Source organism: Muscardinus avellanarius, assembly GCF_963383645.1.
Source record: "Muscardinus avellanarius genome assembly, chromosome: X".
Taxonomy (NCBI): domain Eukaryota; kingdom Metazoa; phylum Chordata; class Mammalia; order Rodentia; family Gliridae; genus Muscardinus; species Muscardinus avellanarius.
In genome coordinates this window covers 46,547,491-46,619,579 of record NC_137792.1, presented here as the reverse complement: position 1 = coordinate 46,619,579, position 72,089 = coordinate 46,547,491, and the positions used below count along the sequence as shown (strand labels likewise).

Here is a 72,089-nt window from a genome sequence, read left to right as displayed (position 1 = left end):
CCGCGATCCTCTGGTCTCGGCCTCCCGAATGCTGGGATTACAAGCGTGTGCCACCACGCCCGGCATGGTGGTGCACACTTGGGTTTTTTGTTGTTGTTTTGTTTTGTTTTGTTTTTTGTGGTACTGGGGGTGAAACCCAGAGGCTTTCTACCTGCGGGCTACACTCCCAGACCTATTTTATATTTTTATTTGGAAACAGAGTCTCACTAAGTTGCTAAGAGCCTCACTATGTAGCTGAGGCTGGCTTCGAACCCGTGCGATCCTCCTGTCTCAGCCTCCCAAGCGCGGGGATTACAAGCATGTGCCACCACGCCCGGCTCTGCACACTTGTTTTAAAAGGAAGCTGGGTGTGGTGGTGCAAGCTTGTAATTTCAGTACTTGGGAGACTGACACAGGAAGACACAAGAGAATCACAGGTCCGAAGCCAGCCTCAGCAACTTAGTGAGACTCTTATCAACCTAGTGAAACTCTGTTTCCAAATAAAAATAAAATCAAGCTGTGGATGTAGCTCAGACGTAGAATGGCCCTGGGTTCAACTCCCTTAACAGAAAAAAATTTTTACTATAAAAGTGAAAAGACAAGTCAGCCATGGTGGTGCATGCCTGCCTGTAATCACACTACTTGGGAGGCTAAGACAGGAGGATAGAAAGTTTGAGGACAGCCTCAGCAACACAAAGCCCCCCAAAACTTAGTGAGACCTGTTTAAAAATTTTAAAAAGGGATGAAAATGTGGCTCAGAGGTATAAAAACCCTGGGTTCAATCGCAGTATGATAAAGACAATAAATGAAAATAAAATAGGGCTAGGGGTATAGCTCTGAAGTAGAACATCCCTGGGTTCAATCCCCAGTATAAAAAAAAATTGAAAAGATAAGACGGGACAGCCACAGCAAGCCGAGGGGAGCCGCTGCGGAACAGCCAGGCGGGATTTCTCGGCGCAGAGGGCATCTAAAGCTCCCAGTGGCTGAGCTCAGCACACACTGCAGGGATTCAGAGTGGAAATCAAAACCAAGAAAAAAAAACGCCAGCCCCACAGCCGGGGGCGTAGCAGCGGCGCCATATTGCCACCGGCGGCAGCAGCACCGAATTCACCGAATTCAGTACAGCTACATCTGCGTACTCAAGAACAGTGAGTCAAATTGCGGGCCACAGCGAAGAAATCCCAGTACTGTACTCACTGGGACTTGACCCAGTGGGAGAGGGGCGGTGGCAGTGATATCACACCATAGGAGAACGTGCAACCTGGCACCCCCCACAGTCTAAAGCAGCCTCTATCGACTCTCTGGGTCGGAGACTCTGTGATAAAACCCAGTAAAGGAGTAGTGGGGTCTGAGATACTACTGACTCGAGATCCAGAGCACCTTAAGTGAAGTCATAGTGACCCAAGGGAAGAACCCAGAGAAGGCACAAACTTCCCAAATCATGGGAAAGAGGAATAATACTGGAGCAATGAATGCTCACAACCCCACAACATCAGGACTCGATAAAACAGAAAATCAGAGATATCTAGAAGATCAAATCAGGAAAATAACTGTAGAAATAATAGAGGTGCTTCGAAAAGAACTCAGAGAGAGCCAAAAAGAGATAAAGGATGCAATTAATGAAGTAAAGGCCTCAATTCAAAGCACAAACAACCGATTAGAACACATGGAGAACAGAATCTCACTCTTAGAAGATGATCATTCCAAAAATGAACGCATAGTTTCTAATCTAGGAAAAAATATCCGACAGCAGGAATCTGATATTGAAGAAATATGGGCCCATTTTAAGAGAGCTAACCTAAGAATAATTGGAATAGAGGAGGGAAATGAAAGTGAAACCAAAGGGATCAACAATCTCTTCAAGGAAGTAATAGCAGAAAATTTTCCAAACACAGAGCAAGAGGTCGATACACAGGTCCAGGAAACTTATAGAACTCCCTTTAGACAGGATCGGAGAAGAGGATCCCCACGCCACATAATTGTCAAAATGACCAATGTGGAAGCCAAGCAGAGAATCTTAAAGGCAACAAAAGCAAAGGGCCAAGTGACATTCAGAGGCAAATCAATTAGAATCACTCCAGACTTCCCAAACCAAGTTATGAGAGCCAGAAGGGCTTGGAGTAACATATTCCCAGTTCTGAAAGAAAACAACTTCCAGCCAAAAATTTCCTACCCAGCAAAACTTTCTATCAAATTAGATGGAGAAATAAGAAGCTTCCAAGACAAACAGAAACTGAAGGAATTTATGTCTTCAAAACCAGCACTAGAGAAAATACTCAAAGAGATTAACTACAAAGAAGAAATAGGTAACACACTCCAGAACTAGAGAAACAAGATTTTCCATCCAACAGACAACTAAGATTGGTTATCTGTGGAGATTCATTATTTATGTTAGTCTTTTACCTATCTCTAAAGGGTATTGTTTGCCTTTATTGTTGTTAATTTTTAGGATTTCTAGTTGGAATATTAATATACCTTCAGATATAGCATTTGGAAATATTTTATCCCATTCTATTAGTAACTTTTAACTCTGTTTACATTGTCTTTGGATATACAATATGTTTTTTTTATTTTTTAGGGAGTTTGTATACTCTTCTGTTGCCTGTGCCATTGAAATCATAACCAAGAAATCACTGCCAACTTCTTTCTTTTTTTTTTTTTTTTGGTGGTACTGGGGTTCCTGGAAGCCCTTCTATCTCCGGGCTACACTCCCAGACCTATTTTTACATTTTTTTATTTGGAACAGGGTCTCCTAAGCCAGCGTGCGTGGCTAGCTTCGAACCTGCGCGATCCTCCTGTCTCTGCCTCCCAAGCGCGGGGACTACAAGCGTGCGCCACCACGCCCGGCATCACTGCCAATTTCAATGTTGTGAGGTTTTATGACCCAGATTTTCTCCTAAAAGTTTATAGTCTTAAGATTTATATTTAGGTCTTTTATCTATTTTGTGTTAATATTTGTATATGGGATTAGGTAAGGGTCCAATTTTATTCTTTTCCATGTAATTATTATTTTTCAACAATATTTAGTTAAAAGGTTATTATTTCCACCACCAAATGTTCGTGGAAACCTTGTCAAAAATAACTTGACAGTATATGGAAGAATTTATCTCTAGGCTTGTATTATAACTCCAATGGTTTATATATCTGCCTTTAGAATAGTACTACACTGTTTCAATTATTGTAGCTTTATATGGTTTGAAATCAGAAAATATATATATATTCTAGCTTTGTTCTATTTCAAGATCATTTTGGGTACCTAGAGTCTATATTCCATATTAGGATAGATTTTTTTTCTGAAAAATAAATATATAAATATATGATAATTTCACCTAAAAAATAGAAAAAATAGATTCTCTGGTAAGAAATAAAGCAAAAAGAAATATTGAAATGTTATCTTTAAGTCATCAAAAGCTTGGTATCAGACAAATGAAACTGTTATGTGAGATTATCATTTTTAATTTTTGATAAATTGCTATAATACTAGATGTCAATCACTAAGCCAAGCATGGGAGGGAGGAATAGGGAGAGAATGGGGTGGGGATCGGGTGGGGGCTGACTGGGCAATGTGTGCATACAAAAGTATGTATCCCACTATGATGTATGAATACAGTGCACCAATTAAAAAAAGAAAAAGAAAAAAAAAAGAAAAGATAAGCCAGTGCTTGGGAGCCTGAGACAGGAGGATCACAGGTTCACAGCCAGCCTTGGCAAACTAGTGAGGCCCTTTGTGATTTAGTGAGACTATGCTTAAAATAATTAAAAAATAAAAGAGGGCTAGGAGTATAGCTCAGAGATAGGAACCATGTGTTCAATTCCCATTTTCACAAAAAAAAGATGGGGGTAGACAAACCACAAAAATATATTTGAAATATTTATAAATCATATATCTGTTAAGGTACTTGTATCTAAAATAAATAAAGAACTCTTACAAGGGTTAACTGGAAAGTGAAATTGACCATATTATATTATGTGATTGTAAAAAACCATAAAACACATGATTCTGTATAATTATTGTTTCCAATCAAGTTTATGAAAAAGAAGGCAAAAAGTAAACATAATTTCTCAAAAAGATAATCAAATTATGAATAAACACATGAAAGATATTCAACATCATGAGCTATTATGAAAATGTAAATCAAAACCCCAGTGAATTCAGGCATGGTGGCATACACTTTTAATCCCAGTACTTGGGAGGCTGAGACAGAAATACCACAAGTTCAAGGCCAGCCTCAGCAAGTTAGCAAGGCTCTCAGCAACTTTGTGAGACCCTTTCAAAATAAAAGAATAAAGTATTTGGGAGACTGAGACAGGAGGATCGCAGGTTGGAGACCACCTTCAGCTACTTAGTGAAGCCCTCTGCAACTTAGACAGTTTCACAATAAAGAATATAAAATAGAACTAGGGATATAGCTCAGAGGTAAAATACCCCTGGGTTCCATCCCCAGTAAAACACACACACACACACACACACACACACACACACACACAGAGTGAGATTTTACTTCAGATCCACTAGGATGGCAATAATCAAGAAAGGCAATGAACAGCATGTATCAGTAAGAGTCAGGGGGAACGGAATGCTCATATGTTATTAATGTGTATGGAAAAGGGTGCAGCCATTTTGGAAAAACAGTTTTGCAGTTCCTCAAAAAGATTAAACAGTTCAGCACATTGGCACACGCCTATCATCCCAGTAATTGGGAGGCTGAGACAAGAGGATTGAAAGTTCCAAGCCAGACTCAACAACTTAGCTAGACCCTATTTCAAAATAAAAATTAAAAGCTGGGAGTGGTGGCGCACACTTGAAATCCCAGCATTCGGGAGGCTGAGACAGGAAGGACTAGGGTTTGAGGACAGCCTCAGCTACTACTTAGTGAGGCCCTTTGCAACTCAGTGAGACCCTGTTTCAAAATAAAGAATAAAAAATAGGGCTGGGGGTGTAGGTCAGAGGTAGAATGCTTCTGGGTTCCATCCACAGTACCACAAAAAAATTAAAAATTAAATAAAATAAACCAGAAGCCAGGCGTGGTGGCGCACATTTGTAATCCCCACGCTTGGGAGGCCGTGCTGGCTTAAGAGACCCTGTTTGCAAATAAAAAGTATAAAATGGGTCTGGGAGTATAGCCCTGAGGTAGAAGGGTTTCCAGGAACCTCAGTACCACAAAAATAAATAAATAAATAAATAAATAAATAAATAAATAAATAAATAAACCGGGCATGGTGGTGCAGGCTTGTAATCCCAGCGCTTGGGAGGCTGAGACAGGAGCATCACACAGGTTCGAAACCAGCCTCAGCTACTTAGTGAGGCTCTCAGCAACTTGGTGAGACACTGTTTCGAAATAAAGTATAAAATAAGTCTGGGAGTATAGCCTGGAGGTAGAAAAGCCCCTGGGTTCCACCCCCAGTACCAAAAAAATAATAAAATAAATAAATAAAATAGGGCTAAGGGATTATTTATTTATGATACTAGGGATTGAATCCAGAGGCATTCTATCTCTAGCCTTTATCTTTTATTTTGAAACAGGATCTCACTAAGTTGCTGATGCTGGCCTCAAACCTGTGATCCTCTTGCCTCAGCCTCCCAAGTACTGTGATTACAGGTATGTGTCACCACACCCTGCTAGGGCTAGGGGTTTAGCTAAGAGGTACAACGTCCCTGGGTTCAATCCACAACACACACACACACACACACACACACAGAGTTTTATAGGACCCCAAAACTACCTCCAAACCTGTGTATACCCAAAAAGAAGTGTAAACATTTTGTTCCCACAAAAACGAGAACACAAATACTTATAGCAGCAATATTCATATTAGCTTAATGGTAGAAATAACCAAATATCTGACCCAAATGAGTGAACAGAAACACAGTATTGATACATGCTACAGTATAGTTGAACCTTGGAAACATTATGCTAAAAATAAGCTAACCACAAAAGACTACATACTGTGTGACACTTCATGTGCATGAAATGGCCACGAAAGAAATCCTATATAGACAAAAAAAATAGATGAGCAGCCGGGGATACTAGAAAGTGACTGGTAACGACTACAGCATCTTGCTTTGGGGTTATGGTAATATTCTAAAACTGACTGTTGGCCGGGCGTGGTGGCGCACGCTTGTAATCCCAGCATTCGGGAGGCTGAGACAGGAAGATCACGGTTCGCAGCCAGCCTCAGCTGCTTATTGAGACCCTGTTTCTGAATAAAGAATAAAAAATAAGGCTGGAGGTATAGCTCAGAGGTAGAATGCCCCTGGGTTCCATACCCAGTACCACAAAAAAAAACCCTGACTGTTGTAAAACCCTGTGAATATACTAAAATCATTTAACTGTACTTTTATTTGTGGTACTAGCGATTGAACCCCGGGACATTATTCTACCTCTGAGCTATAGCCTTAGCCCGATTTTATTTTGAAATAGGGTCTCACTAAGTTACTGAGAGCTGGCCTTGAACCTGCAATCCTCTCTCAGTCTCCTAAGTACTAGGATTAAAAGTGTGCATGACCATAATCAACCCAGTATACATTTTAAACAGGGCATTGTATTGTATATGAATTATCCTCCATACAGTGAGGCCAAGCATAGTAGCATACAACTGTAATCCCAGTGTTTGTGAGGCTGAGATAGGAAGATTCCAAGCCAGCCTCAGTAATTTAGTGAGATCCTCAACAATTTATCAAAACTATGTTTCAACATAAAAAATATAGCCGGGCATGGTGGCGCACGCACCACCACACCTGGCTCTATTTCTTAAAATAAAAATATAAGCCGGGCGTGGTGGCGCACGCTTGTAATCCCCGCGCTTGGGAGGCAGAGACAGGAGGATCGCGCAGGTTCAAAGCCAGCTGTGCGCGCGCTGGCTTAGGAGACCCTGTTTCCAAATAAAAATGTAAAAATAGGTCTGGGAGTGTAGTCCGGAGATAGAAGGGCTTCCAGGAACCCCAGTACCACCAAAAAAAATAAATAAATAAATAAAATAAAAATAAATAATAAAAATAAAAATATATATATTATGTAAGTATGGTACTAGGGATTGAACCTAGGGCCATTCTACCTCTGAGATACATTCCCCCACCCCATTTTATTTACTAATTTGAAACAGAGTATCAGTAAGTTGTCAAGGGATGGCCTCAAACCTGCAATCCTCCTGTCCCAGCCTCCCAAATACTGGGATTGCAGGCATGTGTACCACTGTATCTGGCTAAAGTTTGAAAAAAAAAATAATAAACTTCTACTCTATGTTCCAGAAATTGAACTCCAGAGCATTTATACCAGAGAAACTAAAACACATTCACTCCAAAATTTGTACCCATAAAAGTTTAAAGCAGCCTTATTTGCATAAATCAAAAATTGGAGCTAAAGTTGGGTGTGGTGTCCTACGCTTATAATCCCAGCTTTCAGGAGGCTGAGACAGGAGGATCGCGGTTCACGGCCAACCTCAGCTACTTAGTGAGGTCGTCTAAAATAAAGAATACAAAATAGGGCAGGGGGTGTAGCTCAGAGGTCAAATGCCACTGGCTTCCATCCCTAGACCTGCAAAAAAAAAAAAAAAAAGGATAAAAAATAGGGCACGGGGAGTATAGCTCAGAGGTAGAATGCCCCTGGGTTCCATCCCCAGACCCACAAAAAGAATAAAACTAAAAATAATATAAATGAAAAATAAAAAAGAATAAAAAAAATAGGGCAGGCGGGTTGTAGCTCAGAGGCAGAATGTCCCTGGGTTCCATCCCCAGACCCCCCCAAAAAAAGTTCTCAGTACTTGGGAGGCTAAGACAGGAGGATTGAAGGTTCAAGGACAGCGTCAGCAAGTAGTGAGGCTCTCATCAATCTAGTAAGACCCTGTTTCAAAACTAAATAAAAAATATGGCTAGGGGTATAGCTCAAAGGTAGAATGCCCCTGGATTCAATCCCCAGTACCACACATATAAAAAAAAATCAGAAAGCCAGACATTATAACACACACCTTTAATTCCAGTACTTGGGAGTCTGAGACAGGAAAATCACAGGTTCAAGGCCAGCCTCAGCAACTTAGCAAAACCCTGTTTCAAAATAAAATATAAGATAGGAGCCAAGCATAGTGGCACATGCCTGTAACCACAGAATTTGGGAGGTTGAGACAGGAGTACCGCAGATTTGAAACCAGCCTTAGCCACAAAGCAATACTTTGCAACCTAGCAAGAACCTGTTTCAAACATACAAAAAGTAAGAGGCTGGGGGTATAGCTCAGGAGTTTACCACTGGGTTCAATCCCCGGCACCACAAAATAAAATAATAAAGTAAATAAAACAAGCCAGGCGTAGTGATGCACACCTGTAATCCCAGTACTCGGGAGTCCAAGACAGGAGTATCATAGGTTCCAGGACAGCCTAGCAAGTAGTGACACTTTCATCAACCTTGTGAGATTCTGTTTAAAAATGTCCCTGGGTTCAATTTCCAGTGCCAAAAATAAAACAAAATAAAGCTGTGGGTGTACCTCAGAGGTAGAATTCTCAATGTCTAGTACAAAAAAAATTGGTGTCAACCCAAATGTACTTCAACAGATGAGTTGTTAAACTAGCACATCAATACTATGGTATGCTATTCAATAATAAAAAGGAACAATTTACTGACATGTGCAACAATTTGAATGAATCTCCAAAGGAAAAAAATTTTTTTTTCGTTTTGCAGTACTGGGAATGGAACACAGGGGCATTCTACCTCTGAGCTACACCCCCTGCCCTATTTTTTATTCTTTTTTGTGGTACTGGGGTTCCTGGAAACCCTTCTACCTCCGGGCAACACTCCCAGACCTATTTAATATTTTTATTTGGAAACAGGGTCTCTTAAACCAGCGCAGCTGGCTTTGAACCTACGCGATCCTCCTGTCTCCGCCTCCAAAGCGCAGGGATTGCAAGCGTGCGCCACCACGCCCGGCTTCTATTCTTTATTTTGAAACAGGGTCTCACTGAGTTGCAGAGGGCCTCACTAAGTAGCTGAGGCTGTCCGCGAACCGCATCCTCCTGTCTCAGCCTCCCATATGCTGGGATTACAAGCCTGCGCCACCACGCCTGGCTCCAGAAATATTTAACTGTAAAAATCCTATCCCCAAAAGTTACTGTATTAGTCCAGCTATGTAACATTCTGTGAGTGTGTAGAGTGGGGGCACTGAGAATCAAACCGAGGGTCTTAATGCATGGTAAGCATATACTCTACCACTAAGCTATATCTCCAGCCCAATATAACTTTTTTGTGTGGGTCTGGGGATGGAACCCAGGGTCATTCAACCTTCGAGTTACAACCCATGCCATATTTTTTATTCTTTATTTTGAAACAGGGTCTCACTAAGTTGTAGAGGGCCTCACTAAGTAGCTGAGGCTGTCCATGAACCTCGATCCTTCTGTCTCAACCTCCCAAATGCTGATATTATAAGCGTGCGCCACCATGCCCAGCTTCAATATACATTTTCGAGATGATAAAATTATTGAACTGTAAAGTAGATTAGAAGTTGACAGGCTTGCCGGGCATGGTGGCACGCGCTTGTAATCTCAGTACTTAAGAGGCTGAGACAGGAGGCTTGCAGGTTTGAGGACAGCCTCAGCAAGTAGTGAGACTCTCATCAACACAGCAAGACCCTGCTTCAAAATAAAAATAAAATAGGGCTGGGGGTATATCTTGGTGGTAGAATGACCCTGGGTTCAGTCCCCAGTATCACAAAAAAAAATTAGAAAAATAGAAGCTGGCAGGGCTTAGACCAGGCATGGTGGCACATGTCTGTACTTCCAGTATTTGGAAGACTAAAACATGAAGATTGCAGGTTCAAGTAGTGAGTGTCTCAGCAACTTAGGGAGAGCCTGTTTCAAAACAAAAAATAAAATAGGGCTAGGGGTGTACCTCAGAGATAGGATGTCCCTGTGTTCAATCCCCAGCACCACAAAAAAATAAAGAATAAAAAATATGGCATGGGTTGTAACTAGAAGGTTGAATGACCCTGTGTTAAATCCCCAGCACCACAAAAAAAAGTTGCCAGGGCTTAAAGAGGTGGTAAGGGTGGGAGAGAAGTCAGTGGCTCTAACAGGGCAACATGGAACATCTTCGTGGTGATGGAAAGCTCTGTATCTTGACTTTATCCGTATCAATATTGTGCTTGTTATATTGTCCTATAGTTTTGCAAGATGCTAACACTGAAAGAAAATGGCTAAAAGGTACATGGGATCTCTCTATATTGTTTCTTACAACTGCATATGATCTGTGATTATCTCAAAATAAGAAGTTTAACACAAACATAAGAGGTAACCTTGCGAAGAGATTCAAAGTGAAAGCAGAGCAGAAGAGAGTGGGTATGACAATTGATACCAGCGATGGTCCCCACAGCTCAGATCACTCTATCTACACTCTCTCCAGTGTGACATTGTAGTTCCTCTCATTATTATTATTATTATCATTATCATTAGCTGGTCTGGGGATGGAACCCAGGAGCATTCGACCTCAAAGCTACACCCCCTGCTCTAGGGTTTGTTTTTTTTATTCTTTAATTTTGAAAAAAGGTCTCGCTGAGTTGCAGAGGGCCTCACTAAGTAGCTGAGGCTGTCTGCCAACCGCGATCCTCTGGTCTCAGCCTCCTGAATGCTGGGATTACAAGCGTGCGCCACCATGCCCGGCTAGTTCCTCCCATTAAAAAGTGGTGTGTTGCCGGGCGTGGTGGTGCACGCTTGTAATCCCCGCGCTTGGGAGGGGGAGACAGGAGGATCGCGCAGGTTTGAAGCCAGCCACGCTGGCTTAGGAGACCCTGTTTCCAAATAAAAATATGAAATAGGTCTGGGAGTGTAGCCCGGAGGTAGAAGGGCTTCCAGGAACCTCAGGACCACACAAAAAAAAAAAATGTCTTGCCCAGCAAGTGTGGTGGCACACGCCTGTAATCCCAGCATTTGGAGGTGGAGACAGGAGGATCGCGCAGGTTCGAAGCCAACCATGCTGGCTTAAGAGACCCTGTTTCCAAATAAAAATATAAAAATAGGTCTGGGAGTGTAGCCCAGAGTTAGAAGGGCTCCCAGGTACCCCAGTACCACAAAAAAAGTGGTGTATAAGCCAGGAGTGGTAGGGCACATCTGCAATCCCAGCATTTATGAGGCTGAGACAGGAGGATCACAAGTTCAAGTCCAATCCTCAGTAACTTAGACCCCATCTCAAAATACAAAAATAAAAAGGGATGGGGATGTATCTCGGAGGTAGAAGGCCCGTGGGTTCAAACCTCCGTACCGATGTTAAAAAAAAAAAAAGTGGCGTATATTACTCCTTAAATCTGGGCTGGCCTTGTGAATAGTTTTCATTTGTAAAACCAGTGTTAGGTCATTTCAGAGCCTAGCTCAAGGGTCCTTTCATGCTTCTACTCGCTACGTTGGACCTTTCAACCAATATGTGAGTAAACCCAGGTGTTTCAGTCATCATTCTCAAATACCTGATGGCCACAACTTAGAGAAGATTTGCTTACTCACAGTTCTGGAGATGTCAGAAGCTTCAGTCCACTTTAGGCCACATGAAGCCTGTAGAGCTTAGGACACGGCAGTCAGACAAAGGGGAGGGGAGACAGACAGTTGTCACGGCCACACCCACAGGGAATCTTCCTCAGTAACCAAGCCCCGCCCCCAACATGGCTGCCTTCTCTGTGATGTGAGGCCTAGGGGACGTTCGAAATCCAAACTATAGTGTGGAGAGGCACACTTGTAATTCCAGTCCTTGGGAGGCTGAGACAGAAGGATCACAGGTTCAAGACCAGCTTCAGCAATTTAGAGAGACCTTATTTCAAACTAAAAAAAATAAAAAGGGCCGTGCGTGGTGGTGCACGCTTGTAATCCCCCGCACTTGGGAGGCAGAGACAGGAGGATCGCGCAGGTTCGAAGCCAGCCGCGCTGGCTTAAGAGACCCTGTCTCCAAATAAAAAAGAATATAAAATAGGTCTGGGAGAGTAGCCCGGAGGTAGAAGGGCTTCCAGGAACCCCAGTACCACCAAAAATAAAAATAAAAAAATAAAAAGGGATAGTGGTGTAACTCGGAGGTAGAATGCTTTTGAGTGCAATCCCCAGTAACACATACACACACACACACACACACACACACACACACACACACACACACATGCTCACCATGCAATAAGACCCTGGGTTCAATTCCCAGCACCATGCACACACACATGTGCACACACCATGAGTGCCTATCCTAGAGCGGTAGCCCGATCTGACCGGCGGAGCACAGGTGCTTGACCAGCCTAACCAAAAACACATGGACCTGCCCAGGCCAGAGGAACTGACCAGCTGACCCACAGACTCACAAGCTACACAAATACCCATTGTTTTACTCGCTAAATAAGTCACACCAAATGTCACCGCTTATATAACCCTCTCAAAAATCACAAAAATACAAAGCTGGAAAACAGACTAGTGGTTCTAGGGGTATATGAAAAGATGGGAGAGGAAAGAAGTATAAAGGGGCAGAATGAGGGATAACTTTATGGTGGTAATTAATAGTTTAAGATTTTGATTGGAGTAGTAATTACACCAATCTACATATGTGATAACATGGCATATAAATACACAAACATCCTGTAATTAGTATTTCTGTAATACTTTTATAACTTCCTGTGATTCTATAATTATTTTAAAGTAATAAAGAACTATTGATTTAGGCAATATGGATGAATCTAAAAGATTTGGCTAAGCTTAAGAGGCCAGATCAAAATAGGTTCACATACTGCTATACACAGGTTCACAGGTTCGAAGCCAGCCTCAGCAACGTAGCCAAACCCTCAGTAACTGCAAAAGACCTTGCTTCAAAATAACAAAATGGGGCTGGGGATGTAGCTCAGAGGTAGAAAGCCCCTGAGTTCAATCCCTAGTAACACACACACACACACACACACACACACACACACACACACGATACCAAAAGCACAATCCATAAAAGAGAAAGAAAAAAAGAAAGTTCAACATTTTTTTTCTTTTTCTTTTTTTTAATTTTTATTTTTTTATTGGTGCACTGTATTCATGCATCATAATGGGATAAAAAAAAACTATTGTAGACATACATGTACACATCGCCCAGTTAGCCCCTACCCGATCCCCACCCCGTTCCCTCCCCATCCCTCCTTCCCATGCTTGGCTTAGTGGTTGACATCTAGTATTATAGCAATTTATTCAATATTAACATTGATAATCTCACATAACAGTTTCATTTGTCTGATACCAAGCTTTTGATAACTTAAACATAACATTTCAATATTTCTTTTTGCTTTCTTTCTTACCAGAGAATATTTTTTTCTTTTTTCTTTTTTTTAGGTGAAACTATGATACATTTATTTATTTATTTTTCAGAAAAAATCTATCCTAATATGGAATATGGACTCTAGATACCCAAAACGATCTCAAAAAAGAACAAAGCTAGAAGATGTATATTTTCTGATTTCAAACCATATAAAGGTACAATAATTGAAACAGTGTAGGACTGTTATAAAGGCAGATATATAAACCATTGGAGTTAAATAAAAGCCTAGAGATAAATTCTTCCATATATTGTCAAGTTATTTTTGACAAGGTTTCCATGAACATTTGGTGGAGGAAATAATAATCTTTTAACTAAATATTGTTGAAAATAATAATTACATGGAAGAGAATAAAATTGGACCCTTACCTAATCCCATATACAAGTATTAACTCAAAATAGATAAAAGACCTAAATATAAATCTTAAGACTATAAACTTTTAGAAGAAAATCTGGGTCATAAAACCTCACAACACTGAAATTGGCAGTGATTTCTTGGATATGATTTCAATGGCACAGGCAACAGAAAAGTATACAAACTCCCTAAAAAATAAAAAAAATATTGTATATCCAAAGACAATGTAAACAGAGTTAACAGTTACTAATAGAATGGGATAAAATATTTCCAAATGCTATATCTGAAGGTATATTAATATTCCAACTAGAAATCCTAAAAATTAACAACAATAAAGGCAAACAATACCCTTTAGAGATAGGTAAAAGACTAACATAAATAATGAATCTCCACAGATAACCAATCTTAGTTGTCTGTTGGATGGAAACTCTTGTTTCTCTGGTTCTGGTGTGTGTTACCTATTTCTTCTTTGTAGTTAATCTCTTTGAGTATTTTCTCTAGTGCTGGTTTTTAAGACATAAATTCCTTCAGTTTCTGTTTATCGTGGAAGCTTCTTATTTCCCCATCTAATTTGATAGAAAGTTTTGCTGGATAGGAAATTTTTGGCTAGAAGTTGTTTTCTTTCAGAGTTTGGAATATGTTACTCCAAGCCCTTCTAGCTCTCATGACTTGGTTTGGGAAGTCTGGAGTGATTCTAATTGATTTGCCTCTGAATGTCATTTGGCCCTTTGTTTTTGTTGCCTTTAAGATTCTTTGCTTGGCTTCTACATTGGTCATTTTGACAATTATGTGGCATGGGGATCCTCTTCTCCAATCCTGTCTAAAGGGAGTAATATAAGTTTCCTAGACCTGTGTATCGACCTCTTGCTCTATGTTTGGAAAATTTTCTGCTATTATTTCCTTGAAGAGATTGTTGATCCCTTTGGTTTCACCTTCTTTTCCAATTATTCTTAGGTTAGCTCTCTTAAAATGGGCCCATTTTCTTCAATGTCAGATTCCTGCTGTCAGATTTTTTTTCTAAATTAGAAACTATGCGTTCATTTTTGGAGTGATCATCTTCTAAGAGCGAGATTCTATTCTCCATGTGGTCTAATTGGTTGTACTTTGAATTGAGACCTTTACTTCATTAATTGCATCCTTTATCTATTTTGGGGTCTCTCTGAATTCTTTCCGAAACACCTCAATTATTTCTACAGTTATTTTCCTGATTTGATCTTCTAGAAATCTCTGAATTTCTGTTTTATCAGGTTCTGATGTTGTGGGGTTGTGGGCATTCATTGCTCCATTGTTATTCCTCTTTCCCATGATTCAGAAGTTTGTGCCTTCTCTGGGTTATTCCCTTGGGTCACTACGACTTCTCTTAAGGTGCTCTGGATCTCGAGTCTGTAGTATCTCAGTCCCCACTACTCCTCTACTGGGTTGTATCACAGAGGCTCAGACCCTGGGAGTCAATCGAGGCTGCTTTAGACCATGAGGGGTGCCAGGTTGGGCGTTCTCCTATGGTGTGATATCTCTGCCACCGCCACTCCCCCACTAGGTCAAGTCCCTGGGAGTACAGTACTGTGATTTCTCCTCTAGGGGCCACAATTTGACTCACTGTTGTTGAGTGCATCAATGGAGCTGTAGTGGACTCGATGAATTCACTGCTGCCGCCGTCAGTGGCAATATGGAGCCTCTGTCACGCCCTTGGCCGTGAGGCTGGCGTATTCTCTGGTTTTGAGCTCCGCTCTGGGTCCCTGCAGGGTGTGCTGAGCCCAGCCACTGAGAGCTTTAGACGCTCTCTGTGCCGAAAAATCTGCCGAATTCTGCCCGGCTGATCTGCAGTGGCTCACCTCGGCTCACTGCCCGCCACTCCTCTCTGGAGCCTGGTGGGCTGTTGAGTGCATTGGTCTGGTGCAGTCTGGTGAACTCGCCGCTGCCGCCGGCAGTTAAGCGCTGCTGGTGTGTCCTCGGCCGTGAGGCCGGCGTATCTCCTCTGTGGCTCTGAGCTCCGTTCTGAGTCCCCCTCCTCTCTGGAGCCTGGTGCTGCGAGGGAAGATGGCACCCGCAGCTCCACGCCGCGGCTCCGGCCGCAGCACTGTGGTCTGGTTTTTTTCTGGTGTCTCGTTTTTCCAGTCCTCTTTTTCTCTGTCCCTTGTAATTACTTTTTTTTTTCCTCTGCTGATGGCTATGAAAGGTGCTGATTTTGTGGTAATAGAGATTGGTTGTTAGCAGGGCTCGTAAGCCCCGCTTTTCTCCATCGCCCAAAGTTCAACCTTTTTAATAATAAATAAATAAATAAATAAATAAATAAATAAATAAATAAAAGGGCTGGGGTCAACATTTTTTGGATACTGAAGTTTGAACCCATAGGGATTCTGCCTCTGAGCTACACACCTCCAGCTCTATTTTTATTTATTCTATTTTATTTTTGAAACAGGGTCTTACTAAGTTGCTGAGGCTACCCTCAAACCTGCTATCTTCCTGTCTCAGCCTCCCAAGTACTGGCATTACAGGCATGCACCACCATGCCCAGCAAAGTTCAATAGCATTTTAAAGTTAGTTCTGAGCTAGCTGTGATGGCACACATTTGTAATCCCAGTACCTGGGAGGCTGAGACAGGAAGATTGTAGGTGAGGCCCTTAGGCCCTCTGCAACCTAGTGAGACCTTGTTTCAAAATAAAGAATAAAAAATAGGGCTGGGGGTATAGCTTGGAGGTAGAATGTCCCTAGTTTCAATCCTCAGTATGGCAAAAAATAAAAAAGAATATCTTGGGTTCAATCCTCAACACCAAAAATAAAAGCATCACATCATATACCTTGAATATATGTAATTTTGGAGTATTATGTCATAAAAAGGAAGGAAGTTGAGACATTTTAACACAGATGAACCTTGAAGGCATCATGCTAAGTGAAATATACCAGCGACATGAGGACAAATGTTGCATGCTTTCCCTTATATACAGTCCTCAGAGTAAGCAAGTTCATAGAGACAGAAAGTACAGTTGTAGTTTCTAGAGGATGAGGGGAAACAGGAATCAGGATGGGGTATTGTGTTTTTTTTTGTGGGGGGGTTTGGGGATGGAACCCAGGGGCATTTGACCTCTGACCTACACCCCCTGCCCTATTTTGTATTCTTTATTTTGAAACAGGGTCTCACTAAGTTGCAGAGGGCCTCCCTAAGTAGCTGAGGCTGTCCGCGAACCACGACCCTCCAGTCTCAGCCTCCGGAATGCTGGGATTACAAGCGTGCACCACCACACCCAGCTGGGTAGTTTTTGACTTTTGTTTTGTTGGGGTTTTTTTCTGGTACTGGGGAATGAACTCAAAGTCATTCTACCTCTGAACTATATCCCCAGCCCTTTTTATTTTTTATTTGGAAATAGGGTCTCCCTAGATTGGTAAGAGTCTTACTACATTGTTGATGCAATCCTTCTATCTCAGCCTCCCAAGTACTAGGATTACAAGCATGCACCATAGTGCCTGGGTTCATGTGTGTGTGTGTTAGTTGCTGCGGATTGAACCCAGGGACATTCAACCTCCAAGAGGTACCTCCATCCCTATTTTATTTATTTTATTTTTTGCCATACTGGGGATGGAACCCAGGGGCATTCTACGCCTGAGCTACACATCCCCAACCCTATTTTTTAGTCTTTTTCTTTTTTTGTGGTACTGGGGGTAGAACCCAGGGGCTTTTCTACCTCGGGGCTATACTCCCAGACCTGTTTTACACTTTATTTGAAAACAAGGTTTCACTAAGTTGCTGAGAGCCTAAGTAGCTGAGGCTAGCTTCTAACCTGTGCAATTCTCCTGTCTCAACCTCCCAAGCGCTGGGATTACAAACGTGTGTGTCACCACGCCCAGTTAGTCTTTTTAATTTTGAAACAGGGTCTCAATGAGTTGCAAAGGGCCTCGCTAAGTAACTGCAGCTTTCTGTGGACTGCAATCCTCCCAAATGCTGGGATTGCAAGCATGTGCCACCGTGCCCAGCCTCCTATTTTATTCTTACTTTGAAATAGGGACCTCACTAAACTGCTGAGGCTGGCTTCGAACTTGCGATCCTCCTGTCTCAGCCTCCAAGTACTGGAATTACAAGTGTGTGCCACCACACCTAGTTTATTTTCCTTTTTATTTGAAACAAGGTCTCACTAAGATATGGGAAGGCCTTGCTAATTTGCTGAGGCTGACTTTGAACACACACATACACATACACACACACACACACAGAGAAAAAAATGTTTTTTTTTTCTGTGTGTGTGTGTGTGTGTGTGTGTGTGTGTGTGTATGTGTATGTGTGTGTGTGACTGGGGAATGAACCCAGGGGCATTCTACCTCTGAGCTATACCCTCAGCCCTAGTTTCTTTTTATTTTGAAACAAGGTCTTGCTAAGTAGCTGAGGCTGGCCATGAACCTGCAATCTTCCTGTCTCAGCCTCCCAAGTACTGGGGTTACAGGTATGCACCACTGAACCTGGTTTAGAGGAGTGGTTTTGTTTTTGTTTTTTCTTTTCTTTTTTTTTTTTTTGGTGGTACTGGGGGTGGAACCCAGAGGCTTTCTACCTCTGGGCTACACTCCCAGACCTGTTTTATATTTTATTTGGAAACAGAGTCTCACTAAGTTGCTGAGAGCCTAAGTAGCTGAGGCTAGCTTTGAACCCGTGCGATCCTCCTGTCTCAGCCTCCCAAGCGCGGGGATTACAAGCGTGCGCCACCACGCCCGGCTTTAGAGGACTGGTTTTGACTACAGATGAGCAGGAATTTGGTGAGTCTAGTAAAACTGTTCTGTACCTTGTGTTTGTGGTTACACAACTCTGTGCATTTATCAAAGCTTACACTTACACTAGAGTGGGCATTAATGTAATTTTGGGGGGAGGATACTAGGGATTAAGCCCAGGGACAATCAACTACTGAGCTACATTCATAGCAGCCCTTTCCTTTTTTTTATTTTGAGACAGTATCTCACTCAATTGCCCAGACTATCCTTAAACTTGGGACGCTCCTGTTTCGACTTTCTGAGTAGCTGGGATTACAGGCATGCCAGACACTAACATAAATTTTTAAATTAAAGCTTAAAACTTAGTGGCATGTGACTCTTTTTGTGACATTCATGCTAAAGCAAAACCATAAGGTGCAGAGAACAAGTCAGCACTGCCAGGAACTGAGGATGGGAGATAGAGCTTAACTACAAGGGGACTGGGGACTTTGGGAGGGTGATACTGTGTGTGTGTGTGTGTGTGTGTGTGTGTGTGTGTGTTACTGAAGATTGAATCCAGGGGTGTCCTACTTCTGAGCAATATCCCCGGCCCTATTTTATGTTTTTATTTTGAAACAGAGTCTTATTAAGTTGCTGGGGCTGGCCATGACCCTTTTTTCTCAGCCTCCCAAGTAACTAGGATTACAAAATGTACCATAGCATCCAGTTTACTCTGTATCTTGATTATAGTGGTGGTGGTTCATTCCTGTATACCTAGGTCCAAACATAGAATTCAAACAAGGGTAAACTTTATGCAAATTATAACTTTTTTTAAAAGAAATGGAGTAGAAAAGAATGCTCAACCTCTTTAAACTAGGGATAGTGACATAAGCCTAATCCCAGCTACTCCAGAGGCTGAGGCAGGAGGATTTTAAATTGGAGGCTAGCCTGGACAACATAACACCTCTCAAAAAATCCAGTAAATCCATAAGCCAACCAATAAACAGTAAACCAATAAATCTCCAGTGACACACATACACACACACAATAAAAAGGTCTTGCTACAAGTTTTCTCAGTCTCCCTATGTTACTGAGGCTGTCCTCCAATCTACAATCCTCCTGTCTCAGCTTCTCAAGTATTGGGATTATAGGCATGCACCACTGTGGCCAGTTCACTGCGAGGTTTGGAAAGGGCACTAGGGATTAAACTCAGGCATATTTTTTATTTATTTTTATTTATTTTTATTATTTATTAATTTTTTGTGATTCTGGGGATAGAACCCAGGGGCTTTCGACCTCTGAGCTACACCACCAGCCTGATTTTTTTATTCTTTATTTTGAAACACGGTCTCACTGAGTTGCAGAGGGTCTCATTAAGAAGCTGAGGCTGCCTGCAAACCATGATCCTCCAGTCTCAGCCTCCCGAATGTTGGGATTACAAGTGTGGACCACCACGCCCAGATGCATTTCTTTATTTTGAAACAGGGTCTCGCTAGGTTGATGAGAGTCTCACTACTTGCTGAGGCTGTCCTTGAACCTGTGATCCTCCTGTCTCAGCCTTCAAAATACTGGGATTACAGACATGTGCCCCCACATCAGGCTTCACTACTAGGTTTTTAATACCCAAAAAAGCCCATTTAAAGAACTTGACAGGCCAGGCATGGTGGTGCACACTGTAATCCCAGTACTTGGGAAGCTGAGACAGGAGGATCACAGGTTCGCAGGCAGCCTCAGCTACTCAGTGAGGCCCTCTGCAACATAGTGAGACCCTGTTTCCAAATAAAGAATAAAACAATAGGGCTCCAGGTGTATCTCAGAGGTAGAATGCCCCTGGGTTCCATCCCCAGCACCAAAAAAAGAAAGAAAAGAAAAAAAGAACAGGCTAGCACAGAATAGCTCAATCAATACGCCTTTGTTAAGGAAGCCATACAAGCAGAGGAAAGGACCCGCACACGTTAAGCACACTTTTGTTCCAAACTGGCATCGTGGACATACCCTGTCAACTTTCTGAGCCTATTTATTTTCTTAAGAGACTAATCTCTTTCTGGCAGCACTGTACTGAGGGCTGAAGGAGAGAACGGATTTCCAAATCTAGGTATAATTTGTGCACCATCAGCGCATTACTGTCTCCTGGGAAGAGTGGTCTGTACTCCCCTGCCAGAACAGTCTGCAGCCAATGACTTTGTAGTCCCTGCCACATGGCTCCCCTTAGGAATGGTTAGGTAAGTTGGGGGTGCCAGCCTAAGAAAAAGAAGCAAGGGCAAAGCTAAAGTGCATCAGTGGGACCAAAGATAATGCATCTCAGCGTAGGCGGTGAGACTGAATTAATAGTTCACACCCCCTACAGATGTGTCGACTCTGGAGACTGCTGGGAGCTCAAAGTGTACATAAACCAAAAGCCCTAGTAAATTGAGGCTGGTTCACTTGTAATCGTTTATCCCAGTCCCTCAGAGGGCTTGCTGTAGTTTGGATCTTGAATGTGCCCCAAAGGCCCATGTCTTAAAGACTCCAGTGTGCTACTAGTGGGAGGAAGATATTTTTAAGACATGAAGGCTAGTAGGGCACTGTAGGCTTTGTGATCCCAGTACTTGGGAGGCTGAGACAGGAGGATAGCAGGTCGAGGCCAGGGTACCATAAGTTAGGGAGATGATTTAAAAATAAAAAAATAAGGTTGGGGATGTAGCTCAGAAGTAGAAGACTTGGTTCAATTCCCAGTATCACAAAAACAAACAAAAAAACCTGGGGCCTGCTGAGAGATCCTTTGGTCATTGTGGACATTCCCTGAAAGAGACTGTGGGATGCCAGACTTTTTTCTTTATTGCTTCCTGGCGATGAGATGATTCTGCTCCACTGATCCCAGCATATCTCTACTGCCTCAGCACAAAGCGAAAGCAATGGGGCCCACTGAGCATGGACTGGACCCTCTAAAACTGTAAATGAAAACAGACCTTTTTCAAAAGCTGGACATAATGGTGCATGACTACAATCCTAGTGCTTGGGAGGCTGAGACAGGAGGATCACTGGTTCAAGTCCAGCCTCAGCAACTTAGCATCAAGACCTTCACCAATTTAGTGAGACCTCATTCCTTACTTTTAGTGCGTGTGTGTGTGTGTGTGTGTGTGTGTGTTACTGGGGATGGAACCTCTGGGCTAAACTCCTAGACCTATTTTATATTTTATTAGGAAACAGCCTCACTAAGTAGCCAAAGCTGGCTTCGAACCTGCGCAATTCTCCTGTCTCAGCCTCCCAAGCACTGGGATTACAAGAGTGCGCCACCACAACAGGCAACAGGCTTTTTTTTTTTAATCCCAGTACTCGGGAGGCTGAGACAGGAGGATCACACGTTTGTGGCCAGCCACAGCTACTAAGTGAGGTCCTCTGCAATTTAGTGAGATCTTGTTTCAAAAGAAAAATGGGACTGGGGTATAGCTCAGCGGTAGAATACCCCTGGGTTCAATCTCCCATATGGAAAAAAGATAAATGAAATAGGGCCTGGGGATATATCTCAGAGGTAGTCTGTCCCTCGATTCAATCCCCAGCATGACAAAAATAGACCTTTCCTATTTATAAGTTGATAACCTCAGGTAATTTGTAATACTGACAGCAAGCTAACACAGCTACCACTGCTTGGATCTGCAACCTGTCTGATGCATAGACTCTCCCAGATGAGGGAGCTAATTTTACTTTAATGGGTTGGATTCAAGATACTGGAAAATGAGTTGGCTGGGGCTCTGGAGGAGGAGGACACGCTGTATGAATAAATGGTACCAGAAACCTCTTGAATCATGAAAGTCAAATGCTGAGGGTGGATATGGTCACAAGGTAGGGAGAAAGCAGAGTACTTCTGCTAAAGGCATTCTTCCAACTTCACAGAAATGCCAAGGTGGTACCTGTCGCTAAAGCAACCAGCCTCCCTGCCAACAGGTGCCTTGTTTTCTCTTCTTGCAAACATAGTACCTACCTTACCTTGGCACGTGCCAGACTTCTTTGTTCTCTTCTTCCCTCTAGCCTATCTCCAGACCATTCCAGAGACACAGAAGGCTCATTGCCATTCCCCTGCCCCCACTGCCACCCAGGAGGACCTGTGCACTTGGAAGGAAAACCTCTGCGCTGAGCTGTCCTGCTGAACAGTAAAGACATCGTCATTGCCCAAGTGCAGCCTAGGTCTCTATTTGTACATTCAGCTGTTCCAAACAGTTTTGTGGGATGTCATCCCTCAGATCAGGGCAACCTACATGGTGGGGGGTCCAGGGACTGAGGGAGAAGGATAAACTGTTAGTATGTGGTCCATGCTGATATTTTATTTCTCTTGTAAAACACAGTGGGGTTTAAATAAAGGGTATTGGGTTTGGCCGCTCCAGCATCTTAGGACTTTTGTTGGGGGACAGAAGGAAGGGAACACTGGGGAACACATGATAGAAGAGGGGTTCTTCAATCAGTACAGGTGCTTCAGGGAGAACCAGTCTCCTTCCTGTACATTTCATCCCACAAAAGTTGGTGCTTGGAGTGGGAGAGGCGTGAAATCAGCCAATCAGTCATCGGCACAGTCATCGGCATCGCCAGAAAGGTCAAGAGCGGACATCATGGAATCGGACAGCTTGCTGGCAATTTTATCTGCAGATGAAGAAATACATGAAATCTTTTGGTGACAGAATTGCCAACAGAAGGCCTGCCAAACAGACCAAGCTCCTGAACTACCTTACTCATCCCACAAACACTAAATAAAACAGGTGGGCTGTTTAATCTCACAGGCACATCTGTTTATCTGTGAACACCCCAACATAGATAGCTTCCATCTCCGGGTTTCAAACTTATACACAGCTCCCAATATTATTATCCCCCCTTTTTGTTTATTTATTTGTTTATTTTTGGTGGTACTGGAGTTCCTGGAAACCCTTCTACCTCCGGGCTACATTCCCTGACCTATTTTATATTTTTATTTGGAAACAGGGTCTCTTAAGCCAGCGAGGCTGGCTTCGAACCTGCGTGATCCTCATCTCAGCTTCCCAAGCGCGGGGATTATGAGCGTGCGCCACCACGCCCGGCATCCCCCCTTTTTGTGGAGGGTGGTACTAAGGATTGAACCCAGCCTCCAAGCCACAGCCCTAACCCTTTTTATTTTTTATTTTTATTTTATTTTATTCCTGAAACAGAGTCCAACTAAGTGGCGAGGCTGGCCTCGAACATCTCAGCCTCCCAAGTACTGAGGTTACCGTCATGTGCTTCTTTGTCCTTTGTGAGTAAGCAAAACAGTAATTTTCTTCTCCTGTGTTGAACTTAGCACTCCACCATGACCCTCAAAACTAAGCTCTCAGCCAGGCGTAGAGGCGCATGCTTATAATCCCAGCATTTGGGAGGCTGAGACAGAAGGATCACAGTTCATGGCCATCTTCCAAATAGGCCCTTTGCAACTCAGTGAGACCCTGTTTTAAAATAAAAAATAGTGCCAGGCGTGGTGGCGCATGCTTATAATCCCTGTGCTTGGGAAGCGGAGACAGGAGGATCGTGCAGGTTCGAAGCCAGCCTCGCTGGCTTAAGAGACCCTGTTTCCAAATAAAAATATAAAAAAATAGGTGTCTGGGAGTGTAGCCCCGAGGTAGAAGGGTTTCCAGGAACCCCAGTACCACCAAAAAATAATAAATAAATAAATAAATAAATAAATAAATAAATAAATGGGCTAGGGGTATAGCTCAGAGGTAGAATGCCTATAGACTCCATCCCCATAACTGCCGAAAAAAAAAAAGCAAGTAAGCTCTTGATAGCCATAGTGGAACAAGTGGAACATACTTGTCATATCAGTACTTGGGAGGCTGAGACAGTAGGGTTGCAGGTTCAAAACTAGTCTCAGCAATTTAACCAAACTCTCAGCAGTATAGCAAGACCCTGTTTCAAAACAAAAACAGCTTCTGGAGAGCAGAAACCCAAGTCTGAGGACAACACCCCAGAAGCAAAAGCTGTGATATTCTCTCTTCTGTTTCCCAATGCAACAAATAAAGGCTGTTTGTACCATATAAATACATTAATTTATTAATTAAAAAACTTTAAAAAGTGCTGGGATCTGGGTGTGGTGGCGCACACTTGTAAATCCAGTACTTGGGAGACTGAGACAGGAGGATCACAGGTTCACGGCCAGCCTCAGCTACTTAGTGAGGCCCTCCGCAACTTAGACCCTGTTTCCAAATAAAGAAAAAAAAACAAATAGGGTTGAGGTTGTAGCTCGGAGATAGAATCCCCAGTATGAAAATATATAATAATAATAATAATAATAATAATAATAATAATAATAATGTTTAAAAAGCCACAAAATCAAAAGTAAAGCTCACCCAGCAAAGGGAGAGCAGAGCAGGCGGGCTGAGCCTGAACACTCACCACTCACACGCGCATCAGGGATGCAGCCTACTGTTCCTTGCAGAGTCATCTCAGTGTCTATGGCTATGCCCCACTCTACTAAGACTAGGAGTTTAAGGCAATTTACCTCTGGATTCCCAGGACTCAGTGTAGCCAGCCAAGAGTGAGGGAGTGGTTATGAAATAAGGTCTAATTCAAAGGGTATGGATGACACAGCCAGGTGTGTGGTGTACATGTATAATCCCAGTCCTTGGGAGGCTGAGACAGGAAAATCACAGGTTTAAGAATAGCCTCAACAACTTAGTGAGCCACTCAGTTACCTAGTGAGACCCTGTTTCAAAAGAAAAAGTAAAATAGGGCTAGGGTAAGGTTCAGAGGTAGAATGCCCCGGGTTCAATCCCCAGTACAACACACACACACACACACACACACACACACACACACACACACGAATAGGACTAGCTGGGCATGGTGGTGCATTCCTGTAATTCTGGTGCTTTTGAGACTGAGACAGGAAAATGGAAAATCACAGGTTCAAGGCCAGCCTCACCAATTTAGTGAAACTCAGAAACCTAACGAGACCCTGTTTCAAAACAAAACATTTTTTTAATAAGGTTGGGGAAATACCTAGGAGGCTGAATGCCTCTAGGTTAAGTCCCCAGTACCAAAAAAAAAAATCAACCAATCCAACTCTCCATCAATTACTAGTTGTCTTACCTGGACCTTGTCAATTCTCTGGTTCTCAGTTTCCTCATTCATTACCATGGAGAATAAGAATTTTATATTGAGTTAATAAAGATGAGTAATTATCCCTAACTAGCCACAGGGAATTTGGAGTATACAACATCCTGACTTGGTATTTTCAAGTCCCTTATAATAGACAGTACAGTATTTGCATATAAACTACACACCTAACTCCCAAATACCTGAGGTCACCTCGAGATGACTTATAACACCGAAACTTAGTCTGTACATGTTCGGTATAGATGCCATGATTTGTCAAATATTTTTGATATGCATCTGGTTGAATCTGCAGGTACCAAAGCCGTGTGTGTGTGTGTGTGTGTGTGTGTGTGTGTGTGTGTGTTTCTCCTTATTTTGTGCTGGGGACTAAACACAGGGACATTCTACCTCTATGCTACACCCCAGTCCTTTTTCTTTGAATTTTTTATTTTGAAACAGGGTCTCACTAAATTGCTGAGGCTACCCTTGACCCTGTGATTCTCCTGTCTCAGCCTCCCAAATACTGGGATCACAGACCCAGCTTGATGGCCAGCTACAGATGAACCACCATTAAAATAAAAGGAGGAAGTTCTACCATGTATGATATGGAAATATCCCTAAGACACAACAAATGCAAAAGCGATGTGTTCACAGACCAGAATTTGTGGGGAGAGAGCACAAAGAATTTAGTGGTATTTTCTTGTGGAACCAGACACAAAAGATTGACTGTCTATAAGAGAAGACCTGTATGACTAGGGGATGAAAGAAAGGTCTTACTGTACATCCTTTAAAATTTTGAGTATACTGTCTAGTGATAAACCTGTAAACTTCCTACCACATAGAAAACACCTGACAAATGTGCCTATATGATAGAGACTAGGTCACCGGTTCTCCAAGTACCCCCAGAGATCAGCATCAACATCATTCAGCTGGCCTATTGCAAGATAGAGTTTGAGAATATATCACCATGCGAGTAGCTACTTTCCTAATCAAACCCGCCTCAGGCTTGGCCTGGGGCTGGACACAAGTAGATGCTTGTTCAGGAGCCCTTCACCCAGGCCGCAGGTGGGCCCGTTGAAGACCTCAGGAGCAGCAAGGTACCCATACCTGACCGCTTGTTCATCTTCTTCCTGTTCTTCAGGGCGGTTGCCAGAGCCTGGCCCTGTTGCAGGGGGTCGGTGTCCATGATCCTCTGCAGCATGGGGCGGCGGTCCACTGTGCTACCATCCATTGCGCTGCTATTCCTGGGGCAGAGGTAGTCCACATTGCGTTTAGCCCACCCCAACTGATGGCGGTTCGGATTGGTGCAGTACCCAGTGAGGTCTCCGATCTGCAAGAAACAAGACAATGTTGCAGTCCTGCCCTCCAAAGGCTTCTGCAGAGGAGGCAAGAAAAGGAGTGGATAAGAACAGGGAGCTTGAGCCAGGCATGGTGGCACATGCCTGTAATTCCAGTACTCGGGAGAAAAACACATAGAATACCCCCAGGTTCAATCCCTAGTACCATAAAAATAAAAAGTAGGGTTACTTGATCAGCGACAACTGGTATTATAACAATCCTTTGCTTAAGCGAGCCTCCGAAGTCTTAACTCAATATAACACATATTTTCTAACATTTTATGCTCAGCTCTGTGTGGGACAATACCAGGGGCAAAGAAGAGTCAGATTCAGTTCCAGCTTTAGGGAGCAGCCAGGGTAGAGGATATGACAGTCCATATCAAATTAGAAGCTGGGTATGGTGGCACATGCTTTTAATCCTAGTACTTGGGAGGCTGAGAAAGGAGATTGCAGGTTAATAGCCAGCTTCAGCAACTTGGAAAAGCCCTCCATAACTTAGTGAGATCCTATTTCAAAATAAAAAAGAGTAAGAAGCTGGATGTAGTGGAACAAGCTTGGTAGCCCAGTGCTTTGGAGACTGAGACAGGAAGATCACAGGTTTGAGGACGTCTCAGAAAGCAGTGAGATTCTCAGCAACGTACCAAGACCCTGTACCCAGATAAAATAAAACAGGGCTTGGGGTGTAGCTCAGCGGTAGAATGCCTTTGAGTTCAAAAGGAAGGGAGGAAGGTAAGAAAGGGAAGGGGAGGGAAGAGAAGGAGAGAACTCTAGGGGTATTGCTTAGAGGTAAAATGTCCCTGGGTTTGGAAGGAAGGGAGGGAGGGAGGGAGGGAGGGAGGGACAGAATAAACTGGACATGGTGGTGCATGCTTGTAATCCCCGTACTTGGGAGGCTGAGAAAAGAGGACTGAAGGTTCAAAAACAGCCTCAGTAAATTTTGAAACTCTCATTAAAGTAGCGAGACCCTTTGTCAAAATAAAAAGGCTGGGGACATAGCTTGGAGGTAGAATGCCCCTGGGTTCAATCCCCCGTGCCATTAAGAAAAAAAAAGGTTACTATGTGCCAGGTTCAATTCTAAGTGCACGCAGATACCCATACATACACAATCATGTGCCACATAAAGACAGTTGGGGCAACCATGGGCCACATATATGATGGTGGGCCCCTGAGATTACACAGATTACGCAGCTTGTCTTAGCCATCTTATTTTATTTAAGTACATTCTAGGATATTTGTACAACCACAAAAGTCACCTAATGATGCATCACTCAGAACATATCCCTGTTGTTATCATCCTGTGACAGCAATAATTTCTCTGTACGTATTAATTCAACCCTTGTAACAACACTGTGACAAACCAGGCACATGAGCTCACACAGCTAGTAATGGTGGAGTAACTCAGGACCCAAGCAGTCTGGCTCCAGAGCCGTGGGGGGGGGGCACAATGGAGGGGTACTTAGAGGCTGACACAGAAAGGCTGAAGGCTCAAGGTCAGCCTCAGAAACATAGCGAGACTATTTCAAAGTAAAAATAATAAAAAGGGCTAGGTTCAATCCCCAGTACCACACACACAAAAAGAGGCAAGATGGGATACGACTGAGCAAAGCTACCCCAGTGTACCACCCATGGCAAGGGACAGGGGCACCTCTTACAATATAGTGCACCTCAACACTATCTAGTGCACCTAAACACTATCTCTCAGAGTTAGACAACAGATGGCCCTGCTGAGGGCCCTGACCTGACCCTGGAACTTGTACCACAAAAGCAGGAAAACTACTTGCAGTTGTCTGAGGAAAGGTGCTATGTCTGGGGGCTTATGGGCTCATTAATGGGAGAGGTGGCCTTACACAAATGTAGCCTTAAACACATACTTTTACACTGATTTTGTGGAACTAGGGATTGAACCCAGGGGCCTTCTACCACTGAGCTGTATCCCCAGACCTATTTAATTTCTTATTTTGAAACAGGGTCTTGCTAAGTTGCTGAAAACTTCACTAAGTTGCCCAGGCTGGCCTCAAACCCATGAACCTCCTATCTCAGCCTTCCAAGTCCTGGGATTATAGGCATGTGCCGGGCTTACAGTGATTTTCCTGTAAGCAATAGGACGCCTCTAAAGCTATGTGAGGATGGGAATAGTCGTCATCTCTGCCACTGCTGAGTTCACCTCATGTTTTGGATACAGTTTCCTCCCTGGACTCCCTATCCCAACCCTGGCCACTTTTTTTGAGTCCTCATTCTAATATACAAACCTGACCATGTCATTTCTCTGCTTAGGAAACCCTTCCAGATATCACATAGCCATGAAAACTAAAGGAGAGCTCCTGAAGTAATCATGTGGAATGATCTCCAAGATGAATTTGTAAGTGAAACAAGCCAAGTGCAGAACAGTATGAATAGCGCGCTACCGTTTTCATTCAAATAGTGATCTACAACCGCGTGCTTGCATGTATGTGTGTATATGAATATGGTACGGCTCTGAAATCCCAAAGGCTGCAATACTGACTGCTTCCAAGGAGGGGACAGGGACATGGGAGACAAAAGAGAACACTTAAGCCAGGCGTGGTGGCGCACGCTTGTAATCCCCGCGCTTGGGAGGCGGAGACAGGAGGATCGCGCAGGTTCGGAGCCAGCAGCACTGGCTTAAGAGACCCTGTTTCAAATAAATAAATAAATAAAATAGGTCTGGGAGTGTAGCCCGGAGGTAGAAGGGTTTCCAGGAACCCCAGTACCACAAAAAAAGAGGACACTTAATTCTTTACTGTATACCCTTTAGTACCTTTTAAATTTTAAACCTTGTACATCTATAATCTGTGCCAAAAATAAGTAAACAGAAATAAACAAGGAAAATGGGGAAAACACCTTTTGATTCAGAAAAAAAAAAAAAAACCTAAAAACAACTTTCAGTGTTTTCCTCTTCGCTATGGGTTAAAGTCAAACATCTTTTTTTTTTTTTTTTTTGGTGGTACTGGGGTTCCTGGAAGCCTTTCCACCTCTGGGCTACACTCCCAGACCTATTTTATATTTCTGAAACAGGGTCTCTTACGCCAGCGCAGCTGGCTTCGAACCTGCATGATCCTCCTGTCTCCGCCTCCCAAGCGCGGGGATTACAAGCGTGCGCCACCACGCCCGGCTTAAGTCAAACATCTTCTGTGATCTGACTTCAGACTCCTCATTCCCCACCTCCCACCCGTTCAGCTACCACACGCCACTAACAATCCCCCAAACACCAGCAGCCTCTCATCCTCTGCCGCCTCGGGGAGAGCATGCACTGAGCCCTTGCCCAGAGAACTCGGCCTTCAGGATGGAGCCCATCTGAGACTCTGCTGACTGGCTAGTAAGATATATCAGAGCCCTCAGATCCACACTGTCCCATACTCCACCCACCCCACCTTGTAGACATCTTGTCAGAAATCCACTAAAATACAAACTTCTGAAGGGCTGACATGGGGGCACTGGTAGAATCGCATCGTCCTGTAGGTCTTGGATAGCAGGACTCAGGCATATGGACTAAATCCTGGAGATACTTGGGAGCCATGAATGGAGTTTAGACAGTGGAGGTGACATAGTCAGACTGGGTAATTACAAACTGTGGGATGTGCCAGTGCATGCCTGTAATTCCAGTACTTTAGAGTCCGAGACAGGAGGATCACAGGTTACAGGCCAGTGTCAACAACTCAGTGAGACTCTATCAAAAAATAAAAATAAGCCAGGCAATGTGGTGCACACTTGTAATCCCAGTATTTAGGAGGCTGACACAGGAGGATCTTGGTTCACAGACAGCCTCAGCTACTTAGTGAGGCCCTCTGCAACTCAGTGAGACCCGGTTTCAAAATAAAGAATAAAAATAAATAGGGCAGGGGCTGAGCTCAGAGGTCGAATGTCCCTGAGTTCCACCCCCAGACCCGCAAAAAAAAAAAAAAATAGTGGTAGATTAACAAACAGACACAAAGGGAACCATGGGATGTATGTCCAGGTGAGTTGAGGACTGGAAATTTACTCCGAGGTTATGGGAGTGATAGGAATAAAAAGAAACTCAACAGCTTCTCGAGAGATCTAGGAGGGGAAAGCCATGGGACTTGTTGGCTGACAGTGGGGCAAGTGGAACCGGGTGACTGAATAGCAACATCTGCTCTATAGGGTAGAAGCAGGCCTGGGAAAGCAGCAGGAAAGCACACCACCTTCCCAGACCAGCCATGGTTTGGCAGCCAGGAGCCCATAGGAGTGTTTGGGCCAGTCACACCTCATTGAATCCAGGAGCATTCTAACTCTTAGCTCCATCACTAAAACTTTTTTTTTCTTTTGAAACAGGGTTTCTCTAAGTTGCTGAGGATGGCCTCAAACCTGTGATCCTCCTGTCTTAGCCTCCCAAGTACTGAAATTAAATGTATACGCCACTGCAAATTTGTGTGTGTGTGTGTGTGTGTGTGTGCGCGCGTGCACACATGCACAACACTGGAGATTGAACCTAGGAGTGCTCTACCACTGAACTACACCCCTGGCCCTTTTGATTTATTTTGAAACAGGGTCTTGCTAAATGCCAAGGCTGACCTTGTCAGACCTCATTACCTTATGGAGTTAGGTCGAGGGAACTGATCATTCCCCCAAACCCTGGGCAGAGGAGGAATGCCACAACAAAAGTAGATGGTACCTTGTAGACGGTGGTTTTATTTTCCATGGCATCTGCTATTTTCATCAAGGGAGAATGGAGCAACTTGATCTCCATTTCGAGCGGGTCCATGTCACCCAGCAGCTCATCGGCGTCTCCTGTGGCCAAGCCTGTAACATAACCAACACCCTCCCTGCAGCCCTTGGTCAGGCCTCAGCAGAAAGGGGATGTGAGTGCTGCCCACAGAATCAAGGCAAGGGCGGCTTCTTGTTCCTGCCAAGACTACATGACAAAGAATCGCGAGCCTTCAGGAGCTGGCCTCAGCATCTTGCTCATCTCAAAAACGGGAACTACATGAGCCTGTTCACACAGGGCTGCTGTGAGACACAGCAGGAGAGACCTCTGGCCCAACCACGATGCAGCTCTGCAAATGGCGGCCACTGGCATCCCCTCCCCGGAGCCAGGACTCTCTCCTCCTACCCCTGACCCTCCACCGTAACTCTCAGAGGCGCCCATCACCTTGGGCCATGCTATTATCATCTGCTTCTGCAATTGTGCCCCACACCATTCCTGATCATCTCTACTCACCCTCAAGATCCAGCACCAGGACCAATTTCTCCAAAACCTTACACTACTAACTTTTCGGCGCTGTCCTCTCAACTTCCCCAACTTCCATCTTTTTTTCCCTTTTTTTTTGAGGTGGGGGGGTTTTCTGGGGGTTGAACCCTGGGGCAGTCTACCTCTGAGCTACACCCCCAGCCCTATGTTTTTATTCTTTATTTTGAAACAGAGTCTCACTGAGTTGCAAAGGGCCTAAGTAGCCGAGGCTGTCCGCAAACCCAGATCCTCCTGTCTCAGCCTCCCGAATGCTGGGATTACAAGTGTGGGCCACCACGCCCGGCCGACTTCCATCTTTGCCAAAACACATTCTCCCTCTTGCCCTCACATCCAGCCACAGTCAAGCATCATTTTAAGAATGTGAACTCCAATCCCTCTCAACTGCCCACTTGACAGAAGCAAAAACAAGTTCTGAAAGGGGCTGACCTGCCTGATGTCTCAAGGGGAATAAACTAGGAAGCAGGCAGGTCCTCTTTTTTCAGTACTAGGGACTAAACCCAGGGACATTCTACCTCTGAACTCTACCCCAGCCCTTCTTATTTTTCGTGTGTGTGTGTGGAGGGGGGTACTGGGGGTGGAACCCAGGGGTTTTTCTACCTCCGGGCTATACTCCCAGACCCATTTTATACTTTATTTGGAAAAAGGATCTAAGTTGCTGAGAGCCTCAGTAAGTAGCTAAGGCTAGCTTCGAACCTGTGCGATCCTCCTGTCTCAGCCTCTTAAGAGCTGGGATTACAAGCGTGCGCCACCACGCCCGGCTTTATTTTTCTTTTTGAAAGATAGTCTCACTAAGTTGCTGAGGCTGGTCTCAAACCTATGATTCTCCTGTCTCAGCCTCCCAAGTAATGAGATTATAGTGTGTGCCATCATACCTGGCCAGACAAGTCCTCTTGTCCTCATTTATAATCCAAGAACACAGCTGGACGTGGTGGCATCCACTTGTAATGCCAGTACTTAGAAGGCTGAGACAGGAGGATCGAAGGTTTGTGGCCAGCCTCAGCTACTTAGTGAGGCCCTCTGCATCTCAGTGAGACCTTGTTTCAAAAACAAAAGAATAAACTGGGTGTGGTGGTGCACACTTGTAATCCCAGTACTTGGGAGGCTGAGACAGGAGAATTGAGGGTTCGAGGTCAGGCCAGGTACTTAGTGAGGCCCTCTAAAACTTATTGAGACCCTGTTTCAAAATAAAGGATAAGGCCGGAAGTGGTGGTGCACACTTGTAATCCCCATGCTTCGGAGGTGGAGACAGGAGGATCGCGCAGGTTCAAAGCCAGCCGCGCTGGCTTAAGAGACCCTGTTTCCAAATAAAAAAGTATAAAAATAGGTCTGGGAGTGTAACCCGTAGGCAGAAGGGTTTCCAGGAACCCCAGTACCATAAATAAATAAATAAATAAATAAATAAATAAATAAATAAATAAATAACAAAATAAAGGATAAGAAATAGGGTTGACAGTGTAGCTCGGAGGCAGAATGCCCCTAAGTTCAACTTCCAGTACTGCAAAACTAAATAAAATAAAAGTATAAAATAGGGCTGGGGATATAGCTCAGCAGTAGTCCATCACTAATAACTAACACAGACAAACACCCCCACCCCCGACAATATTAGTGAAAGGACTTTTGAAAGAAATTCTCCAATTCACTTTAGATCTCAAGAAGCAGGAATTCCCATCCTCCCAAACTGCACAACCATCATCACCATCATCAACACCCACCCCCATAGCCCAGATTAGAATTTTCTACCTTGCAAGGTAAGAAATTTAGTTCAAAATTGGTTAAACTTATACCAAACCCAAGTAGAGCCAGGAAAGTGGAAGACCAATGCTGGCATCTGCCATCAAGTCTGTGCGGCACACTTACATTCCATAGTGTCTTCATTGGCCTGCTCAGTGTCCTCGATGTCGAAGACCTCGGTCATCTCCTTAACAATCTCAGCACTGAGATGGGCGGGCAGTGTATGGGTGGGTGGCGGGGGTGTATAGAAGCTGATCTTCCCACTGCAGAGTAGGAGAAGATCAGATCAGTGGCGACGTCATTGAGAAAACAAATGACCAATCCAGAGGAGGATGAGTTCAAAAGCCAGGAATGGGAGGGACAAGAAGATCCACAGAAGTGGCTTCCGAACAACAATCAGCCGAGGTGCTGGATAAACAGTGGGCATGAAGTCCTGAGAAAATCGTGCCCTGGTACCTTGGCTGTCCATGCCCCAGACCAGCCATAATGGACACAGATTTCGGCCCAGCCCCCTCCTTACCTCACCCAGTCAGCCAGGACAGCTTTGGCGGCCTGCTCCTGACTGTATATGCCTCCCTTCTTCTTCTTTCCCAGGCGCTGTGCCACTGCAGTCAGGAAGTGCTCGGTGGTCTGGAACCCGGAGACTCCGTAATAGTTGGAAATCTAGTGAAGGAAGGAAGAAATCGTGAGGAAGAATGGAGCCCTCAGAGCGGGGCAGGGGGTGCGCCAGAGGCCCCGCTGCCTACCTCCTCCAGGCTGCAGCGCTGCAGGATGGTCTCCACCGGGGTCACAGGGTCTGCCAGCTTCTGCACGTGGATGCAGTTGCGCAGGATGGTGCCCACCTCGGAGTTAGGCCCTGGGACAATGCCTGGAGCATCCAGCAGCCTGATGAACTTGTCCAGGTAGACCTCCTGCATGAATCTGGGGCAGGAGAGAAGAAAGCCCAACATGACTGGCATCTAGTCACAAAGCTTGGGCCTGGGGAGGGGGAGGGGATGAAGGAATGACGGGAGGTGACAGATGTAGGGTCAGGGTGCTCTGGGATCCTATGGACTTGGGACTGATTCTAAAATCTAGCCTCTGTCCCTGGGGGCTGTGCTGCAGGGCCATGGGTAGGCCTCAGCTGCTTTGTCCAGGCAACAAGGCTAAGCTACTTACGAATGTGCTGATCTTTATTCTTTTCTTTTCATTACTGGGGTTGGAATCCAGGGATACTTTACCACTGAGCTATACTCCCTAGCCCTTTTTATTTTATTTTGAGATAGAGCCTCACTAAGTTACCCAGACTGGCCTCAAACTTGCGATCCTTCTGCCTAAGCCTCCCAGTCACTGCGATTACAGGCAAGCGCCACCACGCCCCGCTGAGCAGGTAGATCTTGCACTTGTCAGGAGAAGTACCCAGCTGGGTTCCTGACCCACACCCAGGGCGTGCCTGGAACTCCCAAGCCTGGGAAAAATCATCAGAGAACCCTGCAAGTGAAGAAATGGACAGGAGCTGATGGTGTGGGAGTTGGGGACAAGAGTAGGGAAGTGTGGGGGGGTGCTTACTTGGTGACCCCAGGAACGGCTCCCACGCTGCACGCACGGCTGCGCTTCAGGCTATTGATCAGGCTGCTCTTCCCCACATTAGGGAGTCCTGCAAAGTAGCAGCAAGTAACTCAGGGCAAAAAGGGAACTCAGGGCTCCCTCGGGAACGAACGGAGGCCAGCCCGAGAGAGGCCCCGGCAGGGGCAGTGACGGGCTATGAAGAAGCCCCAAGCAGAGCCTGGCCTCCTGCCTTCCCACTCCAGGCCCTCACCGAGCCTCTAACAGGCCCTGTCCAGCTCTCCTCCTTTTGTGAGCAAGCTGGGTCGACCTGTCCCTCTCCTGACAGATGACACAGCACACCAACAGCAGCCTCAAGGTGCTCAGCGTGAGGCCTTAAGACACCACCCGGCAGAAGGTGGATATCAACAAGCGCAGCGGAACAAAGGCCCATCTGTTCTGATGCGTAATTCCCCTGGGGGACAGGGGCTCATCTCCAGGTGCCCGGCTCCTGGTGCAGCTGTCTTTCCTGTGGTCTGTTTTTATATCTGGGCCCGGTGAGCTGCTCTCAGCCAGTGGGGATCTTTATCACTCTCTCACTCATTCTCTCTGTTCTCTCTTTGCTTGTGCTCATATCTACAACTCCTGCCTCCTGTGTGTGCCAGGGTACACCTCTCTGTACCTGGAAGTCTAGCCGCCTGTGTCTCTTACTTTTTGGTACTAGGAATTAATTCCAGGGACATTTACCTCTGAGCTACATCATCAGCGTTTTTTAATTTTAAAAAGGGTCTATACTAAGTTGCTGAGGCTGGCCTCAAACCTGCAATCCTTCTGTTTCAGCCTCCCAAGTGATGACGCACGATTACAAGCGTGCGTCAAAATGCCTGGCACTTGCAGTCTCTGTCTCTTGGTCATTTTCATTCCAAATACGACTGCTTTTTCTGATTTTTGTCTTTCTCCCACTCAGTCCATTTCTCTAAAAGCCTGTTTTTCTGGGTAAGTCTATATCTAAACATGTCTTCCTCTTCTGGCCATAGTTCTTCCTCTCAGATTCTCGCCACCCCACTTCGCCTCACTTTGTAATTCTCCATGTGAACGTGGGTCTGCTTTTCTGACCACACCTAGCGTGTGCCAGGTAAATGAGGGCTGTTAGTGAGCCTCCCAAGCCCAGGGGAAGAATCAGAAAATGGTCCAAATCTAGGAAAGGAGAAGGGGCTGAAGGCCTGGAAGCCCTATCACTGTGGGCTCATCTCTCTATGCATGGGCCCCATCTATATTTTTTGTGTGCACATGTGTGTGGAGGTTGGGGGAGCACTGGGGACTGAACCCAGGGGCATTCGTCCCTGAGCTATACACCTTATTTTATTTTTCTAGTTTGAAATAAGGTCTCACACTGAGCGTGGTGGCGCACGCTTGTAATCCCCGCACTTGGGAGGCTGAGACAGGAGGATTACACAGGTTCGAAGCCTGCCTCGGCAACTTAGTGAGACCCTGTTTCCAAATAAAAGATAAAATAGGTCTAAGAATAGCCCAGAGGTAGGAAGCCTCTGGGTTCCACCTCCAGTACCACCAAAAAAAAAAAAAAAAAGAAAGAAAGAAAGAAAGGTTTCACTAATTTGCAAAGGGCCTCACTTAAATTGCTGAGGCTGGCTGTGAACCTGCAAGCCTCCTGTCTCAGCCTCCCAAGTACTGGGATTAAAGGCCTGTGCCATCATCCCTGAATATATTTCAATGAATCTCTATTTTTCTCTGTCTCATTAGCTCTCTCTCTCTCTACCTCTATTTTTCTATATATACATCTATTCCATCATAGACATGTTTGTGTACTTATCTTCTCTGTGACTCTGGGCTGGGTTGTATGATGTATGTTAATACATGTGTGTCCTGTGCTTTGGAAGAACGGAGTTGTGTGTGAAAAAGTATTGCTCTGCATGCACTGTGCCTGTCATTGTCTCCAGATGTGGCCCCGTGGGTATGCCCATGACTTTACACGTGTCTCTACATCTTTGTGGATCTGCAAGTGGACTTAGGTGTGTGTGTGTTCCTGTGTCTCTGTATACCTTGCTCTGAATCTGTCTCCATCCCCATATGGCATATTCTTTCTTTGTGTATGCATGTCTGCACATCTGCAAATATGGGCTGCCTCCAGCCTTACATCTCCCTCTGGAGATCTCTGAACATATGCATATATCTCAGTTCCTTTCAGCATTTCTTTTTGGTTATATCACCCTCCATGTATGCCTTCATCATTTAAATATTTACCTCTTCTTGCCTAGCACAATGGCATCCACCTGTAATCCCACTATTCAGGAGACTAAAATAGGAGTATCATGGGTTCAAGGCTAGCCTCGGCAACTTAATGATATCCTGTTTCACAATAAAATCTAAAATACGTTAGGACATTCAGAGTATCACATGCTGGAAGCCAGCAACTTAGCAAGGCTCTCAGAAATTTATGGAGACTGTTTCCAAATAAAAAAATAAAATAAGAATAAGGGTATAATAGATTGCAGATAGAATGCTTCTAGATTCAATCCTCAGAACCACATATGCACACACAAAAAATAAGGCTAAGATGTACCTCAGAGGTAGAATACTCTTAGGTTCAATTTCCTTCAATCTTGCCATCTGGGTTCCCTATTTTGTCTTTTTTTGGGGGGAGGAGGGGTTCTATGGCTTCCTCTATGTCTATTCAGGTACATATATCTATACATTTTCAGTGGCCAGCAGTCTTTCCAATATGTCTCTCCTGGTGTCACTTTCTCTCCCTGATGATCTATCCCTGCCTCTCTCCATTTCTCCACTCCCCTCCCATCAACTCTCTCTAAGTACCCTGGGTTCCAGAAAGCCCAGGTTTGCGCCTCAGCCTTGCCTTATCCTGCACAGAGCTGAGCTCCACAGGTCTTTCTTCTGAGCTCTGGGCCTCAGTGCTCTTGTCTGTAAAAAGCAGATGGTCACAGTTCTGACAGGATGTACCCACCACTGTACACTTGGTCCATGATACTTTTTGTGTGTATGTGGTACTGGGGATTGAATCCAGGGACACTCTACCTCTGAACTACACCTGCAGACCTACTTATTTATTATTTTGGAAACAGGGTCTCTCAACTAGTTGCAGAGAGCCTCACTAAGTTGCTAAGGCTGGTTTTGAACCAGCAACCCTCCTGTCTTAGCCTTCCAAGTACTGGGATTACAGGTGTGTGCCACCATGCCCAGCTTGGTCAGGACTCTACCATTCAACACAAAGTGGTCATTCTGAGTATGTCTCCCATGCCCAGTTATCCAAATTATGAATCACAAAACCCTTCCTGAACTACTCTTCATTTGTTCCTCAAAAACACATCCTTTCCCCCAGTGAAGCCCCTGCCCAAGGAAGGAGCCTGGGCCCCAAAACTGCTGAGTAGGCCTTACCCACGACACCCACACGAATGTGGGTGCGCACTTCACCCAGGCGACAATAGTTCCCCAGGACCCTCATGAGGTTTTCTGCTCCAAAACAGGCTTTGCTTTTCAACAGCGACTCAGAGGCCTGATCCACTGGCACACTGCACCGATTCTGGAAAATAACAAATGTTATAGAAAAGGCATTAGGCAGGACATGCGCTCTGAAGCCAGGCAGCCAGAGTACGAGGAAATATTTGAACCTCCTTGTGATCACTGAGCACCTTGGCTTGCAACAAAGGTCCCCTTACACAGGCCCTAAACACTTGCCGTGTCCCAGCTCCTCTCTGCCGCCTTGCATCTCCCATCTTTGTCCCAGCATCTACATAGACACATACCACTTTTTCTCTTTTTGGAACTGGGGATCAAACCCAAGAGAATTCTACCTCCAAACTATACCTCCAGTCCTTTTTTACTTTTTATTTTCAAAGAGGAACTTCCTAAGTTGCTGAAGGCCTCGCTATGTTGCTACAGCTGGCCTTGAACCTGCAATCCTCCTGTCTCAGCTTTCTAAGTACTGGGATTACAGGTGTGTGCCACCATGCCCAGCAGATATTCTCTCACTTCCCACAGGAAGGGCAGGATGGCATCCTGGATCAAGATAGGCCAGGTTTGAGCTCTCATTCTACCATGGACTTATGCCTGGCAAAGCCTCCTGCACTGCTCCCAGTCTCAATAGCCTTGAATGCACAGCAGGAATGGCGGCTCTCTCTGCCTGAACAGGCATAAGACGGTGCCTAGACCACTGCCTATCTTCCCTTGATTCCTCACACAGGAAAAAGCCATCCCAGGCTTCATCTCCTTTTTGCTGATGCCACCTCCTCTGCCCAGAATGTCCTTCCTCCTCTTCTGCCCTTACTCACCCCAGCTTTGTTTCTAATACCACAAAACTGGAATTAATCTAAATATTGATCAACAATAAGCAGGTTCAAAACCTGATCACAGCCAGGAGTGGTTGTGCACATCTATAATCCCAGTGCCTGGGAGGCTGAAACAGGAGTATAGAAGGTTTGGGACCAGCCTCTCTGCAACTTTAGTGAGATAACTGCTTCAAATAAAAAGGGCTGGGGGGTATAGCTCAGAGGTGGAATGCCCCTGGATTCCATCCCTACTACCACAAAATTTAAAATAAAAAGTTGATCATAGTGGCACATACCTGTAAACCCAATACTTGGGAGGCTGAGACAGAAAGATCACAAGTTTAAGGCCAGCATGGTAACATAGCTAGGCTATTTCAAAATAAAATACAAGTGTTAGAGGGGTCTCTCAGTGATAGAGCATCCCTGGGTTCAATTTTCTGCACCAGTACTAAAAAAAGAAAGAAAAAAAAAAAAAGAGCCGGGCATGGTGGCCCCCACTTGTAATCCCAGGTTTTGGGAGCCTGAGACTGGAGGATCGCAGTTCGTGGACAGCCTCAGCTACTTAGTGAGGTTCTCCGCATCTTAGTGAGACCCTGTTTCAAAATAAATAAAAAAAACAGGGCAGGGGGTGTAGCTTAGAGGTCAAATGCCCCTGGGTTACATCCCCAGACCCTCAAAAAAAAAACAGGTTTAAAAGGTAGAATAAATGAAAAACAGCTGTACTTGGGAGTCTGAAACAGGAGGGTCACAGGTTCAAGGACAGCCTCAGCAAGTAGTGAGACACTCATCAACCTAATGAGACCCTGTTTTCCAAAAAAAATTGGGCTGGGATATAACTCAGAGATAGAATGCCCCTGGGTTCAATCCTCAGTACCAAAAAAGAAAGTAAGTTTACAGCCAGGTATGGTGGTGCACACTTAAAATCCCAGTACTTGGGAGGCTAAGACAGGAGGATCAAAGGTTCAAAGCCAATCTCACCAACTTAGTAGACTGTGTTTCCAAATAAAAACAAAACAGGACTGGGAATGTAGCTTGGAGGTAGAATGCTCCTGGGCTTCATCCCCAGTACCACACAAAAAAAGCAGCTTACAACATCTTTCCCATCAAAAAGGCTAAAAAACTGGTTTGTGGTACATAGGTCTGAAGTACATGCTAGCATGTACAAGTCCCTGGTTTCATTTCCAACATTGCAATAAAAGAGAGTGAGAGAGAGAGAGAGAGAGGCCAAAAGTATAAATGAAGTATCATGTTTCTCAAAGACTTAAAAGTTTAATGCTATCTAAGTAAATAAATTCAATATAGACTGACCCTGTTTCTATAGGGATTTCAGTTTGGAAAATGTTGATTTGAGAATCAATCACATGCCTCGGGGGATAAAAACAGGTGTGCCTACAAAAGAAAAAAACAGTTTAATACTATTAAGTGTTTGTAAGAGGGTAGGGAGGGGAAAAGCCCTCTCACACATCACCTACCACACTGGTGGGAGGATAACTGGGTAAGGGGATCATGAAGGGCAATTTGTCAGTGTCTAGGAAAAGCTAAAATGCATAAAGCCAGTACTACTGCTCAGTTTCCTATCCATACTGACACTGAGGGCTCAGCAGAGAGAGATGCCCAAGGGTATAGAAAGCCTGGTTTAACAATGAAAAACTGAACACTAGGGGTTAGGGGTAGATCCCAGCAGTGGATCGCTTGCCTAGCATGCTTGGGGCCCTGATGCGATCTCTGGGATTGCAAAAGAAAATTAGCTTAACACCTGATGCAAAGCTGAAAAAATGGCCCCCAGCACCCGATTTCTCTCCCCAGAAAGAAATTTTCTATATTAACAATACCACTAAGCCAGGTGTGGTGGCACACACTTGTAATCCCAGTACTTGGGAGGCTGAGACAGGAGGATCACAGGTTCAAAAACAGCCTCAGCAACTTAGTGAGGCTTTCAGCAATTTACTGAAACCCTGTTTCCAAATAAAAGATACAATAGGTATAGGGGTGTAAGCCCAAAGGTAGAAGGCCCTTTGGTTCTATCCCCAGTGCCACAAAAAAATAATAGTAATACTATTAATACCACTAAGAATAGTATGACTTGTTTAAAAGGAAAAAATGACTGGGCGTGGTGGCATAGGCCTGCAATCACAGTACTTGTGAGGCTGAGGCAAGAGGATCCCAGGTTTGAGGTCAGCTTCAGTAACTTAGCAAGACCCTATTTGAATTTTGTTCTTGGTGGTACTGGGGTTTCTGGAAACCCTTCTACCTCCGGCTACACTCCCAGACCTATTTTTATATTTTTATTTGGAAACAGGGTCTCTAAACCCAGCAAGGCTGGCTTCAAACCTGTGCGATCCTCCTGTCTCAGCCTCCCAAGTGCGGGGATTACAAGCATGCGCCACCACGCCCAGCCCTATTTGAAATTTTTAATAAATTTAAAGGGCTAGGAGTATAGCTCAGAGGCAGAAGCCCCTGGATTCAATTCCCAGTGGGGGGGGGATGTACAAATGAAGGCATATATTTTTTGAAAAATTAACAAGTAGAGTTAATTATATTTTCTAAATTTCCTATAGACGGTATGTATTGCCCTTTTCATGTGTGTGTTTGTGGTACTAGGGATTAAATCCAGAGGCATTCTACCTGTGCTACACCCCAGCCCTATTTTATTTTTTATTTTAAAACAGGGTCTCACTAAGATGCAATGGGCCTTGCTAAGTTGCAGAGCCTGGCTTTGAACCTATGATCTACCTTGTGTCCACCAGCCCAGCTTGTATTACCCTTATAGCCGTAAAAAGCTGCTTCCTGAAGAGCAATAATATAGAAGTGGAACTAAAACTAAAGAGTCATTCAGTAGAGCAAAAACTCAAAGTTGGCCAGGTGTGGTGGCGCACACTTGTAATCCCAGCATTCAGGAGGCGGAGACAGGAGGATCACTGTTCGAGGACAGCCTCAGCTACTTAGCGAGGCCCTTTGCAACTCGGTGAGATCATGTTCCAAAAAATAAAGATACTATGCCGGGTGTGGTGGCGCACGCTTGTAATCCCCGCGCTTGGGAAGCTGAGACAGGAGCATCGCACAGGTTCGAAGCCAGCCTCAGCTACTTAGTGAGGCTCTCAGCAACTTAGTGAGACCCTGTTTCCAAATAAAATATGAAATGGGTCTGGGAGTATAGCCCGGAGGTAGAAAGCCCCTGGGTTCCATCCCCAGTACCACCAAAAACCAAAAAACAAAAAAAATAAAGATACTAAAAAATAGGGTTGGGGGGTGTAGCTCGAAGGTACAATGCCCTTGGGTTCCATCCCTAGTACTGGAAAAAAAAAAAGCTCCAAGGTAAAGGCCCAATTCCTAAAGGGCAGTGTCCAAGTCTTAATCCCCCCCCCCATACACACTGCCCTGGGCTACCCTGAAAGTGAATAGACACCTCAAACCCCATGCTTACCAGGTTTTTGACCTGATGTTGAGTACTGGCCTTGAAAGCCACAGTGGGCAGCTCATTGCGAAGGTAGTCCAGCCACTTCTCCACAACCTCCTTGGGAACTAGGTCTGGGAAAAACAGGAACACAGGGCGAGGAGAACGTCACCTCCATGGCTCACCAGGAAAGAAAGCATAGGCACCCACACCCAAAAGTAGGCCCGCCTCCTGCCGAGAGATGTCTCCACTGGGTCTGGCAGCCCCTGACTGGTCTCCAGGTTGGAGTTACAGAGAAGAGTCTGGACTACGGAACCAGTTGGCCCTCCCTGAGGGGGCTATGGTTCCCTTAAAAAAAATATACAAACTAGCTATTCAGTCCCAGAAATCCTCCTTCCATGTCAAGGTGCCCAGAGTGCAGAGCTCTCCCAAAGATTTTATTTCCCACCCCACTCTGGATCACTCTAGGTTGGGGCAAATGTCAAGAATAACTATCATTGGGCCAGAAAGACATGGTGGTGCACACCTATAATCCCAGTACTTGGAAGGCTGAGACAGGAGGATCCCAGGTTCAAGGCCAGCCTCAGCAATTTAGTGAGGCCTTCAACAATTTAGCAAAATAAATAAAATAGGGCTGGGGATATAGCTCAGTGGTAGAACAAACACCCTTGGGTTCAATCCCCAATACGAAAGAGAGAGAGAGAGAGAGAGAGAGAGAGAGAGAGAGAGAGAGAGAGAGAGAGAAACTGTTAAAAGAATGTCAATCACTTGTGAATTTGTGATCATGTACCACTTTATCATTAATTCTCACAAGAAACCTGTCAGGTCGGAACAGTCATGACCCATTTTACAGAGAGAGATAAAAGCTCTCAGAAATGACAGGATGTGTCCAGTATCTCAGAGAAAAGAATCAGCACAGGTGGGATGAAACCCAGATCCGAGTGACTCCTGAGCCCATGTGCTCTTTTCTGCCCTTGCCTTTGACTTTCAGGTTTGCGGGAGAGAGGGCTGTCCTATCAAGAAATGGCTCAAAATGGCAAGAATGAGAGGCTGCAAGGCAGACCGGCTTGGACTCCACTACCAACTCGGTGTACCTGGGTGTGTGCCTACACACAAGATTCCAGGCTTTGAAAACTGGAACAAAAATTCCTACTTGCATGACTGCAATAAAGACACGGTTGCTGGGTCTCAGTGTCTGGTCTCAGCTTGTCATTTTTTTGTGTGGTGCTGGGAATTAAACCTAGGGACATTCAACCTTGGAGCTATAACCCCAGTCCTTGCATTTTTATTTTGAAAGAGAGTCGTGGTGTGATACCATGCACTGGCCTCTAAACCTGCAATCCTCCTGTCTCAGCCTCTCAAGCACTGAGATTACAAAAGTGTTCCACCACGCCCGGCTCTGAGTTAGTCATTAAACCCCTGGCCCCTTCCCTGCCTCAGCAATACAGAGCACCACTCACCAATCTTGTTCAAGACCAGGACAAGCTTCTTGTTGCCGTCAGCATGCAGGACGGCCTCCTCCATTTGGAAGCAGCGGCAGCCCAATGGGTCTCTGGCGTCCAGGACTTCCAGAATCACATCAGAGTATTCCACCACCTATAGGACAGAGGACAGGGAAGTGATAAGAGAGAACAGATGGGATAGTACAAAGAAGGTCTCCATCTGAGTTAAGGAAAAAAAGCCAGAAATGGATCAGGTCCTCCCAAAGGGGCCTTATGAAACGGATGCCTGTACCTTACGGAATTCCTTGTAATAAGCCTTCCTTGTGGCCTCATCATCCAGCTGAGGAAACATATTTAATTCCTGCAAAACTTCCTCCTAAAAGAAAAAAAAAAGAGAACGGTCCAGGGAACGAAGGGAGAAAAGAGTGCACAGCAGGACGTTGGAAGCCACAGGAGGCTGGGGAAGTCACAGGAGTCTCACTCCACACAAATGGTGCCTCTTTTGGTGCTAGGGATTAAAGTCAGGAGCATTCTACCTGTGAGCCAACACCTCATCTCATTTATTCTTAATTCTTAATATGGGGGATTGAGTCCAGGGACATTCTACCTCTGAGCTCATCCCTAGTCTCCTTGTCTGTCTGTCTGTCTGTCTGTCTGTGTCTGTCTGTCTGTCTGTCTGTCTCTCTCTCTCTCTCTCTCTCTCTCTCTCTCTCCCCTCCCTCTCCTCTCCTCTCCTCTCCTCTCCTCTCCTCTCCTCTCCTCTCCTCTCCTCTCCTCTTCTCTTCTCTTCTCTTCTCTCTCTCTCTCTCTCTCTCTCTCTCTCTCTCTCTCTTTCTTGCAGTACTGGGGATGAAACCCAGGGGCATTCTACCTCTGGGCTACAGCCCAGTCCTATTTTTTATTCAGTATTTCGAACCATGGTCTCACTGAGTTGCAAAGGGCCTCACTAAGTAGTAGCTGAGGCTGGCAGTGAACCGCGATCCTCCTGTCTCAGCCTCCCAAATGCTGGGATTACAAGCACGCACCACCACGCGCAGCTTGCTTTCTTCTTTATTTTTGACACAGGATCTCACTAAGATGTCAAGACTTCAATCTCACTAAGATGTCAAGACTTCAATCTTCCTACCTCAGCCTCCCACATGCTGGGATTACAGGCCTGAGGCACCACGCCAGACTCCACCTATATATAGCTTTGACCCATCGACACAGCTGAGAACTGGAAGAAGAGTGGATACATACCATGTGCATGTGTGTGTCTGCTTCTGTGTGTGCGCGTGCCTAAGCACCAGCCAGAGGGCTGAGTGTGCACAGTGATGTTTGAGGAGTGTGAAAAAAAACAATCTATGGGGGACATAGGGTGGAGGAGGCACAATCTGTACTGTATGTCTGATTTGGCAACTGCACGTTCTGTGTGTGAAACAAGAATGGATGCCAGCAAGGAAAGCCCACACATGTCCTTCTGTCTCTCCATCCTCCTCAGGCTCTCGTTCCTGCTCCCCGAGCCCCACCCTTCCTACCAACCCCACCAACGCTCCCTGTGTGTGGGTTCTAGCTTGGGAAAGAGGCGCTCTGGGAAAGAAATGGCCTTTTTCCTGTGTCTTTACCCACTGTTTTCCCCCTTCTCTCGATCATCCTTCCTTCCCCTCCAACAACCCAGGTCCCTCCTTTCCCTTTCACAGGGTAACAATAAATCCACTAGTCCTGCCCCGGGCAAGGGCTGCTCTCACCTTGCGCTCAAACTCCTCCTGGCGTCTCAGGACGTCCTGACAGTAGCTCTCGATGGTCCGGCGTCTATGTCGCTCCTGCTCCCGGGCCACCTGCTGCTTCTCCCTCATCTCCTCCACCTAACAAGTGAACACTTGACACTAAGACTGTAGCTGAGTTTGCAGGCTACGGGAAGAAGGGCTGACAGAGAAAATGGTGCGACATGGCAGTGGTGGGAGGAGCAGGGGCCAGGGAGAGGGCTGAGAGAACAGGAGACAGTGTTGGAGAAGAAGAAAACAATGAAGGAGAGTGGCAGAGAAAATAAAAACAGGGTGCATGGCCGGGCCTGATGGCGCACGCTTATAATCTCAGTACTTGGGAAGCCAAGACAGGAGGATCACAGGTTCAAGTCCAGCAGAGTGTGGTAATTCAGGGAGAAGAGGCTGTTTTAAAATATAAAATAATAAACAGGGCTGGGGATGTAGCTCAGAGGTAGAGTTCCCCTGGGTTCAAGCCCTAGTACCACACAAAAAAAGAGGGCACATAAAAGAGAGAATGCATTCTAGGCAGAGAAAAACATTTAAGACCAGACGGGAGAAAGGACAAGTTCCTGGGATATATCGCCTTTATTTATTTATTTATTTATTTATTTATTTATTTATTTATTTTGGTGGTACTGGAGGTGGAATCCAGAGGCTTTCTACCGCTAGGCTATACTCCCAGACCTATTTTATATTTTATTTGGAAACAGTGTCTCACTAAGTTGCTGAGAGCCTCACTAAGTAGCTGAGGCTGCCTTCAAACCTGTGTGATCCTCCTGTCTCAGCCTCCAAAGCGCAGGAATCACAAGCGTGCACCACCACACCCGGCGATATGCCACTATTTAAAAAGCTGAAAGAGGAAGCCAGGCGTGGTGGCGCACACTTGTAATCCCAGCTCTTGGGAGCCTGAGACAGGAGCATCGCACAGGTTCAAAGCCAACCTCAGCTACTGAGTAAGGCTCTCAGCAACTTAGTGAGTTCCTATCTCCAAATAAAGTATAAAGTCTGGGAGTATAGCCCAGAGGTACAAAAGCCCCTGAGTTCTACACCAAGTACCACACACACACAAAAGAAGCAGAAAGAAGAAGCAGGGTTTGATAGCAATCGCCTGTAGTCCAGCTACTCAGGAGGCAGAGGCAGGAAGATCCCTTGAGCCAAGAAATCCAGGGCCAACCTGGTCAACATGGAGAGACCCTGTCTCACAAAAACAAAACAAAACAGGAAGAGTAGCAAAAAAGACTGGAAGCTGGGTATGGTGGCACACGCCTATAATACCAAAACTTGAGACGCTAAGACAGGAGCAAGGAGGATCATGAGTTCAAGGCCAGTCTCAACAACTTAGCAAGACCTTGATTCAAAACAGCAAAAAATAAAACAAGGCTGGGGTGTAGTTTGGAGGTAGAGAGCCCTTGGGTTCAATCCCCAATACCAAAAGGAGAGACAGAGACAGACACACAGACAGACTGGAAAATGCTGGTCACATGCCAGGCATGGTGGCGCACGCTTGCAATCCCTGCGCTTGGGAGGCTGAAGCAGGAGGATGGCACAGGTTCAAAGCCAGCCTCAACTACTTAATGAGGCTCTTGGCAACTTAGTGAGATCCTGTTTCCAAATAAAATATAAAAAATACATCTGGGAGTACAGCCCGGAGGTAGAAAGCCCCTAGGTTCCACCCCCAGTACCACACACACACACACACACACACACACACACACACACAGCTGGTCACAGAAGAAAGAAAAAAAAACCAGGAGAGTAGAATGACAAAGTCGAAATCAGAGCACATGAAGAAAACCACGGTCTCAAAGGCAGAGAATTCCACTAAGATGAGGGAAGAAAAGGAATGTATGACTATGATGCAAGATGGCGCTGATGAGGCCACCTCACCGTGTGAGGGGGGTTCCACAAAGCGGCAGGAACGTGCACTGGGAGGTGAGGGTGAGGTGAGCAAATGCAGACACTAAATCCCAGATCAAGGTAGACCTCCCCTGCTTCCCCATTCACAGGAACCCTAACAGCTCTGAGCCAGGTGCGGGCTCACATGCTTATAAAGCCAGTACTTGGAGGCTGAGACAGGAGGATCACAGGCTCAGGGTCAGCCTCAGCAGCTTAGTGAGACCCTCAACAAATTAGCGAGACCCTATTTCAGAAAATAAAAGGGCTCGGGTATATCTCAGGGAAAGAAGGGCCCTGGGTTTGATCCCCAGTACCACACACACAAAAACTCCTGACAGCTCTGGCCTCTGCACTCCCATCCAATGCTTCTGCAAACCTGGCACTCAAGCAGGGGCCCTCGGTCTCCCCCAAGGTAAAGGCTCACCCTCTTCTTCTTTAATTCAGCCTCCCGACTGGCATGATCATTGCAGTGAACAAACTGGGGAGCGGAGGACATTTTGGAGATGGCTTTCTTCCCATGTTGCTTTGCAGGCTGGTCACCATGCAAGAGAAAAAAAAGTCAGAGATCATTAACCCATGGAAGTTGCCTATCCCTACAGGGGCAGGTGTTTTAAGCTGTTCAGAGTTGGATGTTTGCCAAGAAAAAACAAATGAAAACCTCTGTCAACAGAGATCTGCCTGCTGATGGGAGAGAGCCCTTCTCTAGCCAGAAAGGGACTGGCTGAAGAAGAAATCCAGAAAGAGTTGGGGGGCAATGGGCTGCTGATAAAGGTTCCCTAGGCCAAGAAGGTTTCCCTTACTGCCTTCTAGACAAGTAGTCCCTAAAATAGGGTCCTTGGACCAGCAGTAAGTAGTGCCAGTAAACTTGTTAAAAATAACCATTAGCCAAACACAGTGGTACACACCTATAATTCCGGTATATGGGAGGCTGAGACAGGAGGATCACAGGTTTAAAGCCAGCTGCCTAAAGTTTGACAACTTGACCCAGGTTAACATGTTAGGACCCAAGCTTTCTCCAGGTAGGCAAAACCTTTATCAGCAGGACAAGGAGATTAAAGGTGGCCCAAGATGATATTTTGGCCCCTCTCCTTCATGAGAAGCAGAGATGTGGGAATGAGAAGGGCTCAAGCCCCAGCTATGTTACTTTGAACCTAGAAACTTTCTCTGTAAGGTTCAGCTTCCTCATTAAAAACAAGTGGGACTAAGAGCTGAGAGTATGGCTCAGGGGTCCACACTTGCCTAGCATGGCCCAAGGCCTGGTTCTATCCCTAGCACTGCAAAAGAATAAATAACGCAGAAGGATGGGCTGGGAATGTAGCTCAGCAGTACAGCCCTTGCCCAGCATGTGCCAAGGCAATGCTAACAAAAGGAAGAGTGATCATTCCTACCAAGGTAAATCAAGTAATCAAGTACAAAGCATATTATGACTTGTGGAGGGAACTTAATACATGCTGATAGTTCTCTGTTGCGGCCACCCAGAAAGGGAGAAAAAGATAGACCTATTATTCCAATGGGATGCACCATCCAGAATCACCCACTATTCTACTCACCTGATGCCCCAATAATAGGCACACCTCTCCTGGACGTACAGACAACTTACCTTCTTGCAGCCTTTGGAACCTTTACCAGGCTTCTTATTTTCTGCAAGAGAGAGAGAGAGACAGAGACAGAGACAGAGACAGACAGACAGACAGACAGACAGACAGACAGAGAAAGACAGAGAGAAAAGAGCCATCATCCACCTATGAAACATTTGACAAGTTGATCAAACCCTGAGAAAACTGGGAACCTAAGAAGTCTCAGACACCATGTCTCGCTAAAGCCAATGTAAAACAGAGACACAGTTGGCAACAGCATCAAAGGAGTACTATATAAAATGTTTGGCCAGGCGTGGTGGCGCACGCTTGTAATCCCAGTACTTGGGAGGCTGAAACAGGAGGATCACAGATTCACAGCCAGCCTCAGCTACTTAGTGAGGCCCCCTACAACTTAGTGAGACCTTGTTGCAAAATAAAGAATAAGAAACAAGGGCCGGGGGTGTAGCTCAGAGGTAGAATGCCCCTGGGTTCAATACCCACTACTGCAAAATCAATCAATAAATAAAAATAAAATGTTTGGAAAATTATTTCAATGGAAATTCAAACAACTCTTGAGCTACACTCCCAGACCTCTTTTATACTTTATTTGGACTCGGGGTCTCCCTAAGTTGCTGAGAGCCTCACTAAGGAGCTGAGGCTGGCTTCGAACCTGTGCGATCCTCCACCTGTCTCAGCCTCCCAAGTGCTGGGATTACAAGAGTGCGCCACCATGCCCGGCTCAAACATGGCACTAGATATTGAATCCAGGAACATTCTACTCTAGGCTAAATCCCTGACCCATTCTGTTTTTAACTAATTATTTATTTATTTTTTTTTTTTTAATTTTATTTTATTGGTGCACTGTATTCATACATCATAGTGGGATACAAACTTTTGTAGACATACATGCACACATCGCCCAGTCAGCCCCCACCCGATCCCCACCCCATTCTCTCCCCGTCCCTCCCTCCCATGCTTGGCTTAGTGGTTGACATCTAGTATTATAGCAATTTATCCAAAATTAAAAATTATAATCTCACATAACAGTTTCATTTGTCTGATACCAAGCTTTTGATGACTTAAAGATAACATTTCAATATTTCTTTTTGCTTTCTTTCTTACCAGAGAATATTTTTTTCTTTTTTTTAGGTGAAACTATCATATATTTATTTTTCAGAAAAAAATCTATCCTGATATGGAATATGGACTCTAGATACCCAAAACGATCTCGAAGCAAAAACAAAGCTAGAAGATGTATATTTTCTGATTTCAAACCATATAAAGCTACAATAATTGAAACAGTGTAGTACTGTTCTAAAGGCAGATATATAGACCATTGGAGTTAAATACAAGCCTAGAGCTAACTTCTTCCCTATATTGTCAAGTTATTTTTGACAAGGTTTCCACGAAGATTTGGTGGTGGAAATAATAATCTTTTAACTAAATATTGTTGAAAAATAATAATTACATGGAAAAGAATAAAATTGGACCCTTACCTAATCCCACATACAAGTATTAACTCAAACTAGATAAAAGACCTAAATATAAATCTTGAGACTATAAACTTTTAGGAGAAAATCTGGGTCATAAAACCTCACAACATTGAAATTGGCAGTGATTTCTTGGATATGATTTCAATGGCACAGGCAACAGAAGAATATACAAACTCCCTAAAAAATAAAAGAAAATATTGTATATCCAAAGACAATGTAAACAGAGTTAAAAGTTACTAATAGAATTGGATAAAATATTTCCAAATGCTATATCTGAAGGTATATTAATATTCCAACTAGAAATCCTAAAAATTAACAACAATAAAGGCAAACAATACAATTTAGAGATAGGTAAAAGACTAACATAAATAATGAGTCTCCACAGATAACCAATCTTAGTTGTCTGTTGGATGGAAACTCTTGTTTCTCTGGTTCTGGTGAGTGTTACCTATTTCTTCTTTGTAGTTAATCTCTTTGAGTATTTTCTCTAGCGCTGGTTTTGAAGACATAAATTCCTTCAGTTTCTGTTTGTCATGGAAGCTTCTTATTTCTCCATCTAATTTGATAGAAAGTTTTGCTGGATAGGAAATTTTTGGCTGGAAGTTGTTTTCTTTCAGAGTTTGGAATATGTTACTCCAAGCCCTTCTGGCTCTCATGACTTGGTTTGGGAAGTCTGGAGTGATTCTAATTGGTTTGCCTCTGAATGTCACTTGGCCCTTTGTTTTTGTTGCCTTTAAGATTCTCTGCTTGGCTTCCACATTGGTCATTTTGACAATTATGTGGCGTGGGGATCCTCTTCTCCGATCCTGTCTAAAGGGAGTTCTATAAGTTTCCTGGATCTGTGTATCAACCTCTTGCTCTATATTTGGAAAATTTTCTGCTATTACTTCCTTGAAGAGATTGTTGATCCCTTTGGTATCACTTTCTTTTCCCTCCTCTATTCCAATTATTCTTAGGTTAGCTCTCTTAAGATGGGCCCATATTTCTTCAATGTCAGATTCCTGCTGTTGGATATCTTTTTCTAGATTAGAAACTATGCATTCATTTTTGGATTGCTCATCTTCTAAGAGCGAGATTCTGTTCTCCATGTGGTCTAATCGGTTGTTTGTGCTTTGAATTGAGGCCTTTACTTCATTAATTGCATCCTTTATCTCTTTTTGGCTCTCTCTGAGTTCTTTTCGAAGCACCTCTATTATTTCTACAGTTATTTTCCTGATTTGATCTTCTAGAAATCTCTGATTTTCTGTTTTATCAGGTTCTGATGTTGTGGGGTTGTGCACATTCATTACTTCAGTGTTATTCCTCTTTCCCATGATTTCGGAGGTTTGTGCCTTCTTTGGGTTCTTCCCTTGGGTCACTATGGCTTCACTTAAGGTGCTCTGGATCTCGAGTCTGTATTATCTCAGACCCTACTACTCCTTTACTGGGTTGTATCACAGAGTCTCCGACCCAGGGAGTCAATAGAGGCTGCTTTAAACTATGGGGGGTGCCAGGTTGCACGCTCTCCTATGGTGTGATATCTCTGCCACCACCACTCCCTCACTGGGTCAGGTCCCAGGAGGTACAATACTGGGATTTCTCCTCTGTGGCCCGCAATTTGACTCACTGTTCTTGAGTACGTAGATGTAGCTGTACTGGACTCGGTGAATTCACTGCTGCTGCTGCCGCCGGTGGCAATATGGCGCCTCTGCCACGCCCTCGGCCATGAGGCTGGCGTATTTTTTCTTCTCTGGTTTTGATTTCCACTCTGAATCCCTGCAGCGTGTGCTGAGCTCAGCCACTGGGAGCTTTAAATGCTGTCTGCGCCGAAAGATCCCGCCTGGCTGTTCCGCAGTGGCTCACCTGGCTTGCTGTAGCCGTCCGCTGAGTTCGCCGCTGCCGCCGGCAGTATGGCGCTGCTGCCGCGTCCTCGGGCGCGTGTGTCTCCTCTGTGGCCCTGAGCTCTGTTCTCAGTCCGCTTTCTCTCTGGAGCCTGGTGGTTTTTTTTGTTTTTCTGGTGATGGTGTTTTCTGGCTATGAAAGGCGCTCTTTTTGTGGTAATGGAGATTGGTTGTTAGCGGGACTCTTAAGCCCCGCTTTTCTCGGTCGCCATCTTCCCGGAAGTCCCCCTAATTATTTATTTATTTACTTACTTATTTTGTGGTGCTAAGGATTGAATCCAGGAACATTCTACCTGCAAGTTAGACTTCCAGCCCTATTTTATTTTTTAGTTTGAAACAGGGTCATGTTAAGTTGCTAAATTCTCACTAAGTTGCTAAGGCTGACCTCAAACCTGCAATCCTCCTGTGTCAGCCTCCCAGGTACTAGGATTACAGGCATGTACCACCATACCCAGCTTGTCATTTTGAAAAAAGAAATCTTTAAATTACTGTGCTCTGGCCTTGAACCTACATCCTCCTATCTCAACCTCCAAACTAATGGGATTACAGGCATGGGCCTACCTGCCAGGCTCTTAAGGGGATTTGGAGGGGGCATACTGGGGATTGAACCCAGGGACATTCTACCTCCAAGATATACCACCAACCTTTTTTTTTTTTTTTTTTTTTGGTACTGGGGGTAGAACCCAGAGGCTTTCTATCTCTAGGCTATACCCCCAGATTTATTTTCTATTTTATTTGGAAACAGGGTCTCACTAAATTGCTGAGAGCCTCACTCAGTAGCTGAGGCTGGCTTTGAACTTGTGCGATCCTCCTGTCTCAACCTCCCAAGCACAGGGATTATGTCTCAGCCTCCCAAGCACAGGGATTACAAGTGTGTGCCACCATGCTCAGCTTACCCCCAGCCTTTTTATTTTTTATTTTGAAACAGGATCTCCCTAAGTTGCCGAAGATGGCCTTGAACCTGTGATCTTTCTGACTCAGCCTCCCAAGTACTGGGATTACAGGCATGAGTCACTATGTCCAGCTCTTAAGAGAATTCTTTACCTGAATAGCTGCTTGTCACCGCAACTCCTCCAGCCCCAACTTCTGCTTAGGGAACCTCAACAATTTCAGTACCAGGTTGAGGTGACAGGGCCAGCAGCATAGGAAGATGATCTACAGAGTCCCGGCAGCTAAGCCCAGGAGATGCACTCAGCACATGTCAAAAGAATTCCCCCTTCTAGCTACCCAGCTCGGGCCACTGCCTCCAAAGGGACTGGCCTACTCAACTCAGCTGTTGCCACTCTTAGATCCAAGGAGGAGACAGGCACCAGTTCTCCAATCACATCCTAACATAACCCATGAATTCAGAAGGGCACGCTGGTGCACACCTCTAATCCCAGTACTTGGGAGGCTGACAGGAGGATCACAGATTTGAGGCCAGCCTCATCAACTTATTAGTAAGACCTTCAGCAACTCTGTGAGACTCCATTTCAAAATAAAAAGGGCTATGTAGCTCAGAGGTAGAATGCAACTGGGTTCAATCCCGAGTGCTTAAAAAAAAAAAAAAAAGCCCAGGAACCTAAAAGGCCTCTCTACCCCACTTCAAAGAGAAGCCCCATCTGTCATCTCCCTCACAGCTGGCCTCCTGGGGAAAAATGGTTGCCCTTAATTCTCACCACCTCCAAGGGGGTGAAAGGAATTCCTGGAGAGGGAGGAGGTTCTAGGAGGTCAAGACAGACACAAACAAATACATTAGCAGCCCCAGACTACCACACAAAGAGCAGGCCCCAGTCACATGCAGTGGCGCCCGACGAAGCAGAGTTAAACACTACTGCAAATCCTTAGGGGAAGTCAAGAAGACACTTCAAAGCAACTGTGGGAGAAAGAAAGGTTCCCAAATTGGAGGCTATGCTTGCAGGGGTCATGTCCATATTTTCTTCCTAGATAAGGCTTTCTGGATATACAAAGCACAGTTCTGAGAAAAGGACTCGCAAAACTTAATAGAAAAACATAGTAAAAAAAAAAAAAAAGACATCTCTAACCACCAAAGCAATAAGCCAGAGGGCTAAAAGGAGCTTACTAAGCAAAAAATCCAAAGAAATGAAAATTATGAATGAAAACGTAAAATTCAAAAGTAGAGAGAAAAGCTAGTATCTAAATAATAAGGATTCCTAAAAGTAAAAAAGGTACAAATAATCACTCATTTTCTTTTATCTTTTTTTTTTCTTGTGGCACTGACGATTAAATCCAGGGGTAACCCACCTCTAAACCATACCCTACACTATTTTTTATTTTAAAATAGGGTATCTCTAAGTTGCTGAGACTGGCCTCAAACCCAAGATTCTCCTGCCTCAGCCTCCCAAGTACTAGGATTAGAGTTGTGTGCCACCACACCCAGTTAATTTTATTAAATAGATGAAAGTTCCTTAAATTGAAGATAGGCTTCAGGTTTCAGATTGAAAAGGCACATGGACCATAGACATTACCAAGGGACTGAGGTATAACTCCACGGTAGAGGATGTAATTAGCATGTACAAGCAAGGCCCCATGACAAAAAGACCAAAACCAAAAACATATAACCAAGCCAGGGATGGTGGCGCATGCTTGTAATCCCAGTGCTTAGGAGGCTGAAACAGGAGGATTGCAGGTTCAAAGCCAGCCTCAGCTACTTAGTGAGGCCCTCCACAATTTAGAAGACCTTTTTTCCAAATAAAGAATAAAATATAGCTGACGATATAGCTCAGAGATAGAATGCCCCTGTGTTCAATCCCCAGTGACCCCCTCCCAACACACACAACCTAGACATACTCTGATAAAAGTTTCTGAGTGTCACAGATAAAGAGAAAAATCTAGCCCAGCACAGTGGCTCACACATGTAAGTAACCCCAGTACTTGGGAGGCTGAGACAGGAGAATCACAGGTTCATAGCCAGCCTTATCTACTTAGTGAGGCACTACACAACTTAATGAGATCTTGTTTTCTTATTTAATTATTTATTATTTACTTATTTATTGGGAGTACTGAGGATGGAACCCCGGGGCATTCTACTTCCGAGCTACATCCCCAGCCCTATATTTTATTCTTTATTTTGAAACCGGGTCTCACTGAGTTGCAAGGTACCTCGCTAAGTAGCTGAAGCTGTCTGCGAACCATGATCCTCCTGTCTCAGTCTCCCAAATGCTGGGATTACAAGCATGTGCCACCATGCCTGGCTGAGACCCTGGTTTTTTGTTTGTTTGTTTTTGTGGTGCTGGGGGTGGAACTCAGAGGCTTTCTACTTTCGGGCTACACTCCCAGACCTATTTTGTATTTTATTTGGAAACAGGGTCTAAGTTGCTGAGAGCCTCACTAAGTAGCTGGGGCTGGCTTCGAACCTGCGCAATCCTCCTGTCTCAGTCTCCCAAGTACTGAGATTATAAGCGTGCACCACCACACCTGACTTGAGACCCTGTTTTAAAAAAGAAAAAATAGGACTGGTCACCAGGGGTGGTGGCGCACGCTTGTAATCCCTGTGCTTAGGAGGCTGAGACAGGAGGATTGCACGGGTTCGAAGCCAGCCTCAGCTACTTAGTGAGGCTCTCAGCAACTTAGTGAGACCCTGTTTCCAAATAAAATATAAAAAAGGTCTAGGAGTATAGCCCGGAGGTAGAAAGCCTCTCGGTTCCACCCCCAGTACCACCACCAAAAAAAAAAAGAAAAAAATAGGACTGGTCATGTAGCTCAGAGGTAGAATGACCCCAGGGTTCAATCCCCAGTACTACCAAAAAAAAAAAAAAAAGACAAAGAGAAAATCTTATAAACTTCCAAACAAAAATTTCCAACAAACATATGAGAAGCAGACAGACAACCTTCTCAGATCTGCAGCTCTGAAGAGAGAAGAAAAGCTATTACAGGTTGAGTTTCCCTTATCTAAAATACAAGGGGTCAGAAATGTGGTGCACACTGAGGCAAAAGGATCACCAAGTTGAGGCCAGCCTGGTAACATAGCGAGATCCTGTCTCAAAATAAAACATAAAAAGTGCTGGGGATCTAGCTAAGTGAAAGTGTCCCTGGGTTTACTTCCCTACCCATTCCCACCACATACAGAAAAAAGAAGTATTTTGGATTTTAGATTTGCAATTATTTATATATATATATAAGATATCTTGAGATAAGTACAAAGTCTAAAAAATTTGTTTCACATATTCTTTATGAATATAGCCTGAAGCTGGGTGTGGTGATGCACACTTGTAATCCCAGTACTTGGGAGGCTGAGACAGGAGGATCACATGTTTGTGGCCAGCCTCAGATATTTAGTGAAGCCCCCCAAAACTTAATGAAACCCTCTTTCAAAATAAAGAATACAAAAAGGGTTGGGGTATAGCTCGGAGGTAGAATGCCCCTGGGTTCCATCCCCAGTACTACAAAATAAATGACTGAATAAATATATATATTATATATATATAAAAGCCTGAGTGGGTGTGGTGACATGCTCCTGTAATCCCAGTACCTGGAATCATGCTCCTGTAATCCCAGTACAGGAGAATCACAGGTTTAAGACCAGCTTCAGTAACCTAACAAGACCCTGTTTCAAAACAAATATTTAAAAGGGCTAAGGTTATATATAAAGGTAGAATGCCCCTGGGTTCGATCCCTAGTAAAACACACATACATGTGCGCGCATATATATCCTAATCCAAAACCTATTTTATGTAACACTTAATAATTTTGTGTATGAAACAAAATTTCACAGTGTGGGGTTTTCCATTTGCTGTGTCACATAAGCACTCAAAAAGTTTTAGATTTTGGAATATCAAAATAAGGATATTCAACGTGTACAAAATACTGAGAAAATGGACTGTGTTTCAATTCAAATTCCTCTATCTGGTCAATATTTCACTCTTAGGTAAAGGTAAAAGTCATTTCCAGATGTGCTAAGATTATCACCTATATTTCCTTTCTGGTAAAACTACTGGCAAAAATAAAAACCAGGTTCAGTGAAATATGTACTTAGCATGTGCAAGACCATGGGTTCAATCCCAAACACGAAATAGCAATAATAAGATAAAAATTAACAATAAATATTAAATCAAAATAAAGATCTCAAAATAAAAGAAACAAAAAGGTGTAGGCAGGAAGTTTATTAAACCTTATCATTAAACCTAAGAAAGAAAAGCTCAGCATGGTGGTGCATGCCTGTAATTCCAGTATTTAGGAGGCAGAGAAAGGGTCAGCCTCAACATCTTAGACCCTCAACATCATATTAGAAAGAATAAAAATTTTTGCAGTACTAAGGATTGAACCCAGGGGCATTCTACCTACAAGCTATACCCACAGCCCTATTTTTTATACTTTTTTTTTTTTTTGCAGTACTGAGGATGGAACCCAAAGGCATTCTACCTCTAAGCTACACCCACAGCCCTAATTTTTATTCTTTATTTGGAAACAGGGTCTCACTGAGTTGCAAAGGGCCTCGCTAAGTAACTGAGGCTGTCTGCGAATCACAATCCTCCTGTCTCCGTCTCCCTAATGAGCCACCATCCCCAGCTTCTACTTTAGTTTTTTATATTGGCTCTGGTGGGGATGAAGCCAGGGCCTTGTAAATGCTAGGCAAGTACCTGGCTATACTTTATTTTGAAACAAGGTCTCATTAGGTTGCCCATGAATCTGTGATCCTCCTGTCTCAGCCTCCCAAGAACTGGGATTACAGGCATGCACCACCAAGCTAGGCCCTTGTTTCAAAATTTTAAAAAGCTGTGAGATAGAATGCCCCTGGGTTGCCTGGTGGTGGTGCATGCTTGTAACCCCGGTACTTAAGAGACTGAGACAGATGGATCCAGGTCCGCAGCCAGCCTCAGCTACTTAGCGAGGCCCTCTGCTACTTAGTGAGACTCTGTTTCCAAATAAAGAATAAAAAATCGGGCTGAGGGTGTTGCTCTGAAGTAGAATGCCCCTGGGTTCAATCCCCAGCACCACATTTAAAAAAAAAAAAAGAATGTCCCTGGGTCAATCCCCAGTACCAGAAAAATAAAAAAGAAAGGAAAAAAGCAAGCGAGCAAAGCAAGCTGGTGATGTGGCTACGAACTGTAATAACCATTAAGAAACAACACTTAAAATCCAGGAAGCAGATCATAAGGAAATAGTTCAGAACTAAAATATCAGTTTCAACAAACTCTAAGAATCAAGCAAATGGGGACTGGAAAAGTAAAAGCATAAAAGCATGCTAAAAGTTTCACTCTGAAAGGCAGGATGAAAATAGATACTATTTAACTTTGGTAACATGATAGAGAAAATATTTAACTATGATACAAATATGACATGATTCATAAAGTAAATCTAATTACTATTATAATGCCCGTACATGGGGAGTCTAAGACAGGAGGATTGCAGGTTGAAGGCCAGCATCAACAACTGAGCATGACTGTCTGGGGAGACTGAAATTCTCTCCGTTTCAAAACAAATATTCAAAAGGGCTGAGGCCATAGCTTGGAGCTAAACTGCCTCTGGGTTTTTGATACCCAGTATCAAAAAAAGAAATTTGACCAGACCTATTAGTTAGCATAACAAATGTGAATGTGTCAAATTTCCCTGTTTACACACACACACACACACACACACACACACACACACACACACAGTCTCCGTTTCTTCCAAAGTACTCATGTTGCAACAAAAAAAAGAATGTGAAGGTTGGAATTAACCAGGTCTGGCCATTATATTCGACAATTTCCATCTGTCCAGCTTCCCTGGAAAGTGAGCGCCTGCGCTGGATTCAGGCACACAATGAAAGAAAATACATCACTGGGTGGGGGGGGAGCATCTGCTTGAGAGAGCAGGGAAGGGGAGACAGGGAAGAGGGAGGCTGCAGTCAGTCCCGTCACTCACAGCAACGCGGCACGCAGGGGCCTCTCTGCTCCTTGGATTTTCAATAGCCTCGCAAAGGAAACAGCTACCATTTTACAGCTGGCAGATGAAGGTACTTACTCTGGCTCAAAAACTACCTAGCTCTAAGAATTTTTTTATTTTTATTTTTTGGTACTAGGGATAAAACCAAGGGGCATTCTACCTCTGAACTACACATCCAGCCCTATCTAATTCTTTTTTTTTTTTTTTTTTTTTTTGTGTGTGTGTGTGTGTGGTACTGGGGATTGAACCCAGGGGCATTCTACCTCTGAGCTACACCCCCAGCCCTATTTTTAACTCTTTATTTTGAAACAGGGTCTCATTAAGTTGGGGAGGGCCTCACTAAATAACTGAGGCTGGCCAGGAACTTGTGATCCTCCGGCCTCCCAAGTACTAGGATCACGAGCGTGCGCCACCAGGCCTGGCTTTGTTTTTGCGATGGAGTCTCACTTTGTTGTCTGGGATCCAGTGATCTTCCAAAGTGGCTGAGTGGCTGGGACTATGGGGCCCACCACAGCACCCAAGTGAAGCATTTCTTTCTAATGAGGATCTCAACAACCTAGTGAGATCCTGTTTCTAAATAAAGAAATAAAATTGGGCTGGGGGCATAATTTAGAGGTGGAATCTTCCAGGTTTAATCCCCAGTACCACAGAAAAGTAAAAAGTAAATTTAAAAAATAATAAATAAGCCAGGCGTGGTGGTGCATGCTTGTAATCCCAGCATTTGGGAGGCTGAGACAGGAGGAGCATGGCTCACAGACAGCCTCAGCTACTTAGTGAGGCCCTTTGCAACTCAGTGAGACCCTGTTTCAAAAAAGAAGAATAAAAGCCAGGCGTGGTAGTGCACACTTGTAATTCCAGCATTTGGGAGGCTGAGACAGGAGGATCAAAGGTTCGCAGACAACCTCAGCTAGTACTTAGTAAGGCCCTTTGCAACTCAGTGAGACCCTGTTTCAAAATAAAGAATAAAAAATAGGGCTGGGGGTGTAACTCAGAGGTAGAATGCCCCTGGATTCCATCCCCAATATGGCAAAAAAAAAAATTCTATTTAGGAGTAAGGCACGGTAGCACATACTTGTAATCCCTGTACTTAGGAGGCTGAGACAGTGAGACAGGAGAACCACAGATTTGAGGCCAGCCTGGGCAACTTAGTTGAGACTGTTTCCAAATTTTAAAAAAAATAGTGCTTGGCATATAGCTCTGAAGTAGAAAGCTCCTGAATTCAATCCCTAATACCACCAAAAAAATTCACTTGTATTTGGGAAATTGGAATGTAGCTCAGTGGTAGAGCACACTTGCCTGCCACAGACAAGGTCCTGAGTTTCAGCAGCAGCAGCAGCAGCACCAACACGCACACACAAACACACACACACAAACACACACACAATTTATTTGAACACACTTCGTAGGACTCCTTGATTACCAGTCCAGGGGGGCTGGTAAGTGAACTCAGGGGCATTCTATCTACCTATTGTATCTTGAAACATGGCCTTGCTAAGTTACCGAGGGTCTCACTCAATTGCTGAGGCTGGCCCCAAACCTGCAATCCTTTTGTCTCAGGCTCCCAAGTACTGGAATTACAGATGTGCACCACCACACCCAGCTTCATTAATATTATCATTTCAGTCCTAAGTACTCTCTAGTCAAAAGTACAAGTTAGCTGCGCCACACCCCACCTCCTCCCTATTTCCCAGCAATCAGCCCAATTAGTCTGACCATTACTTTGGCTGCAATTTACCAGTAAAGGTCATTGTTTTCTGTGCACCTGGAAGTTTTTATTCTCAATTTAATTTTCACCATCTTCCTCATCGATTTAGTTATACAGCATTGCTTTGCCTGTGTGTGTGGTACTGGGGAATGGAACCCAGGGGCATTCTTCCTCCGATCTACACCCCCGGCCCTATTTTATTTTTATTTTGAAACAGGGTCCCATTAGATTTTAAGTTGCTGAGGTTGTCCCCAAACCTGTGATCTTCCTATCTCAGTCTCCCAAGTACTGGGATTACAGGTGTGGGCCACCACAACCAGTTTTTTTTTTTCCCCAGTGCTGGGACTCAAACCCAGGGCCTCATAAATGTTAAGCAAGTACTGTCACTGAGCTAAACCTCCAGCACAGTTTGGGGGTGTTTTGGTTTTTTTTTTTGTTTTGTTTTGTGGTACTATGTACTAAACCATGGGGCACTCTACCTTCTGGATATACTCTCAGTCCTTTTAATTTTTAAACAGCTTGCTAAAAGTAAAGCTACATTACGGAGGTTGTCCTCAAACCTGTGATCCTCCCATCTCAGCCTCCCAAGTACTGGGATTATAGGTTTACACCGCCACAGGGGGGTGCATTGTTCTTTTGTTGTTCTTGTTTTGTTTTGGTACAGGGGAGACTGAACTCTGAACTATACCCCCTTCCCTATTTTATTCTTTTTATTTTATTTTATTGTATGGGTGTGGTGCTGGGGATTGAACCCAGGGGCATTCTACCTCTGAGCTACACCCCCAGCCCAATTTTTTATTCTTTATTTTGAAAACAGGTCTCACTAAGCTGAGGAGGGCCTCACTAAGTAGCTGAGGCTGGCTGCAAACCCAGATCCTCCTGTCTCAGCCTCCCAAGTACTAGGATTACTGGTGTGGGCCACCACAAACAGTTTTGTTTTGTATTTCAGTGCTGGGACTCAAACCCAGGGCCTCATAAATATTAAGCAAGTGCTGTCACTGAGATAAAGCTCCAGCACAGTTTTGGGACATTTATTCTTTTATTTTTAAATACGGTCTCACACTAAGTTGCAGAGGGCCTTACTAAGTAGCTGAGGCTAGCTGCAAACCTATGAGCCTCCTGCCTCAGTTTCCCAAGTACTGGGATTTCATGTATGCACTACCACATGCACCTGGTTATTTACCTTTTTGTATGTGTGTGTGGGGGGGGGGGGTACTGGGGATGGAACCCAGGGGCATCCTACCTCCGAACTTCACCCCCCAGCCCTATTTTTTATTCTTTGTTCTGAAACAGGGTCTCACTGAGTTGCAAAGGCCTCACTAAGTAGCTTAGGCTGGCCGCGAACTGCGATCCTCCTTTCTCAGCCTCCCAAATGCTGGGATTGCAAGTGTGCACCACCACACCTAGCTTGTTCTTTATTTTTAACAAGTAATAATCACATGGCTCCAAAATCAGAAGTGGATTTTGAGACTGAGGGTGTACCTCAGTGGTAGAGCATTTGTTTAGCAAGTCGGGGGCCCAGTGTTTGATTCCCAGCACTTCAAAAAACAAGTTTATCTTGAAGTCTCCCTCCCACACTTATTTCTCCTATTCACTGCATTCCCTGTCATAAGAAACTTTGAGACAGGAGAATCTAAGGTTCAAGGACAGCCTCAGCAAGTAGTGAGACTATCATCAACCAAGGGAGACCATTTCCAAACTGAAAAAAATGAAAATCGGACTGGGGGTATAGCCCAGAGGTAGAATGCGTCTAGGTCAATCCCCAGTAGCACAAATATAAATAGATAAAATAGGGCTTGGGTTGTAACTCAGAAGTAGAATGCCCCTGAGCTCTATCCACAGTACCAAAAGAAGTCCACTTCATTTGTTTATTGGGTATTCTTCAGTTTCTTTATGCAAATACAAACATACATTCTCATTTTCCTATATTTTCTCACATAAAAAGTTAACAATGTGGTCCTGTCAGCAACTGTTTTAATAGTTTTTCCAAATCATTTTTCCATACAATACTTCATTTTTTAAACTGCCAGGATTCCTAAATTCCTAATGTGTATGCATGTATGTATGTGTGTGTACATACATGTACATATATATCCTACTTTACAAATTAACTATTGCCTTTTTCCTTGTTATCAGTATTTTTATTATTATATGGTATTAGATATTACTAAATAAAGTATAATTAATTTTGTTCATTTTGCTTGTTACTTATACAAATCAGTATCTGGGCCAGGTGTGGTGGCACATGACGGTAATCCTAGTACTTGGGAGGTTGAGACAGGAGGATCACAGGTTCAAGATCAGCCTCGACAACTTAGAGCCTATTTCTAAATAAAGAATAAAAAATAGGGCTGCAGAACTGGATGTAGTAGTGCACACTTGTAATCCCAGTACTTGGGAGGCTGAGATAGGAGGATTATAGGTTTGAGGACAACCTCAGCAATGTAGCAATACTCTCAGTTACCTAGGGAGACCCTGTTTTATAACAAAAAATAAAAAATAAAAAGGGTTGGGAGTAGCTGGGCATGATGGTACACGCTTGTAATCATAGTACTTGGGAGGCTGAGACAGGAGGATCCAGATTCAGGGCCAGCCTCAGCTATTTAATGAGACCTAGCTTCAAAATAAAGAAAAAATTGGGCTGGGGGTGCAACTCAGAGGTAGAATGCCCCTGGGTTCAATCTGCAGCAACACATACACACACAGACACACACACACACACACACACACACACACACACACGACTGGGAGTTTAACTTGAGAGAGAGAGAGACAGACAGACAGACAGACAGACAGACAGTCTCAGAGGAAGTGATGTATAAGTTGATATCTGAAAAGCAAACGTTTTACAGTTGATAGCCAGGGGTGGCAGCACACTCCTGTAATTCCAATACTTGGAAGGCTGAGACGGGAGGATCGTAGGTTCACAGCCAGCCTCAGCAACTCAGTGAGACTGTTTCAATGCAAAAAATAAAAAGGGCTAGGGTACAGCATAGAAGTAGAATGCCCCTGGGTTCAATCCCCAGTACCATAAAAAAAAAATTCAAATAGTAACTGCAGCCGGGCATGGTGGCGCACGCTTGTAATCCCAGCATTTGGGAGGCTGAGACCTGAAGATGGCAGTTCGCAGACAGCCTCAGCTACTTAATGAAGCCCTCTGCAACTCAGTGAGACCCTGTTTCAAAATAAAGAATAAAAAATAGGGCAGGGTGTGTAGCTTGGAGGTCAAATGTCCCTGGGTTCCATCCCAGATCCGCAAAAAAAAAAAAAAAAAGGTAACTGCACCTGTACTGAGCATGTAGACTTTTTTTCTTTATTATTCCCTCAACAATATAGTATAACAACTATTTACATGGAATTTGCATTGTATTAGATATTATAAAATATCTAAAGATAGCTGGGCGTGGTGGCGCACGCTTGTAATCCCCACGCTTGGGAGGCTGAGACAGGAGGATCGCACAGGTTCAAAGCCAGCCTCAGCTACTTAGTGAGGCTCTGCAAGTAGTGAGACCCTGTTTCCAAATAAAATATAAAATAGGTCTGGGAGCATACCCCGAAGGTAGAAAGCCTCTGGGTTCCACCCCCAGTACCACAAAAAAAAATAGAGGGGAGGACTGTACTGCTTATATATAAATACCATGCCATTTTATTTAAAGAACTTGAGCATCCACTGATTTTGGTATCTGCCAGGAGTCCTGGGATCAATCTCCCACGGATACAGGGGGATGACTAGAGAGAGAGACAGAGAGAAAGAGTGTGTGTGTGTGTGTGTGTGTGTGTGTGTGTGTGTCTGTGTGTGTGACGTGCTTTTACCATGTGCCAGGCACTATTCTAAATATTTTAACTCTTAAACTCATCAAGTTCTTACAATTCCAGCTACTCAGGAGGTTGAGATGGGAGGATCACTTGAGCCTAGAAGTCCGAGGCCAGCCTGAGTAACATAGCAAAATCCCATGTAAGCCATGCATGGCAGCGCACACTTGTAATCCCAGGACTTGGGAGGCTGAGACAGGAGGAACTCAGGTTCAAGGTCAACCTCAGCAATTAAGTGAGACTCTCAGTAAACTGGTGAAATCCTATTTAGAAATAAAGTATATAAAAAGGCCTGGAGGTGTAACTCAAAGGTAGAATGCCCCCAAGTTCAATCACCAGTAGCACAAAACATGTTTTTAAAAATCTAAAAAAATTCTCACAATTGCTGTTAGGTAGATAGTATAATTAATTACCTCTATTTTGTAGTTACAGAGGATGGAGTTGAGTAACTTGCCCAAGGCCACAGAGCTAAGATTCAAACTCACTCTACCTCCAAGAATTCATTTAACTGATACAACTTACGGTACAAACTTAAAGGTATAGCTTTTAAAGAATAAAAGGGTATGATATATTAGGTACTGCTATATAGTATTTATTGCTGTTCACCCTAGACTAAGTCACTTAACTTTGCTGAGCCTCAGTTGTCTCATCTATACCATGGGACTAGGCGATGAATGGAACATGATCTTATAACAAGTCAGGAGAACAGCAATGATACCAAATGTAAAAGACCCAGACTGGATGCTTTAGGATATACTGAGCAATTTGTTTTTCAATGTGGTGGTGTAGATTGAACCCAGGAGCATTCTACCTGTGAGCTATACCCCCAGCCCTTTTTTACATTTTTTTATTTCAAAACAGGGTCTCACTAAGTTACTGAGACTGGTTTCAAACCTGTAATCCTCCTCTCTCAGCCTGCCAAAGAGCAGGATTATAGAAGTGTACCACCACACCCGGCTACAATTTTGTAAAGTTGCAGTGGGCCAGGCTTGATGGTACATGCTTATATTCCCAGTACTTGGGAGTCTGAGACTCTGATTCAACATAAAAAGTAAAATGGGGCTGAGGGTGTAGGTCAGAGGTTGAATGCCCCTGGATTCAATCCTCAGCACCAAAATAACAGCGATAACAACAACAAAAAATGTTGCTGGGAAGTCTGTGGCACATGCTTGTAATCCTACTACTTGGAAGGCTGAGATAGGAGGATCGTGGGTTCAAGGACAGCCTCAGCAAGTAGTAAGACTCACTTTAACTTAAGTCTCAACCTAGTGAGACCCTGCTTCAAAATAAAAAATAAAGTCAGGGGTGGTGGCCCACACCTGTAATCCCAGTACTTGAGAGGCTGAGACAGGAGGATCACAGGTTCCAGGACAGCCTCAGCAACTTAATGAGGCTTTCAGCAACTTAGTGAGACCCTGTTTCCAAATAAAAAATAAAATAAGACTGGGGCTATAACCTGGAGATAGAAAGCCCCTAGGTTCCACCCCAAGTACCACAATAAAAAAAAATAATAAAAATAAAATGGCTGGCAGTGTAGCTCAGAGGTAGAATGCCCCTGAGTTCCATCCCCAGTACCAAAAATAAATAAATAAATAAGGTTGCTGTTAACATTCCATAAGAGCAAAGGATTGGGAGAAGAGCTCATGGAAACTCACTGTGCTTCATCATGATGACCAGTCCACCTGGAAAACACTCAGGTCCAAATACGCCCACTTCTTCCTGCCAGAATGGGAGAAAAAGCCATTTGAAGGCACACCTGGGAATTACAATGCCACGGGCCCTTTAAAAGCCCCCTGAAATTAAAATAAAGCATCAAAGAACATAATGCCCTATTAGGGCATTAGGAGAAGGGGCTTTATGGAGCCTGTGCCTAATATGGCTGAGTGTACACAGGGTAGACAGTGTTACAATACCCAGAGGGAGCAGTAGGTCTGAACCTCTTCCTGAATGGAGTCAGCATCTCAATGTGTTGACTGGGGTCTTGGATCTTTTTATTCTTCTACCATGTAGTGCTATATCCTAGGTAAGGGACTAGTGATAATGCCTCCACACCAAGGGGAGAAGGGCATGCATGGGTGGTCTGCTTCTTCATGGGGTGGGGTGAAAATAGTGGTTCATTTCTCACGTAGGGAATTGTATGTGCCATCTGTCGTCAAAGAAGAGGTGGTAGAGATTAGATCCCAAGGCTCTACCTACTCTGGGGAACAGGGCCTCTTACCTGTGTGTCTATGTAGACTGAAGTCAGTGCACAATCTTAGTGGAGGATCTGTACCTGCACATGTGGCTGAGATCTGCACCTTGACAATTGCGTGCGTGCGTGCGTGGTGCGTGCGTGTGTAGAGGGGTGCCATCTGTGCCTCTACTCTAGGGTGAAGAGAAAGTGGGGGAAAAAGCAGTGGCTATATGCATCTTTGCTGCATGGAAGAGAAGCACAGATCCATATATCTCTAAATTGTTGGGAAGAGAAGGTTTCTGGGTCTCTTGACTGTAGAAAAAGCTAGCTGAAGGCTGGGTGTGGTGGTGCACGCTTGTGATCCCCGTGCTTCGGAGGCCGAGACAAGAGGATCAAAGCCAGCTGGTTCAGCCGGGCATGGTGGCGCACACTTGTAATCCCAGCACTTGGGAGGCTGAGACAGGAGGATCACACAGGTTCGAAGCCAGCCTCTGCTATTTAGTGAGGCTCTCAGCAACTTAGTGAGACCCTGTTTCCAAATAAAGTATAAAAAGGTCTGGGAGTATAGCCCAGAGATAGAAAAAGCCCCTGGGTTCCACCGCCAGTACCACCAAAAACAAATAAACAACAACAACAAAAAAATACAGTCGGGCATAATGGTGCACACGTGTAATCCCAGTACCTGGGAGGCTGAGACAGGAGGATCACACAGGTTCGAAGCCAGCCTCTGCTATTTAGTGAGGTTCTCAGCAACTTAGTGAGACCCTGTTTCTAAAGAAAATATAAAATAGGTCTGGGAGTATAGCCCGGAGGTAGAAACCCCTGAGTTCCACCCCCAGTACCACAAAAAAATAAATTTAAAAAAAGCCAGCCGGTTCTCAGCAACTTTAGCGAGACCCTGTTTCCAAATATAATAGAAAATAGGTCTGGGAGTGTAGCCTGGAGGTAGAAAGCCCCTGGGTTCCATCCCCAGTACCACCAAAAAAAGAAAAGAAAAAAAGAAAAAGAAAAAGCTAGCTGATATGCCTAATTCCAGTGAGGTGACATTAGTGCCATACGATGAAGGAAACTGTAGCTTTGAATGAGTGGGGTCTACACCCTCCTGCAGAGGGCAATTCTGAAACCTTACATGGCTGGTGGACTGAGATGACTTGTGTATTTTTGTTTGTTTGTTTTTTGGTGGTACTGGGGTTCCTGGAAACCCTTCCACCTCCGGGTTACACTCCCAGACCTATTTTCATATTTTTTTTTATTTGGAAACAGGGTCTCTTAAGCCAGCACGGCTGACTTTGAACCTGCACAATCCTCCTGTCTCCGCCTCCCAAGGATTACAAGCGTGCGCCACCACGCCGGGCTATGACTTGCGTATTTTCAGTGGATCTGTATATCTTAAGTGGATCAACTCCTACACTGGCTGAGGAGGGAGTGTCCTATCATCTTGCCCTGAATGAGAAGAAACATTTCTGAGCTCCTGTACCTTGGGTGGGGAGGGAGGCCACAGGCACTGCATTGTAGGGCACAGTGATATCACTGCCTCTCACCATTACAGGGAGGGGGAGGTGCATCTCTGAAGGGGGGTCTCCCTTGGCCAGAAATCCTTGGAGTGAGAGGTCTAAGTCTAGTTCAGAAGGAAGAGGTAAGCCAGGCATGGTGGCACATGCTTGTAATCCCAGCATTCAGGAGGCTGAAACTGAAGGATTGCGGTTCTCAGACAGCCTCAGCTGCTTAGTGAGGCCCTCTGCAACTCAGTGAGACTCTGTTTCAAGTTAAAGAATAAAAAATAAGGTAGGGGGTGCAGCTCGGAGGTCAAATGCCTCTGGGTTCCATCCCCAGACACTCAAAAAAAAAAAAAAAAGGGAAAGGGGTATGGCCAGGTGGTGGTGGACACTTGTAATCCCAGCGCTTGGGAGTCTGAGACAGGATAATATTGGGAGGCTGAGACAGGAGGACCATACAGGTTTGATGCCAGCCTCAGCTACTTAGTGAGGCTCTTGGCAACTTAGTGAAACCCTGTTTCCAAATATGAAATAGGGCTGTGTGTATAGCCCGGAGGTAGAAAAGCACCTGTGTTCCACCCCTAGTACCACAAAAAAATGAAGGGGTATAAATCTTAGTCCCCTACCCTAGGGGCCCCTCAAAGGGTAGATCTGATTGTCTCTGTGTTAATTAAGGTCTGTTTGTGTTTGCTGTGAAGCACTTTAGGGTTAAGCCTTTACCAATTCAGTAAAACAGCGTTTTTTTATGGGGTAGGGGTTAATTCTAATTCTCCACAATGGGGACTGGCTGGAGCCCAGGAAGAGGGCAAAATCTGCGTGGTACTCCACAGGGAACCTCTAACCAGTTGGGGAGGGTGATCTACAGGCTCTGCAGGAGTAGGGGCGGGGCTTTCATCAATTACTATGCAGGACACGAGAGACAGGAGGGATCTAGGTCTCTCCATCAGGGAAGGATTCCTCAGAATACGACACATTTTCTGAGCCCCGCTCTACTGGTGTGGGGGTGGGCGATGCGTCCAAGAATCTGTCCTGAGGGAGATGGCGACTCAAGAATCTCTGTATATTAAGTGGCGAGAGGTCTGTGCTGCTCAGCCATGTGTTGGAGAGTTTGCCCCTAGACGGTGGGGACGATGTCACCACATCTTCAGTGGGTTGATGCCCGCCTACACCGGAGGGAGTGATGCTATATGGAGTCTCACAATCCTGAGGGGCGGAAGGAAATCGACGCTTCTACACATAAGTGGGGCCTGTGCCTCTGCGCACAGTATGTCCGGGATCTACATCTTTCTAGGTGGAGTGGGGTGGGGCTGGGGCCGCGCCCCCTCGACCCCGCGAGAATGCCCTTGAGCGCATCTGCACGTGCGGAGCTGTCTCTGCCTCTCTTCCGGGCCCGTCTACACCGGAAGGAATCGGGCTGTTTACCTCTCTACTCCAGGCTGGCGGGTATCTCGGGGTTCACCTCAGACGGTCCTTACCGCACGGCTGGCTGGGCGAACGCTCGCAGCTGAGAAAAGAGGAGAGGAGTCGCTTACCTACACTTCCGGCGGGTATCTGAGATGAGAGGAAAGCGAAGCAAGCTTGACGAGGGAGAAGCGCCCGCGCGGCTGGGCTCTGACTTCCGGTTCCCAGCCCCGCAGCGCGTGGCTCCGCCCACTTGCGTGTGCGCGGGGCGGAGCTTCGGATTGACGGCTGGCGCCCGCCGCTCCCAGACTCGCCCCCCACGCCGGCCCCGCCTCCCGGCTTCCCGGACGGGACTGGAATAGCCGAGGGGGGAGGACTGCTGGTCTTTGGTAAAGGATGCTACGTGTCTGCTTTGGCGGCAGTATAGTCTACTTCTAAGACAATTTTTTTTTCCCTGCGGGCCTCTGGGATTAAATGTGTATGTCCTCAAATCCTAGCGACCAGGCAATCTGCCTTCCCCGGACCGGGGATGAGGGGGGGGCTGTCTTTGTCTGCCTGGAAGATGGCGACCGGCAGAGTGTGAGAAAATGGCCGCTTTGGTCACATGTCTGTCCGAGTATTTCCCACCTGATGTGAATTGCGTTAGCTGTTCCCAACAATCTTGCCGGCTTCCAGGGCCCCAGACACACCCGGAGGCAGCCAGTCCCAGCACTTTGTGCAAAAGCTCGGGTCCATGGCCTGGCCCAGCTGGAGCGGGAACTCCTGGAGCCTCCCACCCAGGTGCCTCGTTCACTCCTCCCTCCTGCCCTCATTCCCGAGCAGAAGGGAATAAATGTGTATCTCTAGATCTCTAAAGTAGGGTCGAGTAAGGGTTTTTTTTAGAAATCATCTCCGTGAGCTCCTGACCTAGTCGGGGAATGAGGTGCACCCCTAAAAACAGTAACCAGTTTGAAAAACGTCTTCTCCCTGATTAATTCCAACGCCTCCTCTTCCTCAAACCTAAAACCTTTGGATGGGGCACCAAGGTATGTGTTCCTGCACATTAAACACATCCACACTGAAAATGACTCCAGATACCTCCTGCTCCTTAACACAAACAGGAATTTACCCATATATCGATGGAGGGTTTCTAACCTCTCACCTTAGAAACATACAAAATCCCACTGAATCATAAACAAGTTCTGGTCACCTTCAGCTTTCCCTCTGCATTTGCAAATGCTATTTCTCAGCACTTTCCTGGCATGCTCAAAAGGCACTAGATTCAATCCCCAAATATCACAAGGAAAAAAAAAATCCTCACCCGGTACAGTGACACAAACCTGTAATCCCACTACTTGAGAGGCTGAAAAAGGAGGATTGGAAACCAGCCTCAGCAATTTAGACCATATTTCAAAATAAACCGGGCGTGGTGGCACACACCTGTAATCCCAGTAATTGGGAGGCTGAGATAGGAAGATCATAGTTTCTAAACCAGCTTCAGCAAACTAAAGAGGCTCTCAGCAACTTTGCAGGACCCTGTTTGAAAAATAAAATAGGAGTTGGGTGTGGTGGTGCACGCTTGTAATTCTAGTACTTAGGAGGCTGAGACAGGAGGATCACAGGTTCACGGCCAGCCTCAGCTACTTAGTGAGACCTCTACAATTTAGTGAGACCCTGTTTCAAAATAAAGAAGTAAAAATAGGGCTGGGGGTGTAGCTCGGAGGTAGAAGGCCCCTGGGTTCC

General features: G+C 44.7%; 1 protein-coding gene across 1 annotated transcript; it reads right to left on the bottom strand.

Moving 5' to 3' along the window:
- Window positions 1–22,828: 22,828 nt before the first annotated feature.
- GNL3L (G protein nucleolar 3 like) lies at window positions 22,829–48,473 on the bottom strand (the record flags this gene model as incomplete). Its single annotated transcript, XM_080718381.1, has 13 exons — window positions 48,387–48,473; window positions 46,049–46,165; window positions 44,614–44,697; window positions 44,340–44,475; window positions 42,910–43,013; window positions 38,596–38,740; window positions 35,209–35,296; window positions 34,407–34,581; window positions 34,181–34,323; window positions 33,787–33,923; window positions 31,354–31,481; window positions 26,476–26,698; window positions 22,829–22,911 (listed from the first exon to the last, which is right to left on the bottom strand). The coding sequence occupies exons 1-13, from the start codon at window positions 48,456–48,458 to the stop codon at window positions 22,829–22,831; spliced, it is 1,635 nt and encodes a 544-aa protein (XP_080574507.1). The 5' UTR covers window positions 48,459–48,473.
- Window positions 48,474–72,089: the final 23,616 nt, after the last annotated feature.